At 44.0% G+C, this 72,089-nt stretch overlaps 1 protein-coding gene across 2 annotated transcripts; it reads right to left on the bottom strand.

Annotated features, from left to right (window-relative positions):
* Positions 1–25,384: 25,384 nt before the first annotated feature.
* Positions 25,385–58,299, bottom strand: TEKT3 (tektin 3). Of its 2 annotated transcripts, none has more exons than XM_012747998.3 (8): positions 58,159–58,299; positions 48,884–49,491; positions 46,609–46,692; positions 41,970–42,040; positions 37,965–38,108; positions 35,785–36,007; positions 33,627–33,781; positions 25,385–25,723 (listed from the first exon to the last, which is right to left on the bottom strand). In XM_012747998.3, exons 2-8 carry the CDS (start codon positions 49,460–49,462, stop codon positions 25,507–25,509), a joined length of 1,473 nt encoding a protein of 490 aa, XP_012603452.1. In that variant the 5' UTR covers positions 49,463–49,491; positions 58,159–58,299; the 3' UTR covers positions 25,385–25,506. The 2 variants fall into 2 exon arrangements, with proteins under 2 accessions (XP_012603452.1, XP_012603451.1); XM_012747997.3 differs by having other exon boundaries at positions 48,884–49,496.
* Positions 58,300–72,089: the final 13,790 nt, after the last annotated feature.

Consider the following 72,089-nt stretch of genomic DNA (forward strand, 5'->3'; position numbering starts at 1 on the left):
AAAATTACAAAGATAATATGACATTTACAGTTTATAAAATACTTAAGTAGACTCGAGAGATTGCAGAGATTGGACACTGGCGGCCCATAGGCTTAACTCAGCCCAGGGACATGTGTGGTCTACACAATATTTTAAATTTGAACTCATATTCAACTTTTTAAACCTAGAGTACCATGAAAAATCCCTATTTCTGGCTATTCTTCAAAAACTTGGATATCTGGCCTGCATTACTATATGGCAGTAATCAGTTGGAGCTGAGTTATGACTCATAATTAACACATTAACTGCCATGTGAGTTGTATTGAACTCACCCTAGTTTTGAGCCTGGGGCCTTGTGAAGCAAAACCTGGGCAAAACCCTACAGTTGGTTCATGAAAATCTTATGTGTTGATGTTCTTACTGTTATAATTAATATTGACAACTTAATTTTAAAAATGTGGACTAAATGCATAGAAGTCAATAAATTTCATTTTTCATTAAACTTTTCATTAAATTAGAAAGGATCATTTTGTTTTCAAAGTTTTTACTCTATTTTCATAATAAAACACTGTGGCCCCAAGGAAAACATTTTCTTTTTCTAGTGTGGCAGTCAATGTGTTAAATAATATATTAGTCAAGATAGAATGGGCTCTGCTGGAACAGCAAATAAAATCCTAAATCTTAGTGGCTTAATCCTACAAAAGATTTCTCATTCACTCAAAGGCCACGAGGGTTGGCGATGGCTCTACTCCAAGCAATGACTCAGGGATCCAGGATTCCTCCTCCTCGTGACCCACCCTATCAACACGTAGCATCTGAGGGCAGTGTGGAAAGGCAGGAGAGGTGGAAGGAGGCACAAGACTCTTAATAACCTGGACCATGGTTTTTCTTCAGAGGCCACTGACCAAAACTAACCCAACGGACCAAAGCCAACTACAAAGGAGACAGAAAGTGTGAGTGAGTACGTGGTGAGCACCATCTCTGCCACTGAGGGGTGTGTGCTCTGTTTTGCCCATTATCCACGGGCCCTGACATCGCCCTGACGCTGACCCCTATCTGCCATTTATCATCTTACACAACCTCTTCACCCATTACGTTGCTCCGGGTTAAAGGAGTATCATGAAATCAAAGAATTATGGACCGCAGGAACATGCCACTTCCCTCCTCAGGACGGACGCTGCCTGAAGTAGCGGGGGCTTTGGGCAGGCCACCCCAGGGAGGGAAGCCCTCCCTGCCCTCAGACAGCCACTAACCGGACACCAAACAGAGGCGATACCCAGTTGTTCCCAGATGCCAGGCCTATCACCATCACCTATGTCTATCTCAACAAGCACTTGGCACTGGGAAAAGAACTTTCTGAACAAATATGGTTTTTTTCTTTCTGCATATTGCCCAAGGTCTTCCTCCCAAAAACCGGGTGTAAAATGGAGACTGAGTCTTCACCAGGCCACAAAACTTACTGAACACAGAATGTAGTTGAAATTCCCCCACGTGGCCGAGATGAGTCTTTGTGGGCTAGCTGGGAATGAAACTATCACTTAAACCTGATTCTATGGGAAACGATATTTCAAGGGCAAGGAAACGATATTTCAAGGGCAAGCAGCTGGCTATGAACATTTCTTGCAACTATTGCTTTGAAAACTGAAAATTACCTGTATGGAACAATCTGAAACTGACTCATAAAATGTCTACTTTTCCCCCCCCCATACCAAGTATGAAAATTAGACTCCAAACTCCTTTTCCCCTCAGGATAGAAGAAGCCTACTGTGACTTGTTAATATCAATCAAAAGATGGAAGAGTCATTTGCTATCTTCTACAATTGCAAAAACCCTCTATGTAAGTACTGTCTAATAGAAATATAATGTGAGCTATGTGTATAAATTAAAAACTTCTAGATAGCACTTAAAAAAAGTAAAATAAAACAGTTAATATAATTTAAATAATACATTTTATTCAATCTAATATATCCAAAATAATTTCAACATGTAATTAGTATAAAAATATTGAAATATTTTATTCTTTTTTGTACAAAGTCCTCAAAATTCAATGTGTGTTTTACCTGTATAGCATATCTCAATTTGGTCTAACCACATTTCAAAACCACATGGCTAATGGCAACCATACTGAACATTGCAGATCTAGATGTCAAATCAGAATAGGACTTAGGATAACAGAGTTACAATGTAAAACACTCAAATATTAAAAAGGATTCAAGAATCTGAAGGAAATTCCAATTCAGTACAGAGGATGGTCATCTTCTGCAAAGCTCGGCAGCTGAGGCGTTGCTAATCAGAAGACAGCGGGAACTCAGACGCAGGCTGTGCTAGGAGTTGACCAAGGAGAGCTCTTGGTTTGTGTCCCTCCAAACTCTGACCTGGACGCAAGGGCTTGGTGCAGGCTTTCTATCTGGGAGGTGGTTCCAGGAATCAAAAGTAAGAGAACTGGACAAGTAACGTGTTTGGGGGTGGGGAAGGGGCAGGCCCAGGGGGTGAAGCCAGGATGGGATTCTTTGAAGAGGGGGTTACCACCGTGGGCAATGGGGCTCTAGCCTGCTGGGGACTCTTTAAAGACTCAAGTAGGACACTCCTCACAGTGTCGCCCTGACAACACCGCGTGCCTGGTAATGTTGACTGCTTGCCAGACAATGTGAATTTCACCTTGGTGGGTGCCGGATATTTTTGTCTTCCTATAAATATTCTTGAGCTTTGTTCTCTGGTACAGTTGAATCACTTGGAAACAGTTTGATTCTTTCTGGTTTTGCTTTTAGGATTTGTTGGGCAGGTCCAGAACTCTAGTCAAGATTTGTTAGGCAGGTCTAGAGTTAATCATTGCCCACTCCTGAGGCAAGACCCTCTGACTCATCCACCAATTACAGGTGTTTACGATTTGGATGGCGGAAACGGGTTCGGGGCGCTCTTCCTCGTGGCAGGGAGCTCAGTGCTATAGGCTGCGCCTGTCAGGATTCGGCTCATCTGCTTCTCGTCTCTGTGGTCAGGTGCCCAGTATCTTACAAACTGTTGTTCTGCACTTTTTGTCTTATTTTTGTTTGTTTGCTTTGTTGTCGTATTGTTTTTTCTGGTCAAAGGGTCAATCCAGTCCCCATCACCCCATCTTGGCCAGTAACAGAAGTCCCTTTGGACTTTTGACCTGTGTTTTTCAAACAGGCTAACGTCTTTCTTGACACTTGACCTTACTCAGAGGATTAGCACGTGACTTATCTCCCGAGAATCTGATCCAAGTCCTCTCCTGACACCTTCCACCTCCCATTGCACACCGTACCTGAGATACGGTCTTCCTGCTCACAGGGGACACGTCCCAAGAACTTCATGATTTCTCATGTGTTGTCCGCCGTAGGAAAATCCTTTCTCTCAAATGCTTCTGTCTCCTGGATAAGAGCAATCACTTCCTCAGAAGATTTTAATTTCTCCTCATTTCCATCATTATCAATAGGAGCTGGCTTTTGTCTCAAGGTAGTTTCTCACAACGATACCGGGAGAGCATTCTATCAGACGAAGGTGACTGTGCAGGTGGCCCCCCCAGAGAGCCGGTGACGGGAAGCCGGCTGGCCTCCTCACTGGCTCGGCGCCCTGTTCCTGCTTGTCACTCACAGCCAGTCAGGTCACACTGTGCCTTGGCAGAATTAAACCCCCTGCATGTCACAGGCCTGCATGACCGCTCACAGACTGCTGACCTCATGGATCCCAAATCCAGTTGCTATGGCTCTAATATGCTTTCTTGTATTTACTTCTCGTTTATTGCTTTATTGGATTCCTCCTTCTAGGACATGGAAGCCTGGAACTAGTCTCACTGTTTTTTTATTCCTATGCCTAATTACAGTCCTTGGCATAAAATAGGTATTTGTTGAATGAATGAATGAATGAATGAATAAAAGCATAGTTAGAAAAACATATGAATCTCCAAACCTCCCTATCTTACTATTAATAGAATGCCTGCACTGTGTTTGTAAGCAGTGCCTTTTGGCGGTTAAACACTGCTTTGAGCTGTTTGACAGCTCATTTATTTGCATTAATTCAAACATTTTACATTCCCAACCTAATGGCTCATCTAGTGTTATTCTGTCACTTGGACTTCAAGACTAGTGTAAAAACAGACAAAGAAGTGGCACAGCAATATCAGAGGATGTCTCAGGAATGCTTAGTGCGAGGATAGGCCCCTCCCAGAGGGACTCTCAGGGCATTCTCATTTCACCACCATTGCCTACCAGGCTTCCTGAGTGCCTAGAGCTTCGCGTGGCAAAGTTAAGGCCCTTCTCGCTTTTCTACCTGATCAAGTGCTCAGAGGCCCTCTGTATGAAGACATGTCTTCATTATTATTATTAATACACTCTGCCCTCCCTCCCCACGTTCTGCATCTGTAGATTCAACCAAACTTGAATTGAAAATATTCAGGGGAAAAAATAAAAAATAATAATGCAACAATAAATAATACAAATAAACAACACAGTATAATAACTATTTATATAGCATGTATATTGTAGCAGGTATTGTAAGTGATCTAGAGATGGTTTCAAGTATTAGTGAGGATGTGTGTATGTTAGAAGTAAATGCTACGCCATTGTACGTAAGGGACTTGAACATGTGTGGGTGTTAGTATCAGCAGGGTCCTGGAACCACCCCCCTGCAGACACCAAGGTGTGACTGTATTTCTATTTTAAACATCAGAAAAGTGAGGTTCAGAGTATAAATGAACCTCCCAAGTCCTTTAGCAAAGAAGGCTGGCATTGGACCCTCATGCTCAACCCAAAACTTTCGCTTTCTCCCCGCTGGCTTTCATCTCGGCAAGATGCACGCATGCGGGCCTGGGTTACCGGGACAGTGGGTCTGACAGCTCCTGACCGGCCCCGCCTGGACCCGGGTTTGAACTCTGCGAAGGCCCCAGGAAGGGCCCTGCGGCATGAGCACTTAGTCATGCTCTAAACATCTGAGGGACTGAGCTGCGTTTATCCAGCCCTGGCAATTCCTGGGTTCCAACTACTTTCCCGGAGCACCGGAGCGGCTATTCTTTGCCAGGGGGCCCCTGTGGTGCTTCTCTCCACCTGCTCTGTGCGTGCAGGTGAGGGGACCGCAGCTGCCGTTGCCGCACCCAGCGGCTCCCAGGGCTGCGGGATGCACAGTCCCGCGGATGCTCCGGAACACCCTCGTCGTGGCACAGCCCTCCGCGTGCGCGAGGGGACTCTGCGACCACGTGGCTTCTCTGGACATCCGGGCAGGTTCCTGGGCAAGCCCGCGGTTGTGATGCCTGGGTCCTGTTGCTCCATTCCTGGCCGCGCATTCCAGCCTCAGCTGCTTGCGGTTCTGGGTCCCCACCCGGTCTCAGCGCACAGAACCCCTGAGGGAACAGCAGCAGCACCGCGGGCGGCTCTGCAGGCAGTGGAGGTGCAGAGGCGCCCGCCCTTTCCCGTCTGCTCGCAGCGGCCGGGACAGCAAAGGGAGGGCCACCTCCCACAGCCAGCAGGGCCACCTGCCGAAGTGCGCCTGCTCCGTGTCCTCGCTCGGCCTTCCCTCTCTGTGTCTGTCCTGGTCTCCTCATCTTATAAGGGCGATGGTCTCTTGGACTAGGTGGCACCTGTATGACCTCGGTGTCCCTTAATTGCCTCTTTAATGGCCCTACCTCCAAGTGCAGCCACTCCCTGAGGTGCCAGCGCTTAGGACTTGAACATATAAATCCAGCTCTTAGCACCCGTACGCAGGACAGTGCGCCGGGCCCTGGCCGTTAGGGAAGCTTCCCTAAGGAGAGGACCATCTGGGAGAAGAACATTTCAGCTTCCAGGCTGGCCTCCCCTCTCCCCAGTGGACTCTCCCCCAGAGCAGCCTTGCAGTTTCTGGTTTCCTCTTTACTCATAAGAATTATATTTCTTTGCGGTCTGTCTCTTAGCCGGGCCCACCTGCTAAGCCGAATCCCCCCACCTCTAACGCGACTACTGCCCCAACCTCCCCCTTCCACAGAGCCCCCCACAGCGCCACCTTCCCCAAGCCAGGCCCGGCCTCCTGTCCTGTGGCCTAGCCAGTGCAGTCTGGAGCAGCCCCGAAGGCCCAGGGCTCCCCCCGCCACTGCCCCCCTGAACCCTTCGCTTCAGGCAAGTAGCGGACTCCCCGGAGTCTCCCCTGGTGCTTTCTGTCTGTCACAACCATCCTACGCACCCTGGCCCTCCTTTAAATCCACCTCCCCACCTCCCCACCCCCAGCCAACTCTCTGATTCAGAACGTAGAGTGTGCGCCTGCCCCTTGCGCCTGCGTCTGCTGGAGCTCTCTCCCCCCTACCTTCCCCCTGACACCGCCAACTGTGCCTTCCCCCTGACACCGCCAACTGTGCCTTCCCCCTGACACCGCCAACTGTGCCTTTCTCCTGACACCGCCAACTGTGCCTTCCCCCTGACACCGCCAACTGTGCCTTCCCCCTGACACCGCCAACTGTGCCTTCCCCCTGACACCGCCAACTGTGCCTTTCTCCTGACACCGCCAACTGTGCCTTTCTCCAACGGCACTCGGTCTACTTGGGGTCCATGACACCCTCCTGGGACCCCCGAGCACAGGGGCAGCCAGTCTCCTCCCACACCCAGCGCTGGGCCTGTGCACTGCCGGCCGCCCGGCGTCCAGCGCCAGTGTGATTGGGTGGATTTGCTGCTCCTTTTTTCCTATTTACTTGCTTGCTTGCTTGCTTATATGTTTGAATTGTGGTAAAATGCACACAACATGAAGTTTACCGTCTTAACCATGTTAAAGTTCAGTAGTGTCCGGTCCATTCACACTGTCGGGCAACCACCGCCATCGTCCACCTGCAGAACTCCTGTCGTCTTACAAAACTGAGCTCTGTACACATTAAACAATAATTGCCCAATCCCACCTTCCCCAGGCCCTGGCAACCTCCCTTCTACTATTTCTCTCTGTGACTTTGACTACTCTTATGTCCCTCCCCAAAGTGGAATCATAGCACTTCTGTTCCTGTGTGACTGGTTTATTTCACTTAGCACAGTGTCCTCAAGGTTCACCTCTGTTGTAGCATCTGTCAGAATTTCTTCCCTTTCAAAGGCTGAATAATACTCCATTGCGTGGATATGCCGCATTTTGTTTATCCATTCATGCATCAGTGGACGTTTGGGTTACGTCTGTATTTTGGCTATGGTGAATAATGCTGCTATGAACATGGATATATAAATATCTCTTTAAGTCCCTGCTTCCAATTCTTTTGGGCATATACCCAGAAGTGGAATTGCTGGATCATATGGCAGTTTTATTTTTAATTTTGTGAGGGATTGTGATACTGTTTTCTGTAGCAGCTTCACCATTTCATTTTCCCACCAGTAGAGCACAAGTGTTCCAGTTTCTCCACATCCTCACCGACACTCGCTATTTTCTGGTTTTCCGTAACAGCCATCCTAATGGGTGCGAGGCAGCATCTTATTGTGGTTTTGATTTGCACTTCCCTAGTGACTAGTGGTGAGGAGTGTCCTGAGTCAGAGCCCTGGCTCATGGGCCAGCTATGCCTTCTGGTGTTGTCAGTGGTGTTGTCAGTGGCTTCCTATAGCAGGCGGCTGCAGCAATCGCGTGGGAGTCAGTGAGCCACGTGAGGAGGCCTCTCGGGGCCTCATTTCTCTCCCTGTCTTTCTTGGCACTCAAGAACGTGGACACCCGGGTCTCAATTCTGGGGCAAGGATCAGGAAGGAAGAGACCCTGTCTTGTTCTACCTCCTAGAGAACGCTTCTCAAATCCAGTTTCTATCCAACTTTGCATGGACATCCCAGACTCTCAATTGATACATCCAATTACCCATTGAAAAGGAGGCACAAAGTGAAAATGTTTCTCTGTTGCTCAATAGAAATTTTGTATTTATTTCAGCAGGAGGAGGGAGGATGGCCCTCTGACTCTCTATTCATGCCATGGAAATGGGCTGGAAGTGAAAAGGGGAGAAGGTCCATTAATTGATTGGGGCAGCTCTTCCATAAAGGAAAAAAACAAAACAAAACAAAACAAAAAACGATTGTGTGTTGAGATGGATGTTGTCTGACAGGATGGAGGAAAAACAGGTTCTCTGGAGATCCCAAGGAGATCTTTGGGATCCTTCCCGAATCACCTTTCTAGGTTGCTCCTTATTTTCTGAGAATCAAAGAGGTAGATACTAAGAATTATCTGTCTCTAGGGATACAGAGTCCTGCTTATATTATTTTCACAAGTCACCCAAATATGGGATCTCTAGTATAAGAGCTACCTTCTCTAAACACTTTGCTCAGAAAGCTCTTAACCATTTCTGACACGTTCTATGCTTAATCTGCTGATAAATTACCTTCTTAACCTACCTATAAGATGGAAAGCATTTCCCATTGAAGATTGTAGAAAATGGGATGTACTTTAAAATCAACTTTATTTAAATATGTCCATTCTGTGCAATGAAGTCTATCTTAATTCATTTAGCACTCAGCTTCATTTTCTTTTTTATTCTTTGTTTTTAAAATTTATCACTTTATTTTATTGTCACTATTTTGTTGTGTTAAATTCTTAGTTCATAAAAAAGAATAAGTGGATTGTTAAAGAGTAAGAGTGTAATGAAAATAGTAATATAAATACTACAGCTCAAAATAACACCATATGTATAAATAGGAAAGAGAATGCCAGTCTACTTCAAATATAGACTATAAATATGCATGTGCTAGAACAAGTGATATGTACTTATTCTTCCTACTTATGTACTTATTCTTCCAATTGCAGAGTTGAATGGGAACTTTGACAATAAATTTTTAAATTGAATTTCCCTGGACCAAGGAATTTGTTTCTGCTCTGCAATGATTTGTCTGTTTAGAAATGTGTTAAAGAGGGTGGGGCGATTTTGCATCATTTTCCAACAGTGATCTTTTTAATAAACCCATTGAGTTTTTTTAAATTATAAAACAAGCACAAAATATTGCTTCTCCAGTTTTAAACTGAATAGTTTTAATCTAAGGGGTATAAAACACACAGCCAACATTCAAAGCCTTCTCCAAAGCATAAACAGGTTTGGGTCAAAATATTCCCCCAAAGTTTATAAAACCCATTTTATACTCTTTGACACATTTCTGCTAAGAAAGAAAATAGAATTCTCTTGTGGAAGTAATTTGTACTGTTCACTACCTCTTCTCCAGCTCTTCAAGAGAATGCATCTCTCTGCTGTCTGTGAAGTTAGGAATGTCCTTAGGAATTGCTTCGGCCAGGAAATGAGAGTGGAAAAACCGCTGGAAGAGCCAGTATGTAATTCACTACGCTGTCTCTCCCCCGTGCCACATGACAACTTGGCGCTGTTCTGACAAAGGCTGTCAGACATGCAGCAGAGCCTTCAGCTGACATGAACTTGGCTGGATAAGATTTGGAGGTCATCTGTTACTGCAGCATAACTTAGGCCATGCTGAGTGACACACAGTCACAGATGGAAGTCTTTAAATGTTGGGTGATGCAGAGTATTGATAGCATACAAAGTGCATGCATATAGCACATAATGAGCTACCTTATGAGCACATGGAGATGGTGGTAGGGCTTGTGTTTGTTTTTGGTGTGAGGTGGGATAAAACCACGGATATAGCAACTTTTGAACTCACTCTTGGAATAAGAGTGATATATATCCAAGGACATAGTGGCTGGTGACATTTTCCCATTGGAAATTTCTGTTATAAAAGGAGAGGTGTTCATGTTAGTTGACAATTATTGTGGGAGTCATTGTGAGGACTGGAAAATGTGAGCCGGAATCATGATACACAGAAACTAGCTAAGTAGGCATTGAGGAAGGGAGATGCCATGGAAATAAAAGAAGTTGCTCCTCAATGTCAGTCTTCTCACTACTTGATATTCAACATTATGCTTATTAATTGTGATGCAATAATGAAGGAATACACTCAAATTGGAAATTAAAGTCAAATGGTGCCAATTTGGTGCATGTTTCTTCAGCACACAGTATGAAAGCATGGCAGGAGGATAAGATTTTACTTCCCATGCATATCACATTGGATAAAAGGAGCATTTGAAATTAGGAATGAGGTTTTTTTCTTTAAAGCATTGCTATATGGAACCTGGAATAATTAAGGCCATTTAAGCAATGCCAAGTGATTTGCCCACGTGGTACATGGACTACCTTAGCTACGTAGTTGGCCATCTATGAGGATTCTTAAAGAGATAGATGCTAAGCTTCATCTCTTGAGTGACTTAACCACTAAGAATTCAATTTCTTCCACACATTTGATGATTTTTCTTCAATTACTAGAGGAAGAGATTGATGACATGTTGTTGGGTAGACAGTACTTCAAAACTGTTACCAAACAGCACCATGGAATTTGAAACATTCCAAAGCTCAATTCAACCAAAAAGCATATTAGGAACCATTCATTGCTACCTCTCAGCTTTTGAGTTTAATCTGCTCTTATTGTACTCCCGGATGTTCAAATGGATGCAAAGAGTACAGTTTCTCACCACAAGCTCTTCAATTCTTCATCATATGATTTCTGACAGAGACATCTAGAATTTGTTTCCAGTTTCAATGAACCTTGACTATGAGTTAGGATTCTATGCTTTCAATATGTTTAAATTATTATTAAATTTGCTTACATTTTCTTTTGATACATTCATGGCTTCTTTTTTAAGACCTGTATTAACCTAGAACTTATGGTAGCATATCACATGAAATTACAATCTATATTTCTTTTTTTTTAGCCAATCGTTGGACAATCCATCCTTCCTCTCACTGTTAGGAACCATTGATTTTATTGGCTCTATAAATATGTGTGGGCCTATTTTTGGACTTTCTGTTTTATTGATCTGTCTGCCTATCCCAGTTATAATCACTATAGCTTGAAAATACTGCTTGTGGAATAATCATCAAGTAAGAATGGATAAAAGTATTTGTTAAGGATAATGAGAGCAGCCTTATCTTAAAAATAACTTTAAAGTTTTATGAAGTATTTCATCCATCACTAGAAGATAATGCAGGCAATATGATTCTACTAATATATTCAATTTCTCACTCCATGCTTATAAACGTGAACAGTTTTCTTTGTGCTGAAGCAACTTGCATTGACTTCATCGTGTCTTCCCGGTGGTTGTTTTCCTCTCCTTCCTGTCACTGCCAGTCCGCCCCTGCTACTCGGGGAACATACTCTCTTCCTCTTAAATTCCTTTGTTATCTGGCTACACAGTGCTCCCCAAAGAAAACTGTCAAAGGTTATCAGTGACCTCCCTGGTGTCCTTCAAGACGACTTCTGCTGGTCAGCTCCCGGCCCCTTCCCTAGCCTTGCACCTCGGTAGAGTCTCCGCGCCTCCGCCTGGCCTCCGCGCCTCCGCCTGGCCTCCGCGCCTCCGCCTGGCCGCCGCGCCTCCGCCTGGCCTCCGCGCCTCCGCCTGGCCGCCGCGCCTCCTCCGGTGCCCGCCTCTCTCCCTCTCTTCCTGTGCGTGTGCTCTCTGTACAGTCTTCCCTTCCCGATGCGACCCGCTGGTCCTGCACAAGTCACTTACCCTCACTCTCTCGCGAACGCCAAGAGCGCGAGGGTGTCTGGCTCCCGGCCTGCGTCCCCAGGCACCAGCCGAGCTTTGCTCAGCGGCGTCTACCGTCCTCAACGGCTTCCCTGCCGAAACGCACTGCTCGCCTTCCTGCGGCTCCCAGGATGGCTCCTCTCCCTGACATCCCAGTGTCCCCTTCGTCCCCACTCCTCCGAGACATCTTCTGGGTGTGAGAGAAAGGGGCCCCTAAGTTACAGATTCTGTACAACACGATTTCTCTCCTTTCCACCCACCACCTCCGTCCGCTAGCCTCTTCCCACTTCCTAAGTAGCCTCCACCGAGAAGTCACTGAGGGCTGCCCTGGCTTCCTGCTGCCGGCTGGATGAAGCCCAGCTTCTAACTTGATCCTCGAGAACCCCAGAGTCAGTGCGCGGACGCTGTTGGCAGCATCTGGACCCACGGCGGCCCTAACCTATACTCGGGCCTCAGAATTTGGATTTCAGTCTGGACTTTGTCTCTCAGTAGCCGTGCGGGCTTGAACAAGTCACTTAGTTTCACTGTCACCAAACCCAAAGGCCTTAGGGTGGCACAAGTGGAATTGACCACAAGTAGCCCGTGTGTGTCACATGCGGAAGACCCTCCAGTGGCCTAGAGCCTTGGTTGTCGAGCACAGAGGCAGAGTGTGACTCAGGTCACATAACAGTAGTGGCACCACCTCGGGACTCCAGAGGTGACCGAGGGGACCCTCCCTTCCTTCCTCAGTGCCCTTGGAGGCCAACACCGGGACTCTCTTTTTTCTTCACTCTTGAAGGTCAACAAAGTGATTTCCTCTTCTTTCCCTGTTGCTCATGCCTTGTTGGCCCAATGGAGCTATTGTATTTGTTGACATCTCCAAAATACCTGTCACTCTTATAGGGCTTCCACAAAGCTTTGCAAGTAGATGGTTTTATGAGACCGTCCATTCCTAGTATAGAGAAAATGTCACTAAGTGCCAGCATTTCTGGGTTTCTGTCTGGATTTGCCCTATCCTGGCTTACGGACATTGAACAACAACATAACCGTGCTGAGATTTAGTGCTCCGTGTTTTGTGCTGGGCTCTGATCAGTGTTCAATAGCCACATGTGGCTGGTGGCTACCGTGTGGGACCGAGAAGATACAGGACATTTCCACCACTGCAGAAAGTTCTGCTGGACAGTACTGGTGAGCAAGCACCACTGGAAGGGTGGAACATCTACCCATACGTCATAAAATAGTATTTCTGGGAAATGCCTAGAACAGAAGCTACACAGACAACAGAAACACGCCTGCATTAAGCAAAGGAGACAGCAAGTGTCTCCGGGACGCATCCAGTGCCTGCGGAATTAGATTAGTGGAGATTCAGACAAACAGCTGAAAACCTCATCAAATCACTGGGCTCACTGAAGGATAGGAAGGAAGAGGGAAAAATTACCATGGAAAAGTAGCCCTACCTTGTAGGAGCCTCTAATGGTAAGCTAAAGACATGCAGTGATTCCAAAATATAATTTGAGGCCCAGTGCAAAATGAAAGTGCAGGGCTCTCTGTTCAAAACTCAGTCAGAATTTCGAGATGGTAACAGTAGAACATTACAGCAAGCACTGGCCCTTCCGAGTGCGGGGCCCGTACACCTGCCCGGGGCTCACGACCAAAAGCTGACTCTGGGGGGTCTGTCCCGCTGCCTCCACGTGACATGTTGATGTCTTACCTTCCAAAGAAAGGCTTAAATGTCACAACTTCAAGAAAGCTTCCCAAGGCCCAGTTCCTTTTTTTTTTAATAAATCCTCATAATTAGCTTAGTTCTTTGTGTAATTGTTTGATTAATGCCAATCTAATCCACTCAGTATACGCTGCACAAAGGCAGAGACCATTTCTATTTTGTTCATCATACTAATCTCTAGAGTCCGATATGGCACTTGCACACAGAAGGCACTCAATAAAAATGTGCTTATTGAGTCAATAATTGGAGGAGTTGCAATTTTCCTGATGCCATATCTTCCTTCGCACCATTGGCTGGCAGGGACAGGAAGAAGATGGCTGGAGGAGAACATGCCACAATTAATTCCCAGTCCACATCTGCCTCCCAGCACATTGTCACTCAGGACGCCCCCCGACTCAACCAGCGAGAGCAGGGAGCCGGGCAAAGCACGCGTGTGGGCCTGTTTCTGGCTGGCTGGGCCACCCTGCTACTCCTGCTGCATTCTTCCCACGGCACTCTTCTCACTTGCCACTGGATTTGACGTGCTTATGTGTTGTTTAGGGAGTTTTATTGATTACATAGAGCACTTCATTTGCATAGTCTTCAAAGTCCTGTGGGGTTTTAACCTCTGCTTTGAAGGACATAGCAATGGCTTCCAAAAGATCAAACTGAGCTGTCTTCACAACTATTAATAAAAACATGAGCACGTCTCACCCAACTGATAACAGGATTTACTCTGGGGAGAAAGAGGCTGTGATGGGGGCTGGAGGTCAAAAGAGAATTTGGCCTCATCTGTAATGCTGCATCATTTTAAAAGGATAATGTTATTTTATGTTGTCATAGAATTTTAAACAATGTTAAAATATAAAATATTTGTTTAATTTGTTTCATTGTCCTGACCATAAAGAAAAAGGAAAACTCAAATCCTTAAAAACTAGGGTGCCCTAGCCAAAAAAAAGAAAATACATACACACACACACACACACACACACACACATATATATATATATATATGGTTTTTATGGTAAAAATAAAAGCTACCTTGATTATATCATTATATCAGCCACATAACTGACTTTACCAAGCTTTTCATCATTGGATTGATTTTGTTGACAAGTTTAATTCTCTAGTTGTTCTGAGCTCTTTACTGAGTCAAAGGGTTTCACTAATACCAATCTGGTGTTCAAAGTTTTACTCGATGATTCTTCATCTTCAAATTACACTTCAGCCAAGCAGTCTTCTGTAAAATCATGCAAAGGCAAAGAGTCACAAGACTGTGCCACCAAGTCCTCCACAATTACCAGTTTGGTATTTGTACATAGTTATTCGGCTACCACGTGTAGCCCATGCCTTTGGCTCACTGTGCTTCTCAAGTTTAGCATTAGAGAGTTTCAAGCTTCTTTTACTTTTTATAAGTAGAATTAAATTACACTACATACTGCTTGTGTAAACATGAATGTACGTGCATTATACCATGGATTAGGTCATATTTCTTGATTTATAACAACCATATACTTTTTTTTTTTGAAACAGAGTCTCACTCTACCACCTGGGCTAGAGTGCCGTGGCGTCAGCCTAGCTCACAGCAACCTCAAACTCCTGGGCTCAAGTGATCCTCCAGCCTCAGCCTCCCGAGTAGCTGGAACTACAGGCACGCAGCATCACACCTGTCTAATACTATATAATTTTAGAGTTACTTTTATAGGTTTTGGTTCCTCCTAAATGATACATTCTCCCATTTTCTACAGCACGGTAGACTAGTGCCATAAATTAAAATTATATCATACTACCTGTCCCAGCTGGTACATTCTGGCATTTTGGAGCTCATTTTGTCTCTGGCCCAAATGTAGCCATCGATGCTAAAATTTAAAATATGAATATAATCAACCTAAGCCCCAGGACTACATGGGGATCCCCACCCCAACCATCACCCTCACTGTCAAGTTGCTTTGTAAAATAAGCATCTACGATACCATAGTGTTATTTCAGTCTTGCCTTCTCCCATCTCCCCCCGTGAGAGCCTCCTACTCTTACCAGGGCCAGATAATGCCAACAGCAGGGCGCAGAGGCTGCGGCCACACCGGCACATTCGCGCACGGCAGCAAGCGGCCAGAGAATAGGGTTGCTTGCCGGTCCGGGCACACTCTCCAGCCCGGCACACTCTCCAATCCCGGCACACTCTCCCGCCCGGCACACTCTCCAGCCCGGCACACTCTCCAGCCCTGCACACTCTCCAATCCCGGCACACTCTCCAATCCCGGCACACTCTCCAATCCCAGCACACTCTCCAATCCCAGCACACTCTCCAGCCCGGCACACTCTCCAATCCCGGCACACTCTCCAGGCCCGGCACACTCTCCAGCCCGGCACACTCTCCAATCCCGGCACACTCTCCATCCCTGCACACTCTCCAATCCCGGCACACTCTCCAATCCCAGCACACTCTCCAGCCCGGCACACTCTCCAATCCCGGCACACTCTCCAGGCCCGGCACACTCTCCAATCCCGGCACACTCTCCAGTCCCGGCACACTCTCCAGCCCGGCACACTCTCCAGCCCGGCACACTCTCCAGCCCGGCACACTCTCCAATCCCGGCACACTCTCCAGCCCGGCACACTCTCCAGCCCGGCACACTCTCCAGCCCGGCACACTCTCCAATCCCGGCACACTCTCCAGCCCGGCACACTCTCCAATCCCGGCACACTCTCCAATCCCAGCAAACTCTCCAGGCCCAGCACACTCTCCAGCCCGGCACACTCTCCAGCCCGGCACACTCTCCAGCCCGGCACACTCTCCAGGCCCAGCACACTCTCCAATCCCGGCACACTCTCCAGCCCGGCACACTCTCCAATCCCGGCACATTCTCCAGCCCGGCACACTCTCCAGCCCGGCACACTCTCCAATCCCGGCACACTCTCCAGGCCCAGCACACTCTCCAATCCCGGCACACTCTCCAGCCCGGCACATTCTCCAGCCCGGCACACTCTCCAGCCCGGCACACTCTCCAATCCCGGCACACTCTCCAGCCCGGCACATTCTCCAGCCCGGCACACTCTCCAGCCCGGCACACTCTCCAATCCCGGCACACTCTCCAGGCCCAGCACACTCTCCAATCCCGGCACACTCTCCAGCCCGGCACACTCTCCAGCCCGGCACACTCTCCAGCCCGGCACACTCTCCAGCCCGGCACACTCTCCAATCCCGGCACACTCTCCAGCCCGGCACACTCTCCAATCCCGGCACACTCTCCAGCCCGGCACACTCTCCAGCCCGGCACACTCGCCTGGCCTGCCTGCTCCAGCACACACTCTCTACTGTCTCCAACACAGAAGCCGAATTCAGCTACCGCTTGTCCTCATGATTGGACTGCTGTTTTATTACAGTAGAGTTATCCCAGAAAAGTTAAATAACCTTTATTTATGTCTCCTCATTGGCGCCACGGGCATTTGAGTTTCCCATCCCTGCTCCGTAGCCTTTAAGAATATTGACACTAACGTGCCGTGGGCTGTTTTGGCTCTCATAGACTTGGAAACACCCGTACCTCTGGGCCGGCTGTTCTGTCCTTGGAAGCCTGGCCTTGTCCTATTCCCTAAATAAGTGCAAAAGATTCCGTCTTAGCCTGCTATTTCTAGGGATGGAGTGGTCACGTGCTCAATTGCCAGGCCAGCCCTCCTGCCTGCATTCTGGGCAAGTCAGGAGTCTGAATTTCCCAGTGGAAAATGACCATTCACCATGTAGTCCCTGCACTCAGCCATTTCTTGGCGATTCGTGGGTAGATTAGGTCGCAGTAACAAACAACCCCAAAGTGTCAGTGCCTTAAAACTACACAGATCCACTTCTTACTTATGTTGCGTGGCCACGGTGAGTCAGCAAGTAAGTTCTGTGTATTGTATTCTCTCAGGGAATATCTCAAAGGTTCCTGATTGTCATGTCAAAAGGAAGAGAATTTTGGAAGGTCTCATGCTGACAATTCAACACGCAAGCCTGAAGTGACTCACATCCCTTCCGCTCAGTCCCGGGGATCCACTCACCCACAAGGGACCGAGGAGGTGAAGTGCTGGAAATAATGAGATGTGCAGCACTGATGACTAGCACAGTCAATTCCCGGTGGCAGAGTTTCACTGATACGGCAGCACTGTCCTCAGTTCTTGTCCTGGTCACGGCTTCTGCTCTGCGTGCGGAGCAACCCATCAGAGGACTGCCTCACGTCCACGTTATGCCACTGAGTTCCTCCACCTAAGAATCATTTTGTATTTTACAGATAGATTTATCTTAGCCTGATTCATGCTAAAGTTCTTTCTCATGGAAACCATCATTTATCTTTCTTCAAAACACTTCTCACTTAAGTAGACTGTAAAACATATCAAACAGCTAATTGAGGGATAGCCCAGTGGCCTCCGTGGCTCAAATTTCTCTTCTGCAAAGAAAGGAAAACACTTCTACCAATAATCACCTTATAAAGCTGAGACTCTCGGATGAGTGTGATGTGAAAGTTTTAAGTGAAAAAAATGCAAAGCATTATTTCTCAGATGTCTAACAAGGTGTAAGTAAGTGATTTCCCTTCTAAGTAATAAAACCAATCATCTCTTTTTCTTTAACAATTGCATTAATTCAGAACCATTACAAATTTCGGTGAGCTCTCTCCAAACACAAGTCCAGACTCCTGACCGTGGTCACTTGGTTTACCAAACACTCTCTTGCCAAAGGTGGATTGTGCCACCTTTGCACAGTCCAGTGGAGCAGATGCAGCTTGGCTACCTCGATGTCTACTCAAGCTTCCTGAAAGAATGCCCGACTGCACCACAGAAGCGTGGAGCCTTAAAAATCATGTTTCCCAGACTGCCGTCAGCTCAGATTCTGGATGCAATTTAGGTTTCACTAATTAGGTTGTACTTGTGCAGGGCTTGGATTCGGAACTGAGCTTTACGGGAAGGAAGGAAGGTGTGAGGTTTGAATGTCACTCCTGTGGATGACGAGGCCACATTCCTGGGCTCAGTGGCTGTGGCTACTTCCTGATCTAGCAGAGGTGGCTTTTTGAGCCCATTAGAAGTGTCACAGGTGTGGATCTGGTAGCTATTGTGGGAGCTTCGTACCTCAACAGGAAGGTTCCTGGTCCTGATAGAAAAACTGATTCCTTGGCGGCCAAGTTTAGCAAGGTGGCCTTGGGGGTGATTCCCGAAGGCCAGCATGAGTCTGTCTCTGCAGGTCTGCAGTGGCCCTAGAAGCCACCCACACTCTCTGAGCCTTTCTTTCCAGTCTAGAGAGAGATTCTGCTCTCTGTCAAGAGACGGGTCAGTAGAGACGGTGGTTATTTCACCTCTGGTGGGTCTGTCATTCCTGAGCCTTTGAGCTTTGCCTGCCCTGGGACGTAACCATTATCCTCCCCTTCCTGCAGGCTGAACACTAAGCACCTCTCAAAATTCCCATCCTCAGTGAAGACACTCCTTCATCCGGAATACCAACCCAGCAGAATTAAAGTGACTCTCTGCTCACCTGATGGCTCTCCCTGTGTCTGTGACTTTGGGCTCTCTGTTGACGCCTCACCTCCGTGTTTCATCAGTTGACTCTTTTCTGCACATCCTGGCACGGCCACTCCACGGTGCTCGGGACGCATTCTGTTTCTGTGTTGCTGTGTTTCCTGGTCTCGGTACGGGCCAAGACATATGTTGGGAGCTGAGGATTTTTAAATCCACATGATGAGATTGAAGAAAACCCAGACCAAGGTAAGAAAGGGAAGGACCTGGTTCTGAATAATGCTTTCTCTCTAGAGGGAGTCCGCTGTTGATATTTCTGTAGCTCTGACCCTGGCTCCGATGACAACTCAAGAGGCACGCATACGGGAAAGAACCTCTTCTAGTGAACTAGAGTCAAAATGCCGGTGTAAGTGGTTCCTACACACAGTCACTTCCCATTTGAGCCTGAATGCTCTATAGGAGAGTTGTGCTGCCACGAACTCAGGCACCTGCAGGTCACCCCCACAGTCTCCTATTTCAGCAGGTATTGCCAACAAGCTGGCAGGAGAAGGTGGAGGAGTTACAATTACTTGGCTTTCAGAATTGAGAATCTTTTGTAAAATTGTCAGGGATTTTTTTTTTATTCTATGGGGAAAAAAAAGAGAGTAAAGATATAATCAGCTGTTATCCTTAAATTCTACTTAAAGATAGAATCAAATAAGTTTAGAGATAAGACTTTGCAATACTATAATAAATTATACTGATGATATTATTTAACATATTACACCATTATGAATATCTGCTGGGAGAAATAACGCACATGTTTTAAAATAATTTTCTTTAAAAAATTGTGACTTTTGAGGATGTTTAATTCATTCTATACAGCTTAGAAGGAAGCAATTCGGTAATGTAGCAATGACTTTTAGAACTAAGCCTATCTGAGTTCAACTCCTGACTCTGAAACTAGCTAGTGGTTTGACTTTAGGTTATATTCCTTCTCTTTTTAGGGTTCTTTTCCTTCTTTAAGTGTCAATTTTCTCACTTTTAGAATATAAATAATTAAGTTTATGTATCTTAACTGTGTTGATGAGATAATATAAGCAAAATTCTGCTCAGGAAGAGTTGGCTATCATTGTCATTATATATATCGATCTCGAAATAAAATCAATGACCCATTCATATTTTAATTTTAGACACATTTGCCAAAATTAAAAGTTTCTTCAATGCCTCTGTCCCCAGTTCTAACTCCAGCAATACAATTGTTTTGCACATTTTTGCTGTGGTTGCTCAGAAGGAAAACCCCTGTTTGAGCATACCCTTCTCTTGGAGACCAACTAACAGTACAGGATAGTAGCCGAGAGCTCACATCCCAGTGTCAGCCAAGGGGACTGCCATCTCCATACACATCATTCTATCTGAGTAGTTCTTGGCTCATTGCTTGACCTCTCTGGGATTCCTTTACCTCTGTGTGCCTCAGTCTCTCCATTTGCAGAGTGGCAATAATTATCTCGTGAGATTGTTATATGATGGGAACATAATAATTGTTCAGTAAATGTTAGACTCCCTTCCTCTCTGAGTATTTTATGTCTGAGATGCCAGTGAAAATTGGTTTTGGCTTTCTATCGTTGCATAACAAATCACCCCAAAACTTAGTAGTTCAAGATAATAATCTATTATTTCTAGTGACTCTGTGGGTTGATTGGGCAGTTCTTCTGCTCATATGGTGTCAGCCGAGGCCCCAGGAGAGTGGGAAGATCCCAAGTGGTCTTGCTCACGTGGCTGCCAGTTGGTGCTGGCCCAGCCTGAGAGCTCACCTAGCGCTGTTGGCTGGGAACTCAGCTCTGCTCCACATGAACCTCTCCAAGTGGCTGCTTGGGCTTCCTCCCAGCATGGCGGTCTCAGTGCAGTCAAACTTCGTCTATGGCAGCTACCTTCCAAAAGCAGAAGCTGCCAGGCCTTCTTACGGCTTAGGCCTAGAATTGGCACAGTGTTGTTTCCACTGCGTCTTGTTGGTGCCAATGACCACAGAGTCAGCCAATATTCGAGGAGGGCAGACTTCAAAAGGACATGCATATTTGGAGGCATGGTTGTTTTCTCTCAAGTTCTTGACCAACATCTGTAACATCTACCTTAGGGAACTGGGAAAGTTGGTCACCCGCCTAGCACGATCACAACGCGTCAGTGCTTTGGTCTCTCAGACTGTGGTATGTGTGGTGTTCTCGGGTCTTCCCGGGGCCCTGGCCCATCACTGTCCTCCCAGGTGGCCTTGTCTCTCGTAAAAAGCCTCTGCCTTTGCTACACACAGGAGCGGGCTGGGCTTGGAGGATGAAGACACCTGGCTTGCTGCAAATGAGTGGACAGCCCCCAACATATATAAAGATTTGCATTACCAGAAAATGAGCAGGTAACCCTAAAGAGCAGGTTATCAGGCAAGAAGGGCACCATTTTTGTAGCAGTAATGTCCTTATGTCTGAGTGACTGCCGCGCTAAATGCCAAAGGTGAGAACTTTGGAAACTCATTCCAAAGATATTGTGTCTCTTTAAAGTTAACCTTGACCTTACAGGGAGGAAAGAAAGTAATTGAGCAATAATAGTTATTTTCATGGTTCCCACAGCCCTGCCCATACACAAGAGGACATCATTTAGAATAGCAGTGAAAGACCCCCTGTCCCCAGCCAGCCTCCTCCTCACTCTACCATGATGCGCTCTCAGCTGCTTTGGGGTCACGGTGATGTCTTTGGAGGTCTTTCCTTGCTAAAAGGAAAACGTGGGCCAAAGAAATGGTCTCCTCTTAGTTCTCAGCAGAAGTAGCACATAGCAAGGTCCTACTGGAATGAGCTATGGATCACACAACAGAATCCCTGTGATGCTGAAAGCTAAGGATCTATCTGAGCTGTGTATCAGAAACGTGTAAAGAGTAGGATGACAATGTGTGCGCAGACACTTCTCCATCCTGGACCACTTCCACAACCCGCCACCCGCCAGGATCCTTCTCACCTCATCGTTCAAACTATTAATAAGCACGCCCGGTGATGAAGTGCTGGCCCCCAAGGAGAAATTGATTTGCTATCCCTGATGACAAGATCATGGTCTCTTCTCCCCATGAATGCATGAATACTTACCAGACCACATACCTTAACGTAGGGCCCAGACGACACCATCAGAGCACTCTGCGTAGAAGGCTGGTCTTGGCAGTCGGAGCCCATGGTGAACCCAGCCCTGCTGGGGACAGTCTGGGCCAGGACTAGAAGGGGGAGAGTGACAGGGAAGACCTGGGGCACAATGACGAGTGGCAGTGCCACCTTCTCCTATGTGTTCGGGTCAGCCCTGCAAACAAACACGAGGAATCCATCCCTGCTCTGGGTGCAAAACAAAAATTATAGCCTAAAATTGGATCCCACGCTTCAGCTATTCACAGCATGAACTCAGGACTCGAAAGTGCCAGGGGAGGTGTCTATGACAGCACTCTCCAGAGACATAAATGAAATCACTAAAATTATAGGCGACTCGGCTATTTGGGGGCAACTACACACATTTCTAAATCTGGATGATGCTTGGGTAAGAGGAAGCCTTTGACATTCCAGCAGCCCTGCTTAAAGCCACATGATATTAAAGATAGTTTGGGCCTAAATAAATAGAGCCAGGTCATGTGCTGGTATTTGCAGTCCTGAGAGTCTCACACGGGATCCACTCTCTGAGGCTGCTCACGGGGCGTCAGGATATTTGCCCTCCTAGAGTCGAGGCAACATTTCAGACTAGAAACCAGATGTTTATTTGTGGAATTTAGCCTTGCCCACAGTTTACCAAAATAACAAGAAAACTAGCCTTTTTCTATATCTGAACTACATTTTCTTCCCATCACAGTCTCATAATGCCAGGAATACATGCTTAAGTACAAGGACCGCGTAAGCATATATTCCTAAAAAAAAAAACTGCAATTCATGGAAAAAGTCAGAAAGATTTTCCCCCAAACACATCATAAATAAGACATATGTAGAACTTAAGTTTATTCTTGATATTGTCTAAAATTTAACACTACCAACATTTGGTTACTCTAACTGCTAAATATTTTAGTGGCATTTATATATCTTTGTTTTCATTAGAAGCAAAGGGAAGATGACAAAACCTACAATTTGATTTCTAAATTGATATAAAGAGACCACAGAAATAACCCGAGTACAAGCTTATTGTCTGTACGTCCACCCTTCTGGCGTTTGAGATGACTTGTGAAACTGACTAACCGAGGTCTTAAAATACTTTTAAGAAAAAGAGAGAGAGAGAAATGGAGTTTGGGGTTAATGGGCTGGTCAAGGCGGAGCAAGCAGTGAGAAATATGAGAGAAAAGACAGAAAATCCTTCCCTGCGAACTCTCATCTTCTCATTTCAGACCTTCCAGACCCAAAGGATGCAAAGCTAGCATACTATCTACGCCATCTCGCAATAATTCCAGATGGCTAAGTGTAGCTTAATAAATTATAAAAGAATTAGAAGAAATTACAGACAAATAATCTTGGGGTGAGGAAGAACTTAATAAGCATAACTCCAAAGGCATAAATCATACAGAAAACTTTTACACCTTGTTGCTTCTATACTTTAAAAAAAACATAGCCAAAATCTAAAGGCAAGAGTGATGTGTAAAGAATGATAAGTTCAGTATATATAACCAGAGTGTCATGTGATTAATATACAGGGAATGCTTAAAAAATGAATTTTTTAAAAAAGTTAACAGTCAGGGTGGTGGAAACAGGTATGTAACAGGAACAGGCAATTCACAGAAGAAATACAAACATCTAACGGAAATTGTTCTCCATCACTAGTCACCAAAGAAGCAATGAGATGCTGAAACAGTAAGACATACGTTTTATATTATCAATGGTAAAAAAGCTAACAGTTATCAAAGATGCAGAAAGCCAGGCCCTCTTGGACACCAGCGGGGGGAGTGGAGAGTAACGCAGCCTTTCGGGAGGGCAATTCGACAGCATATTGCAAAAGCCTTTTTAAAAATGTGCATAACTTTTAATCTAACAATTTCATCCTAGGAATTTATCATAAGGAAAATATTAAAGGTGTTTGCCGACATTCAGCTAGTCAGATTAAATCATGGCTACATTGTTTATGACAGAGAAGTGTCAGGTACAATGTAAATATCCAATAATGGGAAATCAGTTATAGAAAATTCTGAGACCTCAATACCATGAAATATTAAAAAGCCATTAAAATGAAGCTGTGATGTTTCATGACATGCAAAGACTATATATTATTAGGTGGAAAGAGCAAAATTGAGTGGAAGCACTGAGAACTTTATCTGACACATAATAAGTACTTTAGAAGTACTAGCTACTATATTCAGTATGATTCCATTTTTTGAGAGGAAAATATGTTTATAAGTACAGAAATAAAAATCTATGATATCAAAATATCTAATTTATAAATATGGAAGGTTTTAATTTTCTTCTTTTGCTTGTCTATATTGTCAACCACAAGCAACATTTATATGTCTGGAGATAGAAAGGAGAGTTTTAAAAAATGATGCTGTAAATAATGACATGGAGATCTATGTATAATATTTGAATAGGAGAAAAAGGTTATAAGTCAGCAGTATGATCTCAAATATGTTATTATGTATATAAATATAAACATTTATTTATCTTTGTAATATAAACATTACATGTTACCTATCTATGTAAATAAAGATTATATATAGTCATGGCAAAAAGAGCTAGAATATATGAGGAAACATTGACAAACCTCAGTGATTATTTCTGGGTGTTGTGCTAATGAATGATTTTGAGATTTTTTCCAGGAGTTTGTGTGTATGTTTTCTCTATTTTCCAAAATTTATGGCATGCAAATGTTTTTCATTTGTAATACAAAAAACAGTCCTTTTAAAAAAATAGTGATCTTTGAGATACCATAGGACCCCCCTGGAATTTGAGCAGTGCCCCGCTTCAGCACCCCCACCTCTGTCCGCCTGGACGCCTTGCGCCATATATAAAGAGGCCCCAAATCCTGCTGACTTGTCATAAGTTCCGCACGTTTTTCTCTGTCTCCACTGCGATGTCTCCAATTCAGACTGCCACTGCTCAAGCATCGCTTTCGTCAAGCCCCTTCCCTGATCAGCAGCGACCACAGTGCCCCGGCCACCTCCTCAAGCAGCTTGCCTGCTACATTTCCTCAGATACACCCTGCGCCATGCATTGCAGTCGGCCGGGCTGATCTGCCTGCTACTGTTCCAAGTGTACTCTGTGTCCTCTACCTCTGTGTTTTCTCAAACTACCCCAACCACCTCAAACCCAAGGGCTTTTCCCCATCCCACTGTGGATCCTTTAAGGCAGGGGTCCTCAACCTATGGTGAGTTGTATAATTATTTCCTTATATATTACAATTTAATAATAATAGAAAGAAAGTGTACAATAAATGTAATGCATTTGAATCATCCCAAAACCATTGCCCCTCCTTCCATGGAAAAATTGTCTACCATGAAAATGGTTCCTGGTGCCAAAAAGGTTGGGGACCACTGCTGAGGCATAGCTGGGAATCCACCTTGCTTGATTCCCCACCGGCTAAGAGAACATGCAGTCCTCCTTTCCAGCCCATTCATATCACACACAAAGTAATTCATATCACCCACCATCTTTTTTGCTTTCTGATTATATTATTAGATTGGTTACATTTCTTTATATCCTTCCCATAACCCAGATGCCTAGTAAAGAGCAAAAAACTAAGGTTCAGGCACAAACAAAAGGCAAACAAAGACAAGAGGTTGGTATATTCATATCAAGACAATCCTTTAATAAGGGAATATATTAGCACTCTGTTCCAATGCTCAGATGGTGCCCTGGTTCGACCCTAACTTAGGAGTCTCAAAACCGCTCTCAGTGGGGTCCCTAGCAGAAGCCCACCAGCCGGAGGGTGTTGGGGAAGCTCTTGCGCATGCTCATGCACTTCTCCTGGTCGATGTACAGGGTGTTGGCTTTGACGGACAGGTCATGCTCCAGGGTGGTCTTGGTGTGGACCAGCAACTGCAAGGTGTCCTCTGCATCCCTCAGGCGCTGCTGCAGGATCTGGATGGTGTCATCGACCTCATACACCTCGTTCACAAGGCTGCGTGAAGGAATAAGCAGGAGCGGGTTAGCAGAGGTCACACTCCTGCAGCTTGTGACTAGCTGAACTAAGGGAACAGGCAGTTGCCGAGTTCCTATTGGAGATACAGCTGCTGTGCTGGGTGGCACGTGCAGCCCCAGCAGCTGACAGGTTATGTGCGCCTATATACAGCAAAGGAAGCAATACTTGTGTATGATTCTAGCATCATGCCAGGGCCATGTCCCCTAACTACACCTCATAATCCAAAGGGCAAAATAAGCATATTCTCGGGACACCAGCAAATTTTTATACACACACACATATATTTATGTATATGCCTATGTATATGTATATTTAATATTATATTTTAAGAGGAGGAAAAAACATTTGAACGTTTGCTATTTTTTAAATAATGAAAATAGAAAAAATCAAAACAAAACTTAGCTGGATATTTTTTAATTTATTTATCATTGAAAATTATTTTTACAGTTGGGAAGAGAGGGACACCCACTTTTTTCCAGCAGCTAGAAAGAATTCAGGCCAACCTGTTAACATAACCTGGTGCGGGGCAGTTAATGGTGCTCTCCTCAAAGCACAATGTCCCTCCTCCCAGCAGTGCCCCAAGCTAATGCCTCCCGGTCCCAGAGTAAACATATTTGTTGTTGTCAAAAACTTAACACAACATTAAAATGATTATATGAGAAATCAGCTACGTAAACCATGAATTAAGTTGCAGTTCTAATTGTGTTGTGATGATGAAAAACATCACACATCTTTTTCGGTAAGACAGAAAGGAATAAAAGGTAACATATTTCATGGCAAAATCTGGCATCTCCTTTTCAAATTATTTTAATCTATATTGTTTTAATTTTCATTTCTTTCACTATTAGTGGGCCTTTCCTAAACATCTTTTGGCCACTTGACATGTCTTCTATGAACTGCTGCCTGTCCTTGCTCATTTTTCTGCTGGGGTATTACCAATTATTTTCATTTTCTGCCTAGTGCTCTTTCAATGTTGGGCATATTGATTTTTTTTTTTTGGTCTGTTATGCTTGTGGCAAATGTTTTCCTTAATTTGTTGTTTGCTTTTTAATTTTGTTTATGATATAAGATTTCAATGTTTATTAAAGTAAATCTTTCTTTTTCCTTTGCAACTTCTTCCATTGTGTTTATATTTAGAAAGTCTTTCTCTTCCCAAAGAGCCCTTAAGCTAGGGCTCCTTTTACCCACTGATTTGGCCAATAATTTCCAATGGATGTGACCATGCGGCACTCAGGAGAAAGAACAGGAGGCAGGTTATAAAAAGACAATAATAATGATAATAATAATAGCAACTCATTTATTAACTACTTTACCATACATATATGTGTACATACTAGTCTAAGTGCCTTACATCATCCATTTAATCTTCAAGACAACACTGTGAAGCAGATACTATGATTACCCCGTAACAGAAGAGGTCCCAGGAGCCTAAGTGACTCCCTCACAGTGGACACGGAACTCCCCACCAGCCGCTTTAATCACCTGCTGCTCCCTGACCCCGCTCAGTGGAAAACACAACTCCAAGTGCATCAGGTTTTAACCAGTGATGCGAAGCTAAGTTTTCTTTACTTTAGGGTTCATTTATCAGCAGATGATGGGTGCATGAAGTTAATTAAAATACACAGACATACAAAAAGAACGGTAACAATGAACAAATTGGGATACAGATATCTTGGATATAGAAAAGGATTTCGTGATTATAGAAAAATATCCAGACCGTGTTAAGATCATTACACCACCGCAACTCTATAGCTTCACAGAGCTGTGCAGCTGTTTACAGACTAGGAAACGAGCCCCGAGGGTTGACGAACCGCCCCGTCCACCGGCACAGGTGCACGCGTGCTGGTAAGCCGTGTCTGCTTATCCAGGAAGCTAAGAAGGAAATTTGGAGCCTCTGTGCCCATAACGAGGAGCTGGGCCCATTTCCTGCCCCATCCCCTCCGGTCCTTGTGACAAAAGGACAGAAGCAAGACCTGGGGAGTCGGCATCAGCACACTGGACTCCCGTCGTCAGCGCGTTTCTGTCTGTCGTCCCCAGACAACATACAGGACGCCCAATACAATCTGAATTTCAGATAAACAAGGAATTCTTAGTATAAGCATTTTTAATGGTGGTAACAGACACATAACCTAAAATTTAGCATGTTAACCATTTACGTGGACAGTCCAGTGGCATTAAGTGCATTCACAGGGTCGTGCAGCCACCGCCACCCTCCACCACAAAACTCTTTTCATGTCGCAAAATGGAGACTCTGAACCCATTAAACAATATCTCCCCATTTCCCCCACACCCGGCCCCTGGCAACCAGCACTCTATGCCCTGTCCCTATGAACTTAACTACTCTAGGAACCTCACGTAAGGGGAGCCCTATAGCTTTTGTCCTTTGTGACTGGCTTATGTCACTTAGCATGATGTCCTCAAGGTTCGTCCCTGTTGTAGCATGTGTCAGAATTTCCTTCCTTTTTAATCACTGAATCATATTCTCTTGCAGAATGTCAGGACGGCGCACGTTATAAGAATTCTACTCGAAACCCCTCATGCTCTCCTTTCCCCAAAGGTCAAAGTGCAAGCGATTTTAAGGGGAGGCATCAAACGTCAACTGTTGTTTAGGTTGAGTGGGGGCAGGAGACAGCAGGAAAACAGATTCTCTTTTTGTACTGCATATAGATCCGTATTATTGGAATATATTTTATAATCAGAATGTATCCCTATCTTCTTATGAAATTAAACAAAAAAAAACTTTTAGGGAAAAAAATAAACAAGATGAAAAATTTGACCTAAAGATAAAAAGTAATATTCCTTCATCTACTACTGAGTAGTATTATGGGAGAAGAAAAGGAAACAATATTAATGCCTAATGATAACGTATACTATGCAAGCAATATTTTTTAAAAGGAATTTATAACTGGCCATGGGAAAAGAAAGTCACAATATAAAGTTGGTTGAAAAAGTCAAGATCTAAAACTCTCTATGCAGCAGGATCACAATTTTGTCAATGTGCCTGGTGGCAGATACAACACAATGCTACCATCGGTTATCCCTGGATGGCAGAAAGAATCCAAGTCTTTATTTTTTATTTCATTTTCTAGATTTTCTAAATTTTCTACCACAAACAGATACTATTCTTAAGGCCAGAAAGAAAATAAATAAATACTTTTCAAAAAGTAGACATAATTTTGACCGACTTAACTCTTCTTGACCTTTTACAGGGGTTATGTGAAGAGTCCACCTGCTCAACACCATCACCACCAGGGCAGGCGTCTCCACGTCTCACTTGGAGCACTCAGCGCTCAAATGAAGACAGCTTGGAAACTCCTCAGGGCCAGCCCGCTGTGCCCGCCTCCTTGCTCAGCCCTGCGAGTGGACACACTGGCCAGCGGCCGGCCCAGGGCTCTGAGGCTGGCAGGCACTGCCACCCCAGGCCACCTGTGCGTCCGGTCTCAGGCGATGATGCCATCACCCTGCAGATGTTGGAATCAGAAACCTTCTGATCATCGTTGACCCCACCCCCTTCCTCGTGTCCCTACATCCCTAAATCACAAAATCCTGTCTCCCAAAGGGCCGCACCCCGCACCAGTGAGCGCTCCCCTCTCTCCCCTCTCTGCTCTGCAGAAACACCCTTAGATGTGCTTGCACCTTCTCTGCCCTCAAGGCTGTCACTCTTGCTGTCGCCCCAGCTCAGAGTGCTCCTGACCTGCATGCCATCCCTCTGATTTATGCCGCCCTCCAATCCCAGGGAACTGACACTTCTGTAGGAGTCCCTCCTTTAACTCTGGGCTAGCTGCTGCCCATCGCCGTGCGTTCCAAGAGGACCACGCCCTCTGTAGCAGCGGCGTCTGCGACTGCGGCTCACGGGTCTGCCCTGCAGACCACCAACCCCACGGAAGCGGGGTCCACGGAGGCGGCCTCGCTCAGGGCTGCATGCGCAGTCCCTCCTACAAAAAACGCAGGTGTGCAAAACATACTTATGTGAAGTGTGTGAAGGCCAACTTCCACGCTCTAGGAGAAGGAAATGGTCTTGGGAGGTGGGGAAGTGCGGAGATCTGAGTCCACAGGACCTACCGAGAATAAGAATCAGACCGGAGCGGATAAAAAGGAAGCAAAGGCAGGAAGGAGCCCAGCGCGATCCGCTCCTAAGCCAGCCGCAGACGGCGGAGAGGAGGAAGGTGCCGGTAAAGCCGCCCGCGGGCTCGGTGGAGCGACGCCAGGCAGCTGGAGCATGCCCACACTGTGCTCTCCTTTCACCTTGCGAACTGGGCTGCTTTCTCCCCCCCAGCGGGGAGGGAAGGAACTAAAACCTAAGTGCTGAAGTTTCACTTGGTCTGGGGGTCGTGAACACAGAATCTGAGAACTCACCTGAAAGCATATTTTTTGGTTGTTGTTTAGATCAAGTTGGATTAAAAAGAAAGCCCCTTTTAAAGATCCCAGGGTGTAAAATATCACTAGCAAAGAAACAGATCTCCGGCGAGGCTGCTGCAGATGTCTGGCCACGAGTTTTCTGACAGCATGTTGTTTATAATCTCGCCGGGCCTGCCTCTCGTCTCCCACCCTCCCTGGCTTTAGAAGAAACTCTGAACCCTGACGTAGGAAACGGAGCAGGATAACATATGGGTCTCTTTCCTTGCAGCCAAATACTAGTCTGGTGGAAAATTTATCTGGGAAGGAGTGCTTGAAAATATACACGTTAAAATATCAATGTTTAAAAATAAGAATTCAAGATGCACAGAGCGCAGGCGGTGCGAGCCCTCGCCTCCACACCGCTGCACGAACACGGCTGAGCACACTACACTTCCCTCAACTTGAGCTATTGGGAACATATTCTTCACCAACCCCAAGGCCACGTTTCGCTCCTAGTTTCCTTGTTCTTGGCTCGTTGCAGAGAGCTATTCTGCTGAAGCTACTCATTTCTTTTTGGAATTACAGAACTGAAAAACATTTTACATTCAAATACAAATAAAGCTACCACAGTTATTTCTCTTTTTTAAGTATCAACATTATTTAAGTAAAGCAGAGGCTGGTCTGGCCTGCCACCAAAGATGCCAAGAATGTTTAGAATCACTTTTGAAAGAACCCATTTAGAACATTTTAAATGAAAATAAAAGTCTTGAAAGGAAAACAGCAATTTTTCTCAGTTCTCACTCCCTTGAGTTTATGATCTTTATTTTTTCTTAATCTAGGCATCCAAAGGCTTGCATTCAGAATGATCTTTTTAAGAAGGAAAATAATCCCCTCCCCCAATAATAATCCTAAATATTTTTGGACAGGATATTTTAATAAGAAATCTTGACAGTAACAAAAGTCGGTTTTGTCCTAAAGTCAATAAAGGAGCAGAGGAAATAGACATAGTATGAAGTCGACAGGAAATACAAGAAAAGCAAACGCTGTTTAGCCAGGAAAGGGAAAAAAAGAGTAAAAGTCATTCAGCTTCTCAGAAGCAGCTGTGAATGCCTCATTGTGTGACAACTCCAAAGTCACGTCAGCCCACTACTCAAAACCCGTTTAAAAAGCAACACTGTTTGTCTAATGGCAGCCTGAACAATTTATGCGTTCCCATCTCTACTTTTGATGACTCTGCAGAAATTTTTGGAGAACGAAAATGTCAACTCAGCTTCTCCTAATAATATTTGCATAAAATCACAATTCATCATCTAATCCTAAGGGGCCGAATGGCTGTGCGCTCACTGCTGGCTTCTTCTGAAGCAGAGAGACACCCTAGGCTGGCTGCCCAGGGGCCACCCAGCCTGGAGTAGAGCGCGGCCCAGCCCTAAACGGCGAGCTGGGTCTCCACAGGGGTGCTATGGATCCCACTTTGAGAAACATGCAGCCTGGGTGCCCTTCTATGTGGCCATGGCCTAGACCACAGCTCCACTAGGAGAAATGCAGCTAACCAGGAAATGAAGGCCACGTTTTAAACATTCTAAAGCATGCTTCATAGCACCCAACACAGACCGCATGTGTGTTATCCATGCAGGGTGTTCTGCAATGGTATGTCCTCTGTGAACCTCGGTTTCGTGCTCCGTGTGAGAGAGAGGAGAGTGCAGCCCTCACTCTGCCGACTCACCTCACATGGGCCCGAGGGGGTGAAGTGGGACCCGGAACACGGCAGGCAGTGGGGGAGCGTCACGCAACATGCAAGACAGCAGAAGCCGATAGTTGGTGCGGTGGAAGAGAGCTCTGCTGTGAGACAGCAAGGGTGTAAACCGTGGCTCTCTCTCAACACCAGGCGTGACCTAGGCCGAGCCACTCAACCCACTCCTGCCTCAGTTTCCTCACTTAAATATATGACACACTATAAAGTGTGTAGGACAGAGCCCAGCACAGAGTAAGATCAAGAAATGGCCAAGTACAATGGCTTATGCCTGTAATCTCAGCACTTTGGGAGGCCGAGGTAGGAGGACAGCTTATAAGGCCAAGAGTTTTGAGATCAGCCTGGGCAACATAGAAAGACCCCATCTCTACAAAAAAAAAAAAGTTGTTAAAAATTAGCCCGTCATGGTGGTGGTATGCACCTATAGTCCCAGCTAGTAGGGAGGCTAAGTCAGGAGGATCGCTTAAGCCCAGGACTTTGAGGCTGCAGTGAGTTATTATCACACCACTGCACTCCAGTCTGGGCAACAGAGAGAGACCCTGTGTCTCAGGAAAAAACAAAAAACAAACAAAAAAAACAAGACATGGTAGCAGCTATTATTACCCCTGCTTTTATTATCACCATCATTGTCATTGTCTGTATTATTATCATAACTGTTGGCCTTACAAGGAGCCTCCTTTCCTTCTGCTCCAAGAAATCCATAATTTCAACCCCCCACTTGTTTCTTTGGTGGAGCCCAAAGAAGTCTTGTCCTTAGGATAAATCCTTCGAGATGCTCAGGGAGTTCTATCATGACACCAGGTAGAAGACAAGGCGAGCGGTCTCGCCCTCGCCAGGAGAGGGTGCGGAGTTCGCGCACGCCCTCGGCTCCTGCGGCGTCTCCTTGCTCCCTTCTGCACGGGCGTCTCAGGACCTAAGGACAGCACTGACGAAACCCAGACAGAACAGGCAGACTGGAAGGTATCGGGAAACTGGAAATGAAGCCGGAACGTGGCAGGGGCTAGCGGGGGTCTTGGCCAGTTCCTTAGGAGCCCATCCGAAAAGAGACCTTCCAAGTTGAAATAACGGTAGCACGCAGTGCTCAGCAGATAAAGCGCGGCGTCAGACTCCTCCCGTGAGTGTCCCTGGGAGCTGTGCTTGAAAACCGGCTGGGTTTGATTTCCACCGAGAACAAAACACGCTGAAGTGAGCTTAAATGCGGCCCGCAGGGGCCTCCGCGGGTCCTGGGGGTGGTGGCACTGACAAGAGCGGGTACCCGGCCTCCGGGAGAAACCACAGAGAGCGAACGAGCGCGGGGCCGCGGAGTCGGACGGGAAGTCCCTTTCCCATTGAGTGCCGCCGGAGACAGGCACGAAGCCACCACCTGTGCTGCTTACAGAGGGTGTCCTGGAAGCCAGAGACGCCAGGGAGGGCAAGGGACCCCAAGCACCACCTTGGCCTCACCGAACAAGCCAAGTGTTTGGTGACACTTTTATTGCACGGTGTCGAGATCCTGTCCTTCCTTCAAGATTTCCGGTAAGACATACGCACAGAATGTACACCTCAACCTTTGTTAAGTGTGCAGGTCAGCGGTGTTAACTGTCAGCAGGGTCACAGGGTCGTGCGGCCTTCGCCACCAGCCCTTTCCAGGGCTTTGTCATCACCCCGAACCGAAACTCGTACCCACTGCTAACACTTTCAAAGGAGGCTGCCCCCACGACGCGTGTCGCAGGAAGCACCTCTAGGAGGAGCCCAGAGCCACGGGGGGCTGGAGGACGAGCCGGACAGCCCAGCGCCCGCCCGCCGCCGCTTTACCGCAGCTGCGCCGTGTCCCGGCAGAGCTCTATGTTCGGCCTCCTCGTGCGCTCGTCCAGTCTCGTCTGAGCCACCTTCAGGAAGGCGGTCTTTTCCCTGATGGCCTTCTTAATGGACTCTATGGTCATCTCAGTCTGGAAAATCTCCTGCAGGGTCTGTGACAAAGAGAAGCAACTGCGTGTAAGGTTTTGTCCTTGGGCAACTTCTCTGCTACATCCTTTCTCTGCTACAGAGACCTCCTGTAACCACACAGATTTAGCACTCACTTGTGTAATCCAGGCACTCTTAAATCTGTCACTTAAGCTTTGACCTCTCTCTCTTAAGCTTTTGACAACCCACTCAAAATTATTATACTGACCCTGCCCCCAAGGCCTTCTTCAGATGCCACCCAACCCAGGAATCCATCGCTATCTCTTGCCCATGGAAACAACTGCCTTTCTGTGAGAGGATGTCAACATTTTATCAGTGCTTCCAAAGGGTTCCTTTTGCACCTTTCTGATTGCAACTTGCCACTTCCTGTGTGCACGTCTTGTCTCATTTTAAGACACGTGAAGGCAGGGTCAGTGTGACGTTCACATGTTTACACCCCCAAGTACCTAGCACAGAGCCTGCATTACAGGCTGAACCATGCCCCCTCCTCCAGAAATTCATATGTTGAAGTTCGAACCCTACTACCTCAGAATGGGACCATATTTGGAGATAGGGTCTCTGCAGAGGTGATTAAGTTAAAATGAGGTTATTAGGGCGGGTCCTGACCCAATGTAATGGGTGTCTGTCAAGCTGAGGAAGTTTGGACAGACACGCACAGAGGGAAGACAACACGAAAACACGGGAGGAGAGAGGCGCCAGAGGAAGCCGACCCTGTGAACACTGACCCCAGACTTCCCACCCTCAGGTCTGTGGATTAGCTTCGTGGCGCTTTGTGTTCCACAACCCTAGAAAACTAACACAGTAGTAAATAAAAAATTATTGAAAAAGGAATGTTATCACATCAGCCTCCTAAAAGGCCTTTAGAATGGCTTCTTACTGCCCAAAGGAAGGCATCTAACCCCAGTAAGCTTCCCATCACTGCTTCCATGCCTGTGTCCAACCGACTTGTCCAGATCTCTCTCCCAGGACAAAGCACCCACACCAGCCACCATCCCCCTGTGTACAGCCTGAACTCAGCCTCTGGTTTGCTACCTTCGCGGCTTTGTGCTCGAGATTTTGCCCCACCTGGAATGTTCACTTCTCTCAGCAAACCCTAAAAACACTTGCTGCATTTGTTATTTGGCCATCATGATTTGCAATTTTCTATTGGCGCGAAGTGTTCCCGAGCTTTCCACACGCAAGCAAGCAACTCTTCTCCACTAATATGAGCTTCCTGGGAACAAAAACTACATTTTACATGTCTCTCCGCCCTTTACAGCATGCAGCACACTGTCTGGCTTAACTAATATCTGTTGCTTAAAGACGACACCATGAAAGGACAGCGCGTCCCTGCAGCCTGGGCAGCACGGTGCCCTCAGCCGCGCCCACCCTACAGCAGCACGGCTGGCGGTGGAGGGCCTCGAAAGAGAGAAACAGCACACTGTCGGCAGCACGATCCACAGAAACAGCGAAAGCTACAAGACTGATACTAGGTAAAGGACGAGCACCTTACTCATCTTGAAACATGGATTCTGCTTGAATCCTTCATCTCACTGTCATTGTAAAACTCTTACGCGTAGAGCACTCAAAATATTTCAATATCAGAAACACTCTGAACTACCTAATGGTTTCCTGTATTTGCTTTTGTATTCCAGGAAAAGGGTCTGAAATAATTTAACAGAAAACATTCCTACCATACGTTCTAAGAATAAATTTCCTTCCTAGTTATATACAGTGATTCATTAAACTTTAATAATAATATTTTTGTTTCTATTAAAGACTAAGAACCTTTCATTACATAGTGCCTTCTTTGTGTTCCAAACACCAGTGGATTCTAATTTCATTTTGACACCTGGCTACCTGGCTGAAATAAATGGCATGCTTTGTACCGTTTTTAATTTTTCTTGCTCTGTATGGCCAGGAGGCCATGTGCTTACGGTGTCTCTCTAGGAGTGCTGAGAGATTTGTGGTCCCAGAGCAGCCTGCTCTGTCCAGGTCAGCTAAGAGGTACCACCTGTGGTTCATTTACCTTGGTTAAGTGGATGTGAATCTTATTCTTAGCATCTGTAGTCTCAGCAATGCGAGTGGTGAAAGCCAAGTTCACTTTGTTGAACTGATTCCACATCTCATTGGCAGTCACAACCAAGAGGTTTTCGATGTCGTCTCTTAGCTTTGCAGAGGCAGCCCGCTCACTCTGGGAGCGGAGCATATTATCATCTGTAAATTTGGCCCACGACTCAGGCACTGAGATCCTGAAAAAGGGAAGCAGAGCCAGACAAGGGTGACAATGATGAATCACCCTGGACGGTCACTAGGCAACTGTTCATCCTGTGAAAGAGAAACCCCCAAGTCACTGATCCTAGTTTCACTACATAAAATGTAAATATCAGAGTAAAGCTTATTTAAGTTTTTCTTAATTGTTTCTTATGCTACTGCTAACCAATTTCCTATAAATCCAAAGCATAAACTAACTCTTCTGCCAGTTTTGGGGGGAGGGTACGTGGGAAGGACTAATGAAGAGAATGGTTGTGTTCACTGCAAATGTGTCACGCCAGCCCAAACAATAAACATATGAAGAAATATTCACCTCAGGAGTAATCAAAGAAGTACTAATGAAAATAACAACATACTAACAAACTTTTATCAGAACAGCAAAGAGTAAAGAGAATGATAATTTGCAGTGCTGACAAGCATGTTTAGAAAAAGATTCTCTCATATCCTGCAGGTGACAACGTGGAATTGGTCCAAACTTGCTAGAGGGTAAAAAGGCAACAGAACCCAGAAATGCCACTTCTAGAAATTTATTCTAAGGAAATAATGTTCCCAAAGATGTATTGCATATGTAAGGATATTCACTTCAGCAATATTTATGCCAATCTCTGAAAAATTAGAAACAATTTAAATGTTCAAAAGTTAATAAAAAAGTTAATTATGGTACATTCAAAGAAATCCATGTAATGCATGGAAACTTAGAGAAGAATATTTCACAGTGTTAGTGAAAATTAGACAGGCTATACAAACAATGTGTGTGTGATGCTATTATTTAAAAATACAAGTCCGTATCTGTATTGTGGAAGAAGGCTGCAAGGAACAGCGGCAAATTGTTAATTAACTTTGGGGTTTCTGGAGCAAGCTTACAGGGAGCATCTGCTTGCTTGTGGGTAGGAGATATTAACTAAGACTCTTACTGCTGACTGGAGGTGCTACTCAGGCCCCGATGACCAAAACACCATCATAGATACTCTGTACCCTGACAGTCCATAAGTGACGGTTAAGAATTCATGCCGGAAACAGAGGAGGCCTTTGAAAGGGCTAAGTGGTCCGAGTGTGTGGTTTGATCCCAGCCCACCTCCCATCCTCCAAGGAGGAGAAGAAAACACTTCCAGGTCACCTCGAGCCAGGTAAGAGGACCCACGTAGGACATAGGGCCTGACTCTGATTCACACCTAAAGAATCTAACAGTCCAAGTTGGTAGCGGGCACTGTGCTTCTCACAGGACAGCCACGGAGGGGCCGCCTTGGGGTAAGCAGCCCTGCGGGAGGGAATCCACTTGGGAGGCACTGTAAAAGTAGGAAGGGACATGAGTGTCAGAAGGAGGACAGAGAGCTTTTTGATGAAAATACTCTACATCTCGACTGTGGTTGTGATTACACAGGCATACGCATTTGTCAAACCCTGCAGAAATGTACATTTAAACTATGTACATTTTGTTGTATGTGAATTTCACCTCAACCAAGTTGTCTTTTTTCAAGGGAGTGGCTGGGAAAGACCATGGGCCCTGCCCAAGGCTGCATCCAGGGGACTGGCCGAGAAACCACTGGTGGGTTTCTTTGAGCAAGCAGAGGTGAGCGTGGCACTAGGCTGTCTTCCGCCTGCCTCCTGCAGAGCGCACGGCACCTGGACACTGGCAACACGTGACTTTCTTTGTGCTTGTCCATGTTTTTCTACATTGACTCCATCGAGCAGGGTTATTTGCATAGTTAGAAAAATAAACAACAAATATTCTTTTACAAAAGACTGTGGGATGCAATTGTCAAGGCCTGACCACAGAACTGGCTTATTTATTGACGACGTGACCAAACCCGGTGTCCCTCACCTTCTGACGTCATACCACACTTTGCGCTTTAACCTGTAAGCTGTGTCCCTTTGAAAGGAGAGAGAAAGAATTAAATATCATCAAAATCGCAGAAGCGGCATGTGCTGACTTACGTGGCGTCCACCTTCTCCACGCCGCGGAACAAGCTGACGCCTTCCGAAGTGTTGCGCAGGTGCTGGCATTTGTCGTCGATCCGGTAGGCCTTCTGTTTGTCACTCAGGTCTTTCTCCAGCTCGTGCTGGGAAGCTCTGTTAGCTCTGCAACAACACAGAATGGGGACACGGAGCTTCACACTCTGGTTACGATTTCCTACAAGGATGTGCGATCACCCTTTTATGTTGGGACCCTCTCTCATTGCTCTCGGGATCTCCAACCCTCACACACGCTCAACTCCTCAGTCAAAAGGAGCAGTATCTGGAGGTGTCCACACATTTGAGTCATTAGAACCCTACTGCTGCCCTGTGCACACCTCCCCTTCCGTGGGCGGGGGTGCCAGTGGGGAGGGGAGGTGTAGACAAACGGCAGTTGGGGATCTGAAGCCCAGCTGGGCCCATCATCCTAACACACACAGACTCTTCCAGAAAGGATGCTGGTTCAAGGTAATCTGTCCATTCTTTCAGTACAATTCCCCAAGAAATTTTGAGGCCTTTATAGCTGAGCCTTCCTCTATCCATTGGTGACCTCAGCTTGTGGTCATGCTAGGGCTGAGAAGTTTGCCAAGAGGTATAAACCAAGGGTCAAAATTTATCTCCAGGCCAGGAGTGCGAGAGTGCTTGACAAGAGATGGGGAATCGGTGGGCCACCCAAGCCCATGCCCTCTTGCAGCCACCCTGCTGGAAGGAAGAAGCCTTGCTGAGCTCTGAGATGCATGGTCTTGCCTGCCCTGCCAGGCAGAGAGGGAACCTGAAGCTCACGACCAAAGAGACATACCCCAGGGCAGGCACACGTGAGCCACGTCTTCACTCACAAAATAGTTCATGTGACAAACAATTATTGAATGCTTCCTATGTGCCAGGCATGCACCATGGACATCCCATGCCTGGGATGCATCGATGGACAAAACAAACATCTCTTCTTTAAGGGACTGGCATTCCATTGGGTGACAGACAGACAGACAGCACTTATCATGAACAGGCAATTTGTATGATTAGGAGAAAAAGGGTCCAGGAGTGTGAGTGATGATTTTAAATAGGATGGCCGAGGCTAGTCTCCCCAGGTGACACTGAGCAAGGGCTTGAGAAGCAGGGGATTGGGTTATGCAGGGCCCTGTTGGACATTGGCAGGAGGCAGATTTTCCTCCAAGTAAAATTGGAGACCACTGAGTTACAGTTTAAAAGAATCATTCTGTGCAGGGCTGAGAACAGGCTGCAGGGGGCAGGGAGGCCCGTTGGAGGCCACTGTGGTCACTCGGGTGAGAGGTGATGGCAGCTTGGACCAGGGGTAATCAAGGAGGTAGGGAGTGTGCAGATTCTGGATGTGGTTTAAAGACAGACCCCAAGACTCCCCTATGAGATGGGAGGAAAAGGAGTTAGAGTGGAGTCACTGGACTATCGGGACTCCACCTGCCTGGGGGAGGCTGTGGGAGGGGAGGCAGTTAGCGTTGAGTGTTCACTGACCATCCACGTGGAGGTACCAAGGAGGTTGCCGGAAATGGGCAGAGAGTTCTAGGCTAGAAGTAAAGTTGGGAGTCATTCGCATAAAATAGTATTTGGCAAAGCAGGATAACTGAATGACCTTAATCATTACTGTCTTCTTGGCACCTAAAAATGGTCTTGGCAGACTGGAGCCACTCGGGAAAGATGGCATTGAACTGGACGAGCTAATTCTCCCTGCAGTTTTCCTTCAGCTCAGCCTGTGCCTTCCAGCAACTCACTTGACCTGCCAGAGCTAAATTTTTTTGCTTGTAAAGTGGAAAGGAGAGTAGCCACATGAAAGTGGTCTGCATTTTGTGAATTCTTGAACAGTACACATGTGCACAGGATTGGAAATGGAAAAGCTGCCTCCCTGGCTCCCTGCGTGTTCAGTCTCTTGCCTTAGGTGATTATGTTGAAACTCTGGGACTACAAAGCCCTTCCCTTTGTGGTCTCACATGCAGTGAGAGCACACACACAGTGAGAGTACACACACACACACACACATGCAGTGAGAGCACACACACACAGTGAGAGTACACACACGCACACACACAGTGAGAGTACACACACACACACACATGCAGTGAGAGCACACACACAGTGAGAGCGTACATGCAGTGAGAGTGCACACACAGTGAGAGTACACACACACACACACAGTGAGAGCACACACACACAGTGAGAGCGTACATGCAGTGAGAGTGCACACACAGTGAGAGCACACACACACAGTGAGAGTACACACACAGTGAGAGTACACACACAGTGAGAGCACACACACACAGTGAGAGCACACACACAGTGAGAGCACACACACACACAGTGAGAGCACACACACACAGTGAGAGTACACACACAGTGAGAGCACACACACACAGTGAGAGCACACACACAGTGAGAGCACACACACACAGTGAGAGTACACACACAGTGAGAGCACACACAGTGAGAGTACACACTCAGTGAGAGCACACACACACAGTGAGAGTACACACACAGTGAGAGCACACACACACAGTGAGAGTACACACACAGTGAGAGCACACACACACAGTGAGAGTACACACACACAATGAGAGTACACACACACAGTCAGAGTACACACACAGTGAGAGCACACACACACAGTCAGAGTACACACAGTGAGAGTACACACACACAATGAGAGTACACACACACACACAGTGAGAGCACACACACAGTGAGAGCACACACACCCAATGAGAGCACACACAGCGCAAGAACACGAACCCAGACAGAACTTCCTGCAACACCTGCAGTACAGTCAGTAATGGGGCCATTTGCAGTGGGGACCAATATGAGGATGTGGCTATTCCAGGATGGAACTATTCAGGCCAAGAATAGCCAAGGACACAAAAGATGGGCAGTAGATTTAGATTATGAAATAAAATGAGGATTAGGAACTGGACCAGAGGAAACAGAACAGAAACAATTCTCTGAACCACCCTAAACTGTGTTTCTGCAATTTCTATGGCACAGAAGCCAGAAGTTACTGTCAGAACCGCACTGCCCGTACAGCTGCCCACTCAGCCAGACCACACAGTCATCCGCAGCTGATCTGCCTGTGCTCACCAGCGTCTGAGTTAACCCTTCCCGCCACAGCTCAGAGCATCCCAGCGTACAAACCTCACTAACCTTCGCAGCGTTGGCCTGGATGCTCGGGGGGCAAACTAAGTGAGCGGTGCCGGCTCTTCTGTGACACTCACTCCTTTGGGGGCATCACAGCTGCCTCTGACAATATCAGTGTAAGTATACCATCTTTTCTTGTGGGTGGCATATGTGATATTCCTTCATTCTAGACCATAATCAAATGAACATTGATCTCTCTATTCATGTTAGGCAACAGGCTTGGCCGGTACTTTTTTTTAAGCTGACAGCTGTTGTGATTGCTTAAGACCTTCCTTTGCTTATTATTCTTCCTCCCCCCCCTCCACTGCCACTGCCATAGATATCAGGTACCTACTGTTTCAAGGAAAGAGAGCCAGTGCTCTCGAGTAATTTGCATTCTGGAGGGGAATGGGAGGGGCAAACAGTATCAGTGTAGCGGGATGCAGTGACCACAGCAAGGGTGCAATCAAGGGAGGCTGGTGTTTAAGCAGGTGTGAAAACAAACACGTAAGTGAGCCGCAACTCGTTACTTTTCCAACGGTGAGGGCTGAAGATATACGAGTCAATCTCTCATCAAGGGATAAAAGTCTTCTGAGTTAAAAAGAAATCTTATCCACACCCTGCCTGCGGGCAGAAATCCTTTCCACAGCATCTCAGAGTTATTTCTTTAAATTATCATTTAAAGCAAGCCCTCCAAGGACTCATCTTAACCTTTGAATAAAAATACGTATGTGTGCCCACATGTGTGTATGTGTGTGTGCATCCTTATAGAAAGCTAAGTGAAATTTGAAAAGAAGGCATGAAAGTAAAGTTCAATGATAGATTTTAGATCACATAGAGAGGTAAAGCTCTTACGCAAGTTGAGCAATAGCCTTGTCCAAATGTAGCTTCATTTTTTCTTGACAACACAGAATAGTATCAAGTTCCTATTCAATTGAAAAATAAAACACGTTAATGTTTTCATAATTGAGGACAACATCCAAAGTCAGCAATGCAACAAAACATCAATGAAGGAAAACTTTGTTTCTTAGAAACAGTGAATTTAAACAAGAAATCAATTTTACATCCATTATTTATCTGTATTTCCCATGATATTACAATCTAAACATTAGACTGAGATGCTATAGGGAAATTATTAATATATTACAGAATAAGTTTGGAAATGGTTAAAATTTTAGGTGTTTTCTCTTTTTTATCTTTATTCTTAAAAAAATAAAAAGAACCAAAATTCTGGTAATGTGCAAAGTCTAATTTAAATGCAATAGGTATCCTTCCAAGACTAAGTAAATGAGGGAGAAAAAGAGCATACAAAGGAGCTCGTCTCTGGCAGGGCATGTGCCCTCCGATAGACAGCTCCCCGGTCCAGACACGGGGCTGACCTCCACCATGGGAGGTCAGCGCCACCCCCACACCCCTGTCCTGTTTGTGTCCCACAGCCTGAGCCCATCCATGTACAAACACCTGTGCTAGCCAGGCCTCTCCACTGGACCACACATGTGGCCTTTTGATGCTGCTAGGATGGATGCGCTATTACATAGCATGTGTTGTATCAGAAATTTTTAAATCAACATTTATTTCTCTTTGAAATTCCTATTCCTATTGGAAAGTGTAGGAACTCAAAATGGCACCAAGAAGACATTTAAAAAGTGCACATAATAATTGTTATCATTTTCTTAGGCAAAAAGTGATCATACTGTACATACTGCTTTGTGGCATTTTAAATGTGAACATTTTCCCATGACATTATTAGGCACCACCACAGAGTGTTTCTTTTTCCAAAGTTTTGACAAGTACAGCCCTGAATGATGGCTATAAAATGATTACTTGGACGTCACTGTTAAACCCAGATGCTGTTCCCCGCAGGTTAAAGCTTTATAGGGGGTCCCATTTAGCCGTGTTAACTGAGTCTTTTTGTTTGAGGAAAGTGGGTAAACTGCCACAATCCAACAGGTGGAACAGACTACTCAAACCAGACTTTGAAAATCAAACTGAGTCTGGATTGAATCTAAGGAAAGGTGAATATCACGGATGGGCACAAGCACTCCGTCTCGCTGTACAATGCTTTTTAATGATGGAATCATCAATAAATATTCTCGTATTCACAATCATTCCTGGTTTGGTGAGCAGAAGCGTTTGCTTTCATTAGAGATGTGCATTCTCAGCATTTGTTCCTGAGACTGTGAGAGATGATCGATCAGCTGCCCTTTCCGACATGGCTGGTCGTAAGAAGCCTCCGGTCTCACCACCTGCTTAGAGGCAGAAACCTAGGTGAGGACGGCAGGGCCCACCCAAACGCTCCTTCTGTGCTGGCAGCAGGTTTCGTTCAATCCTGGCTCAGAGCAGACCCTCCTGGGCTGCACTGGGCTGAAATGCTGAAATGTCTCTAGCAGCAGGTCCGACATCCCCAGAACCCATCGCTTGCACATTCTCAACAAACCTGAAACTGGAGTGTTTTTCTTTTCTGCTTTTGCTACATGAAGGGAGGAAAAGCCCTTGTGGGAAGGAAACTGGCCCACTGAGGCCAGGCCTAGAGCCTCAGCCTGAGAAGTGAGCAGCAGCCCCAGCCTGCAGCATGGCGAGAAGCTGCTGCCTCCGGCTGCTGTGAAATGACTCTGCAGGTTCATTTGGCCCCGAAGTCCAAGGAGGTGGCGTGGTCTGGGAGTGCTAAGAGCACAGTACCATGACTCATTCCCCAACAGAAGCTGCTCTGTAAGAATTTGTTGAATGTCACTGATTGACTGTAGTAGTCAAAGAATTCATGAGAACGTGTTTCACTGCACCTGTGTTTTTCAAAAGTAGACCTTTTAACGCTACTTCTTTTCTTTGCTAATGCACATTTAGTTATTCTAAAAATTGAGTAAAAAAAAAGTAAAACATATGCTAATATCACTACCTTGAGTAAGCTACAGGATACATTCACTACTTGAATAAATTGGCAAGGAGCGCACCCCCCCCTTCAAATTCAGGAACCGTTACTCTAACTGCACATTCCGTTTCTGAGATAAAGTGCCCTCTGCTACTGACCTAGAAGGTATAAACCCTAATGCAGAGGTTCTTGTTTTTAAAAATAGCTTTATTGACATATAATTCACATACTACTTAATTCACCTACTTAAAGTGTACAGTTCTGTGGTTTTTAATATATTCACAGTTATATAACCATCACCAGAACCAAATTTAGGACATTTCATTACCTTCCTAAGAAACCGTGCACCCCTGAGCTGTCACCCTAATTTGCACTCCCCAAAGCCTCCCTTTCATAGGCAACCACTACTCTACTTTTAGTCTCTAAAGATTTCCCTACTATGGAAATTTAATGTAAATGGAATCATACAATACATGGTCCTTTGTGACTTTTACAGTTTTAGCTCTTACATTTAGGTCTTCGATCTATTTTGACTTAATTTTCTTATATGTTGTGATGTAGGGATCCAACTTCATTCTTTCACATGTGGATATCCAATTGTTCAAGCACCACTTATTGAAGAGACTATTCTTTTCTCATTGAATTGTCTTGGCACCCTTCTCAAAGATCAGTTGGTGGTAAATACGAGGATTTATTTCTTAGCTCTCAAATTATGTCTATCTTCACATGAGTACTACACTGTCAAACCTATTGTAACTATGCAGTAAGTTTTGAAATCAGGAAGTGTGAGACCTCCAGCATTCTTCTTTATCAATACTGGTTTGGCTATTTTGTATCTCTTGAATTTCCATATGGATTTTAGGATCACTCTGTCAATTTCTATAAGAAGTCAGCCAGGATTGTGATAAGAATCATGTCGAGTCTATGATTCAAGTCAGGAAGTACTGCCATCTTAACACAATGAAGTCTTCCCATCCACGAATATGGTATGTCCATTTATTTAGATCATCTTTCATTTATTTCAATAATATTTTAGATATTTGAGGCACTGGTTCTTAACTCTGCCTGTTCATAAGGTTATCTGGGACATGTTTTAAAATATGAATGCCTAGTCCTCACTCCAGATTTGAATTAGAATCTCTGGATGTCGGGCCCAGTCATTGATATTTTTAAAACCCTTACCAGGTGATTCCAAGGAAAACTCAGCAAAGGGAAAGTGTTGGGAATTTCACATTAACAAGCCATAAAGAAGAGCTGGCAACTGATAAAAGGGTCCAGGAGACCATGTCCCGCAAGCCCAGCCACGGAGCTGAGAGACTGTTGGTACCATCCCTGGAAACGGGTGGGTGACAGAGTAGGCAGGCGCCGAGGCAGAAGAAAAGTTCCCTTTTAGACCTCATGAATATGAACCCAAAAAAAGAGTTACCAAAATAAAAAATGTCTGATAAGCACTTAGGGATGCAGAACTAATGCTTCATAAAGTGTCTGGGCGGAAGAAAGAAATTGTGAAGGGCCTCAACCACATGACAGCTGAAATCTTAAGAAATAGGAGAAATCTGCAGTAACAAGTCTAGGAAGTGAAGGTCAGAGAAATTGGCACCAAATCAAATTGACTTGGCGGGAGGGGCCAGTGAGAGCACCAGTAGGGTAGTGCGGATACAACTGGACGTTTCTGGATGGCAACTTGGCTACGTATCGAAAGCTTTCCAAATGCATATAGCCTTTGTCTCATCAGTTACATGTCCTGAAATATATTCTAAGGAAATAATCAGAAGTAGTTACAATTATCAATAATAATATTTTTGTACACTGAAGTGTTATTAAAGTAGAAAAAAGAAAGAGGGGTAAAATAGAGAAACAACCTAACTATATGGCAAGAAAGATTGACTTAAAAAATTATAGCACCTTTACACTGAGTTACACTATAACCATTAAAAAATCATGTCTTAAAAAAATCTAATGATATGGAAAATTACCCCAATATAACTTTAAATGAATAAAGCACTTTTCAAATTCATAAATACAGTAAGATTCTAATCTTGAAGACATGTCTGTGTCATTGCATGAGTTGGGTGGTATCTAAGCATGATTAATAAAAAGACTGAAATACTCCAAAATTAATTAGTGATTAGAAATTAGGGATTTCTGTCTAATAGAGCTTTGAGTGATTTTTATCTTTCTTTATTCTTTTTTTACATTTTTGAAATTCCCAATAAAAATGTTACTTTTATAACTAATAAACATGTATCTTTGCTAAATGTTATAAATATTTGTTATATATGCTATAAATATAAATATATAAATATATAATTATAATATATAAATGTAATATAAATATAATTATGTAAATATATAAATATGAATATATAAATGTTATAAATATTATAAATATGATAACTCTTTACTTATAACTGGTTTTTCTGTTTGTTTTAGAGACAGGGTCTCATTCTTGCTCAGGCTGGTCTCAAGTTATCCTCCTGCCTCGGACTGCCAGAGTGCTAGGATTACAGGTATGAGCCAACAGGCCCCGCCTATAAGTGGTTTTATGTGATCATTTTTTATTTCTACATATTCAACACATGTTTACAACTCAGCTTCTTATCACTGCAGCATTTCCCCCATAGCTACCGTCAGCAGTTCTTTTTCAGCTTCATCATGAACTAAATCGATTCCCATTCTCTTCTCTCGGTGAAACAGACATTCTCGGGCTACCTACAGATACACAAATGAGAGAAAGCACTAATATAACTGATTATAATCAGTGATTAGCAGTTCTAATAACTGATTTCAAAAATAAGTCAATAGATATTCCCAACACCAACTTTTCAAACCATTCTCTAGAAATCTAGCCGGAAATGGACTGTGGCAACTAAGTAGATCTCTGCTATTAATGCTAGTTAAAAGGTAAAGCGTTATTATCTCTTCAAAACGTTTGAAAATATTCCTAATTTGGAAAGTTGACAAAGTGAAGCAGATGGCATCTACTTGATCCCCACAAATTAGCATCTGAGAACACTACTTTGGCATTAGTTTCTTAAAGAGAAATAGTTCGGTAATGTGAAACATAGTCTTCAAGATATTATTTCTAAACATTTTCTACTGAGAAGAGTGAGGAAGAAATGAATGATTATCTTCAAAGACATCAAAATATTTGAGTAGCCAAAAATCCAAGTGATTATTTTTAAAGTGCCATTTATTGTTTTCCCAATTATAAAAATAATGTCTTTATTTACAAAAGAGGAAACAATATAGAAAAGTATAAAATATGATTTAGTTATTCTCCTGTTACTGTTTTGTTTGTTTTAACAAAATGGAGGTTATAATGTACCTACAATTTTATATTATGCTTTTTAGGATTGACATTAAATAGAAACCCAAGTCATGAAATATTCTTTGAGACAAAGTATGTTAATGACTCCAATGGAAAACAGCTTAGATTGCTAATAATAAATTATGTATGAAAGAACACTATGTAGTAGTTAAAATGCTTTTTTCAAAGACCATTTCATGACATAGGACTACTGTAGAATGTTAAATTTTTTAAAAGCATATAATATCATGAATAAAATCTATGAATGAATCTTCAATTTTTTAATGGTATAATTTACATTTACTAGAAGAAGAATTAATGGGTCAAGGTGAGCTCTGATTATTTTAATATATATTACTAAATTGCTTTCCCAAGAAGTTTCCACTAATGCACACTCCCACTAGTAACATAGGAAAGTGCCCATTTTCTCCTCTCTTGCCAACCCTAGATGTTTTAAGTTTTCATTATTAGAAGTTTGATAGGCCAAAGATGGTTACCTCACTGATTTTATTTGTATTTTATTACTAATCAGCTTCAACATTTCCCCCTTATATCCATTCATCAGATGTATTTTCTCTTTTGAAGCTTATCTGTTTATGTAACTAACTCTAATTTTAATCAGGACCTTCTGATATTGTATTGACAGTAAATGTCAAACACACAGTAACACATCTGGACAAAAACTGCAGAAAAAAGTCAAATTAGAACCATCTCACTGAAAGTGGTCAACACTGAAAGGGGTAGTAAGAGAAGAAATCGAGTCCCCTCTGGAAGTTAAGTAAGAGGGCCAGTGGCTCTCACATTAGGGACACTTTCAATCTTTGAAGACCTGGGGGCAGGGGAGGGCAGCGGGTGGGCTGTAGAAGAAACCAATTAATCCTCAGAATGAGCCGAGGCTCAGGGAGGCATCAGAAGACCTGACTCTAAGCCACAATTCATGACAGACTAATTCAAAAAGACATCATTAGCACCCTATCACCCTTTCTCAGAGCTTCTGGGAGCTGTGTGTATCTGCATGTGCCTGTGCTCAGTGGTGGCGGGGTGGGGGGTTGACGACAGGGAGTGACAGTGTGCAGGGACCGCCAACCAACTCCATGGTAACATGGCTACTGGCCTGACCTTAGTCTCATTCCTCTGTTTAATCAAATGCATTCCATCTCCTAAGATGGTCTCGTGTGATCATTTCACTGTGCCTCGAGATGGAATCATAACACACACACAAGAGGCATTTCATGATACAGAGTGAAAGAATAAAGTTTTTCTCAAATATTGTTTATCTTAATCTAGGGACAGCAGTGATCAAGCAGCCTATTTAAGAGGTAAGAAGATGGCATCTTCCTTGTAAAAACTGTGTGTCCTACTGACGTCTCTTTAATTAGCCATCTTTGCTTTGCATTTAGAATTATTCCCTAAAGTGGTTGTTCTATACAGCATGTGAAAAATGGCAGTGGTTTTACCATTACTAAAACCAGTTACTGATTTGTTGATAGGGGCTGGGCTTCTACAGTTGAAGCAAAACATAATATACAAATAACCTCAGTGGGTTCTCATAATAACGACATGGTGCTTTTTATCCTAAGGTCGTATATTTACCTGCAGGGGGGCTTCCATCTCCACCAGAGCCCTCTCTAATCTTTTCTTCGCATCAGTAAGTGCATTTGTCTCTCCAATCATTTCATCCAACTCATGGATGATTTCAGATTTCCAAAACCCTATGTCATTGACACGTTCTCCCAGATTTTGCGTGGTGTCTGTCTGGGTTTTTCTTATTTGTAGATATTTGTCTTGAATTAGGCGAGATGTATCTACTCTTAGTCTCTCTGAATTATGCCGGGAAGTGTTGGATTCTTGAAAGTTGACTAAATTGGACCTGTACCAGTCATCAGGGGTGTATCTTGTGAAGAGAGTGGTTCTGTTGGAGACAAAGGGGGGGATGGTGCTCTCGGCCACCCTCTGTGATCTGGTGCAGTACGGACCCAAGGTCGGAAAGTCGGAGGCTACTTTGTAGTATGTGTTCGGTCTCCAAGGAAGGCTCAAGCTATGGGTGAAATTGGAGTGGGGAAAGCGGTTCCTATAGCTCGATGTTATGGTACCGACGGCTGGTAGAAAGTTGGTTGGTGTTGGTCTAGGGTGGGCATAAGTTGCCATTAAAGTAGAGGCTAAACACTCCATGATACCCAAACACGATTCGTAAATCTCTCCTGTTCTAAAAAAAGTTAAAAAAGACAGTCACATAAATTAAACTCTACTGAAACACACAAATAAAGGCCACATCTGACTTAGCATCATTGCAGTGGTCCTAAACACATTAGTTGTTTGTTCTAATTTACATGTTATCCATGTTTACCAGTGATAATATATTTCAAAAATATTTTTTTCATTTGTATCTCTAAAGTGTATTAAGATCACATTTTTTAGATTGCCCATTGGAATTTTTTTAATGCTTTAGAAGGCAGTACTGGAAGAAATTTATAGCTATAAATGCTTACATTTAAAAAATGAGAAAGCCTCTCTTCCATGTAGAGCTATACAAAAGTAATATTGTCAAAACAAATATTGTTATAACAAATTCAAATTAAGAGCCTGACCTATGCATTTTAACAAATGAGGATTCATATCTTGGACCTGCTATTACTCACTTTGTGACACTGGGCAAATTACTTAACCTCTCTGTGCCTCAGGTGCCTTATCTATAAATAATAGGGACAATAATAGGACTTCCTTCTTTGGCCTGTCACAGCAGTATGAGCAGTAGTAGGCAATTGCTCGCTTGGCAGACCCCTCCCCACCAAGTTATCCTAAATAAACACACACTCTAGGTAACAAGGCGTGGCTGGTCTGCAAACAGAGCTCAAGGCAAGCACCGGCCTCTTTTCCTGGCAACGTGCCACCTCTAGGCACCTCTAATATAGAAATTTTAGGGCAGCAACAGGGTTTAAGGATTAAGACAGTACTAAGTATTTGGAATGCTTAGCACAGAGTTGGGCAAGTAGTAAGTACTCAGCATGTTAGCCTTTTAAATCCGTGGTTCCCAACCTTTTTGACACTGCAGACCAGTTTCATGGAAGACAATTTTTTCAGACAGACGGGAGCGTGGCGCTCAGGCAGCGACACCAGCAGAGAGACGGGAGCAGCTGTAAATACAGGTGAGCTCCCTCATCCACTGCTCGCCTGCAGCTGTGCAGCCCTCCCGGTTCCTACATTTCACGGAAGACAATTTTCCACCAATGGCGGGGCAGTGGGGTGGGCGGGTAGCGGGAGCTCAGGCAGTGAGTAGAGGCCTGGTTCCTAAGAGGCCACAGACCCCCGTACCGGGCCATTGCAGTTTTAAATTACTAATACAGAGGAGTATGTAAAGTAAAAGGTAAATATCCTTTCTCTCCCCAAAAGCAAACTCCTCAGAAGCAGTCTCGGTGAATAGTTCATTAAAAGTTGCACCTTTCCAGATTTTTCCTATTCATATGCCAACATATGTATTCTTTATATACTATATACATCTACCTATATAACATTTATACATATATATATAACTTTATAATATAAAAACTGAATTATCCTAATCATTGTATATGTCACTCTGGATCATGCTTTAACTTAATATATTTTTTGGACCCCTCCTCATTAGAACATATAGACCCACTTCATTCTTTTTACCAGTTCCACTGTCTGGAACTTTCGGTCATTATTATTCCAGAAAGCCAAGAATGCCACAAACTAGGACATATTTTTCAGCATTTAAATATCATTCTGTTTGGGGCTTAATGTATATGGCCCTGCTTACTGAAAAGGAAAAATAAAATTAGATCCTATTCTACGCACTGTTCAGGGGGAAAAAAGTCCTTTAATGATTATTTAAATAAATAATATGCTTGTAGAATTGTGTTCAAATCAAAATCCACTCCGACCACAGGATGAAACATCTGCCTATGGCCCTATGGGCCTATGTGACCCCAGCCCTCTGCCTGTTTCCCAAATTCTTCCTTCTTACGGGCCCAAAACGCCTTATACTGGCCAAGCTTAAAGAGTGACAGTAAAAAAGAAAGCCTTAGCTACCACCTGCAGTTCTTCACTTCAGTTTGAAATTTAAACAAACTATTTGAAACCTCAAAGCAAAGTAACTTGAGGCCTTGGGGCCCTTATAATTATCTTTAGTTTAAACCCCTTCCCCACGTCAGATCTATAAATAATCTAGTTTTCTTCTAGCAAGAAGCTCTAGTGCGGATGGGCCATTCCTGTTTGGCTTTGCTTAATTCTTGACAATAAGAGATCCAAACACCCAGTGGCTCACGTGGTCCTTCCACCATGGAATTCCAAGCGCAGAATGCCAAGTGAGGTTTCCCAACACCTGTTATGTTGGCATTGTGAAACATTGCAACCCCTGTTTGCCAAATACTGAACTATGAGTCATCTGCTTCGAGGGGTGATATGTAAAGATGCAGAGGTTGATAAGCCAGATGAGATATGTGGACTGAGATAAATCAACACAGTTTGTAAAGGTACCTAGTGGTTTATTTTTTAATTAGGGATAGGATATAGTTTAGAATCTAGAATCTGAAGCATAAAGCTCAGTTGTTTAGACATACTGAAGTAGAGCTCCTCGTGGACAGAGGTAAGTTTCATATGATGACACAACATTTTACAGCCACAACTAAAGTTTTGGCTCCAGCCAGCCATCTTGTAAGTTATTCAGGAAGACTGAATAAAAGCCATCACAAGGGGATAGTTCACCAAAGTACTCCACTGCCGTGTACTTTTGGCCATTATAGGTCAAGAAAACCAAGAGTGTCGTGGCCTCATAAATACTTAAAAACTCAAAATACATTTCTGCCTCCAATCATAATAGACTAATAATAACTAGACTTAGCTCCTTACATTTAAAGATCTAGACAAAATATCTAAAAGAACTGTTTTCAGATGTTGGCAAACAGACAGCACCTGACTCTGGTCCCTGAGAGAAGAGAAGGAGTAAGGTGAGCTCTCAGACTGGCCTGGCATTGTGGCTGGAGGCAATTTCCAGATGGGGGTACAGATAAAAAACAAATAGAGCCTGGCAGCCTTGGTGAGTTGAGAAAGTGGTCAGAATTTGGGGAGGCTGACACAGCTAGACGTGAGGAAGGACTCTGGAATAAAGTGAGCTATGCAGAAACAGGGCTCTCGAAACCTACGTAGGGAGCTTTGTGAGTCTTTGCGAGCAGTACGCTGCACACACATCCAGGGACACTCCACAAACCTTGGCAAAAAGTGGCGTCACAGCTGTTAGCAGAACAATTTCTAGAACTCGCAGAGGGTAAACACACATCACGAATTCAGACTAACCAGACTGGAGTCATTGCTGACCACCTAGAGCACCCAGGGGAGACCCCGAGAAGCCACACATCAGAGGCAGGACCCGACCATCCCTAGGGTGAAGGCAATGAAGTCTCACCCTAGCAAAACTTGAAAATAACCCTCAAAGAGATCAAACCAATTCACACATGACTTAACTGCCTGATATCCTCAAGGCACTCAAATATGTAACATCACAATTGTCTAGCACCCAGTCAAAAACTACCAGAAATACCAAGAAGCAGGAAAATGGGACCATAAAGAAAAAACAGTCAATGGAAGCAAGCCTAGAAATGGCAGAGATGATGGAACTAGTGGACTATGTACAAGTATTTAATACAAGAACATAATGAAGAGAGAAATGGAAGATTAAATAGAACCAAATGGAACTTTAGGTATAAAACATACAATATATGCTTGCACAATTTTACCATATGGGATTAACAGCATATTAAAAATTGGACAAGTACAGATTAGTGAGCTAAAATCTAACTGAATTGAAAACAGAGATGTTCTTTAACTGAAAGAAGAAATGAAAAGTACCTCAGTAATCTATGGTCTAACATCATGTATTTGCAGTATAATAAAGAGAAGGGAAAGGGTAAAAAATATTTGAAGAAATGGCTGAGTATTTTCCAAATTTGATGAAAACTATAAATCCCTAGGTCCGAGAAACTCCACAAACTCCAAGAAAATAAACACACACACACACACACACACACACACCACTAGCTCACCACCACCCTAAAGCTCATCATGATCAAAATTTCTAAAATCCATGATAAAGAGAAAAACTTAAAAACAGAAAATAAAAGATACATTAAGTAAAATGGAACAAAAATAAAAATTAGTACTGAATAATTGTCAGAAACTATCCATGCCAGAAGACAAACATTTTTGGAAGAAAGTGTAATTCTAAAATTCTGTATCTGTTGGAAAAATTCTTTAAAAATGAAGATAAAATATTTCATAAAAATACAAACCAAAAGAACTCAGCTGCAGCAGAGCAGACCTGCAATACAAGAATTGTTAAAGGAAATTCCTCAGGCAAAAGGAAATTATACCAGATGGAAACTTGGATCTACACAAAGAAATGAAGAATGTTAGAAATGGTAAGCATGAGTGCTAACATAAAAAAAAAAAACTTTTCTAACTTTCAAATTTCTTTAAAAGATGATTGCTAAAAGTAAAAATAATTTTAAAAATTGTGGAGTTTATAAAATAGAAGTAAATTATATAGTAACAATAGCACAAATGATTGGAGGGCTTAGATGGAAATATAGTACCATGAAGGTCTTGTAACTGAAATGAAATAATGTTATTTAAACATATACTGTGTTAAGTTTAAAATGTATGTTACAAACTTTACAGTTTAAAGTTCTCAAAATGTAAACTAAAGACCCATGGGCATGCCTAAGACCTCTTCAGGGATGAAGAGGCCAAAATTATTTTCATAGTCAATACTCAGATGCTATTTGCCTTTTCACCCTCATTCTCTCAAATATACAATTATTGTAAATTTACAAATTTACAATAGAGTTTTCCTGAGGTGACTTAATAGGTGATATCACAACAGACTGAATGAAGAAGATATGAAAACCCAACTACCAACCTAGAGATTAAATAACTTTGGCAAAAATATAACTCTTCTTACTAAGCATTTTTTGTTTCAGAAAATAGTTTAATAAAAATTTTACTTTTCTTAATATATGATGGTTTATTATAGCTATTTTAATAAAGAATTTATATTTTTAATTTCTAATATAATAAATATTAATAGGTACAATCCACATAAATAAAGGGTCTTTGAGGTCCTTAATGCTTTGTCAGAGTGTAAAGGGGTCCCAAGACTAAAATGTTTTCAAACTGCTGACCTGGAACAATCTCTAAGAATATTAAAAAAAAATTTAACTATTAAGCCAATAGTGAAGAAAATGATAAAAGACAATAAAGACACCATAACTAATCTAAGAGAAAAGAGGGCCAAAAATAAGACAAAGAAAAAACAAATATTGATAATTACATTTATAATAAATGGTCTAAACAATCCAATTAGAAGGCACAGATTGTTAGAATGCTTTTTTAAATAGCAATATTGAACTACAAGCTGTCTAGGAAAAAAAATCTCATTTTAAGTACAAAACATAGATAAATTAAAAATAAAACTATGTAGAAAGACATACCATGTAAATACTAATCAAAAGAACACCAAAGTGATTATATTAATATCAAGTAGACTTCAGAACAAGAATTATCAGAGATAAAGGGAGAAATAAGGATAAACAGATCAATCAAAGCAACATAATCTTAAATGTCTATGTAATCATTAACATGACTTAAACACCTAAAGCAAAAACTGGCAAAACTAAAATGAGAAATAGGCAGATCCACATTATAGTCATATATTTCAATACTCTTCTGTCAGTATTCATAGAATAAGTAAACAGAAAATTGGTTAATACATAGGATATTTGAACAACATTACAACTAAGTGGACCTAATTTGCATCTATAGAACACTCCATCCAAAACAGCAGATTACACACTATCCTCAACTGCACAGAAAACATTCACCAATGTAGGCCATATTATGAACCGTAAAACATGTCTTGATACATTTAAAATATTGTAATCACACAATATATGTTCACTGATCATATCAAAATTAAATTCGAAATCAATAATAGACATATTTTGGAAAATAGCAAATAGAAAATTAAACAACTCCTTTCTAAATAACTCATGAGTCTATGAAAAAATCACATGGGAAATTAGAAAATATTTTTCATGGAATGAGAATAAAAACACAGCATATCAAACTTTGTGGGATGCAGCTAAAATAGTGATTAGAGGCAAGTTTAAGTGCTCATCTTAGAAAGTAACAATGAGGTAAAATCAATAATCTGTGCTTTCATCTTAAAAGGCTAGGGAAGAAAAGCAAAGTAAACCCAAAGTAGAAAGGAGAAAATAATAGAGAAATATCAATGAAATACAAAATAAATAGAAAAAAATCAATAAAACCCCATCAATAAAATTGATAAACTACTTGCTAGAATCATCAAAATAAGAGAAGACAAATTACTAATATCAGGAATGAAAGAGAGAATGTTACTACATATCACGCAAACATTAGAAAATTAATAAAGCAATATTATTAACAACTTTATGCCAAGAAATTTCACAACATAGATGAAATAGAGGACATTTTTTGAAAGATACAAATAACCAAAACTGACTACAGAAGAGATAGATATCCCAAGTAGCCCTACCATAATTAAAGAAATTGAATCTATAGCTTAAAATCTTTCCTCAAAGAAAAGTTTTGGCCTAGATGGGTTCACTGGTGTGAATTCTACCAAAATTCTAAGGGCAAAAAAAAAAAAAAGCTTACTCTGGCTAACTTTGGTGGTGTGCCTTTCATGATGTTTAAACTATTCTCTAAATTCTAACTCAGTCACTTCTTAAGAGGGTATGTGTAGCACATACTAAAATCATTAACTGTTACTATAAATATCTCATATTTGCAAAAATAAAAAAACTGAACAAATTCTTTGGAAAAATGACTGAAAATAACTATGGAAAATCCCCTAAATCATGCAATTGTTTTTTTTTTTATTATACTTTTAGTCATAATGCTATGGTTTGAATGTCCCCTCCAAAACTCATGTTGAAATTTAATTGCCATTGTGACTGTATTAAGAGGTAGAACCTTTAAGAAGTGATTAGGTTTTTGAGGGCTCTGCTCTCATGAATGGATTAATGCCATTGTTGTAGGAGTAGGCTCCTGATAAAAGAATCAGTTCCACCCTCATAGTTTGTATCTCTCACACACTTGCCCTTCCACCATGTTAGGACACAAGAAGGCCTCCCCGAATGTGGCCCCTCTATTTTGGACTTCCCATCCTCTAGAACTCTATGCCAAATAAACCTCGTTCTTTATAAATTACCCAGCCTGTGGTATCCTATTATAGCAGCAGAAAACTAAGGCACATGACCAAAAAGCATTTTAAGAAGTGAGACAAGTGCTACAAAGTCAAATATAGTGTTTGATTAGGTTCATTTAGTGTGCGGTCAATAGTTGTTTGCATACAGAAAAAAAATGCTTTAAGAGTCCCTATAAAATATCAGCATGCTAAATATAGAACCAATCACACAGAGATTTTAAGAACTGGAAAGCTCCATTTACAATCTAAAAGGTAGCCTTAAATTAGATAAACGTATTTCATTAGAACATTTAGGCAAGACTTTAAGATCATAAATATCATAAGTATAAAAACCGATAGATCGCTTGCTGCAGAAGACACAAGTAAAGAAAGTTTACATGACTTACTCCACACCCTGCCCCAAATCAGATCAGGGGTCAGCATAGTCCTGAATGTCTCACAAGCCCCTTTAGTTCCTTTGGTCATATCTACTTAATTATAGCTTCAAATTGGAGCAGACATAAAACACTGCTACCAATACATCAACAAATTCAGATTTCTTGTTTAAGTAATTTCTCTTTATGTATATATTAAATAAGAATAACAGGAAAAGTTGATCTCTCTCTTCCAAAAAAAAAAAAAAGTTTGGTAAAGAACTCTATTCATTGACGTATAAATTACTACACATTGGAGAGCTATGTGGTAGTGTCTATTAGTAAAGTTGAAACTGCACACTGCCTGTGGGACTTTTTTGAGACAGAATCTTGCTCTGTCGCCCAGATTAGAGTGAAGTAGCATCCATCATAGCTCATAGCAACCTCAAACTTCTGGGCTCAAGTGATTCTCCTGCCTCAGCCACCAGAGTAGCTGGGACTACAGGCATGCCACTACACCCAGCTCATTTTTCTATTTTTTGTAGAGATGGGGTCTCCCTCTTGCTCAGGATGGTCTTGAATTCCTGGTCTCAAGCAAACACACACACATCCCGCCATGCCCGGCCACTTTCTAATATTTTTAAAGGGAGCGAGCTAAAAGTCCATTATCATAAGGAGGCATACATAATTTGTGGCAAATTCATAGAATTGCCATACAACAGTTACAATTAATGACCTGGAGCATGTACAGCCTAATACTATTATATCAACTTAAAAAATAACACTGCATATTGGCTTTTGGAAAAATAAATTAATAATAAAAGTATAAAAATGTGCAAAAGAGTATAAGTAAACACTAAAATCTGGTAGGTTAGGGAAGGAGTGAGGGAAATGGGAATTGCAAGGACTACATAGGAGACAACTGTGCCTGTAATAGGTTTTTTAGTTAGGTTTGTTTGTTTGTTTTTAAGATAAGACTGAGTACATGAATGCTTCTTCATTCTACTTATTGTGTGAGGTATTTCATCTTAAAAAAGAAAAGCATCAGAAAGGTAAATTAGGAGAGAATGCGGGACTGTAGCGAAGATGCCTGCGGGTTTGTGCGGTTTGGGGGGAAAGGCGGGCGCGATGGAGAAGTGAAGTTGGGGGCAGGTATTCAGGGTCTCCGCGCCCCCCGCGGGTCCTGCGGCGGACGCGGGAGCCCCGACGGGTCCCAGAGGCAGGCCAGGGTCAGCGAGCCCACTCACCTGTCAGCGGACGCCTGCGAAGGGCGGGGAAGGGGGCGGTGGGAGGGAAGGGTCGCGGCCCTGCCACCTGCCGCCCTCTGAGGCTCGACCCCTACCAAGGGCCCTGGACCCTCGCCCACCTGTGACGTCAGCGCCAGCGGACCACTCAATGGCCGCCCCGGCCGGCTCGCCGGGAGCCGATTGGCTGGCCGGAGGAGAGGCAGGAGGCGGAAGCTGCCCTGCGAGCTGGGGTTGCCATGGACGCTCTCATGCTTAGTAACCGTGGCCCGGGTGACCGCTCAGTCCCGGAGGTGAAAGGCGAGAAGAGCAGCCCCCGGCAGAGGCCGCGGGGATCCCCCGCCCTCCCGGCACCTATTAGGAATTCTCCCCGCCGCGGCGCGCCTGCGCAGACGAGGCGTCCCCCGACACCCAGAGCTGTCTAGGGCGCGAACGCCTGTGCCGGGCTGTGGCAGCCCCCACCCTCGCGCCTGCGCTCTCCCCAGCATCTGCCCATGACGGGATTATCCAGTGATCTCCTCCTTCCTCACTCCAGGGAAAAGTTTGGGGGCTTTCTCTCTCTCTTTAGCAAATATTTCTCTAAACAGCAGCCCTTGCTATTTCCCTCGGGCACTGGGCCACGTGTTTCGCATAAAGCGTCGTTCAGCCATGCAGCCTCCTTCCAACCCTGTAACAGGAGTTTATGTTTCACAGATGAGGAAACTGAAGCTTGGAGAAATTGATAGACTTAGACAAGGTCACCCAGTGGCAGAGCTAACACTAAACTCCAGTCTGTCGAACTTCAAGACACTTGTCCCTTGAGGCAGCAGTCTGTGTGAGCAACAAGAGAATTCACTGAATTGCTGTGGTACCTATTAATGCTAAAGAAAATAAAGCCCTCAGTTAATCATTTTTGTTTTCCTGGAAACCCCTGTGTGACACTCCAGCAAAGGGTGAGGCTGAGGCAGGCTGGCCAGGCCCATGAGACCTCAGTGAAGTGACTATGGGTTGAGGGCTTTGCCAATTCAGAAACTTGACACCATCCATGTACCAGGTTTATTAGAGGCTCACCCAGGCCAACTAAAGTAGAAAAGTTAGAAAGCTGCCACAAGTGCTTACACTCAGCAATACGGCCCCTCTAATGACAGGCCCAGAATATTTTCCCCAAGCAGGACAACTACAGAAAACACCCAGTGCTCAGGGGCTACTCATTAGCCGGAACAAGGCTCCCATACCCCATACCAGGGCACTTCAAACTGGTTCCTTTTTTCCCCCCTACATTCCTCATCCGCAACTCTTTCTATATCTGGCCTCAGAAACATTTCACTCTGAGCTTTTTTATTACATCTTCTCATGCATAATGCTCTGCATTTTGCATTAATTCTCAGGATTCAGAATCGGCCTTGCTGATCCCTATAAGCTCTAGACAACACAGTGAATGCTACCATGTTGGTTCTTTCAGCCAAAATGTTGGCAACCATTTTAAAATACATTTAATTGCCTGCGAACTCTTTAAACATAATGCATAGTATCTGTGCTTTGCACACATCAAAATGCCCAATGTCATTGCTAACTGATTGTCAAATTTATTCAATGAATACTTTAAAAATAAACACGTAAAACTATAGCAGAATTTGGACTTTTAAAGGCTATATTGTATTAGTGAATTTTAAAAACTTAAGGTTTTTAAAATTTCAGATTAAATCAGTCAACTCTGGACTCCATAGAATAATAATTTAGATAACCTCTCAAAAAATTGTGCCATGATTATGAAGTCTTTGTCAGAATTAAGAGGTTAATTCTCACCTTTCAACTTTGTTTTACAATGGAGACCTCCTGCAGGAGGTCTCTGTTTTTAAAGAGAATAGAGCCAAACCACCTGTATTCAGCTATGCAGCCTCACCTCTTTTGCACCCTTTTTTCCCCCAAAATGTCATTACCTCCCAGAGGTGATGCCTAGTCACTCACACTCAATTGGGCTACCCGCCCTACTATACTCCCCCAATTCCTTTCCTTTGTGGCATTTATCAGCACATCCAGGGGTTTTTTAAATTAGCATTTATTTGTGTGACTATTTAACATCTGAGTTCCCTTCCAGTCAGGAGAGGAGAGTAGGAACCAGGGCCATTGCTCACCACTGAATACTCAGCAGTGCACCTCGTGTGACGCTGAGGAGGGTGCGAGCTGTGAGGAGGTACCTGCCACCTCTGACTGCTTCAAAGGGGTAAAAACATAAAAAATAACAAACCTGCCCACAACTGAGCTCAAAGTTCTACAGAGCGAAGGGGTTAAAAGCCAGACTGTTTCTGGTTCCAAACTGTGACGTGAGTGGTGAGCAGGAACTCCTGGCTTCAGCACAGCCACTCCAACGTTCCTAAGACCCAGTGTCCTGGCAGGAGCTCCATACACGTTTATTTGATGTCCTTGCTACACGCCCAGTCTTTTGCCAAACGTTGTAACAGAAACAAAGTAGAAGTCATGGCCCCAGTGGCAGAACAAGAAGATCCTCCAAAGTGCTGGAGGCCAAAGAGAGTGGGGATCTGAGTTCCTTTAGGGATAAATCTTATCGTATTATTATCCTGCTCAAAACCCTTTGTTGGTTCCTCAGAGTTTAAAAAAGGAGGTCTGAACTCTTAGGAACAGCATCCAAAGACCTCCACGATCTGGTCCCAGCCTGGCTTTGCAGCCCCCAGTCCCCCCGCCATGGCCCCATGACCCAAACATGCGTGAACACTTTACCCTGCTCCAGCCTCTCTACCACTGTCCTGGGACTTTCTGCATCCTTGACCCGCTCATACTATTCCCTCTCCCTAGAGTTCTCTTCCTCCTCAACTTCGCCCCAATTTTGTAGAGTCTACTCATTTTTACATGTCAAGGTCAAATGCTACCTGCAAACATTGTTTGTTTTACATGTCAAAATTAATGTATTCTTCTGTGTGTTTGTTTTCACAGCCTGTATAATCCATTTGAGGTTAGACTCATTTCCTGACCTTTCTGTGTCTGTAGACTGAGCACTCCTTGCATCTGTGCACGTGCACCCCCGACTTGCACTGCACTAATACAAATCATACTTAATATTTACTGAACCCTCACTCTATGCCATATATCATACATTTTGCTAGGGTTTTACATACAGCGTCTCATTGATTGCTCCTAATAACACTATGGGATAGGCTATTATTATTTCCATTTTCTAGATGGAGGCTTGGAGAGGTGAGGTAGCTTGACCAATGCCACAAGGACAGCAAGAGGAAGAGCTGTGCTTTGAATCCAGATCTGTCTGTCCTTTAAGGTCTCTGTTCTTCACCTCTATAAGTAAATAAATAGACTTGAACTAAATGATAAATTAAAATACAGTAACAACCATGAAGAAGTAGCTTTGAGTGATTACACCATGCCAGGTACCACCCTTTACGTCCATGAATTCCTTTGACTCTCCCAGCACCTGAGAGGAAGGCGCTCTGCTCCGGCACAGGTCCGTACATGCACATGGCCTGTTGAATTACCTCGTCCGAGACTGACGGCAGCAGATTAAGCCAGCACTGGGATGGAGGGCCTCTGTTAGGAGGTTTTAAAGTCCATTTTTGCAGGGGTAAATGCCTTTAATAAAGCAGTCTAAAGAATAGACTCCCAGATGGGAGAGTGAGTAGCCCACAGAGCAGGCTATGACAGCCAGTCCACGAGAGTTTAAGCAAAACCTCCTGCAAGCTCTAGGATTGGGGTCGTTATGGGCAATGTTTGCTGTTAGCACAAAGTCTGAGGCGACAAGGACAGCATGGGCTGAGATGCCTGGAGGAGGCCCACAGCTGCTTTGTGAGGTCCTTTAAAGTCCACAGGATCACAAGAGAATGGTGGGCAAGCTTCCGCTCCTCCTGGACGGCAGTGCTGAGACAATGAGGGGCTGCTTGGCGAACGTGCAGGTAGACAACAGAGCAAGCCCAAAGCCTGCCGCAGCTGCGTCCAGCAGGACAGGGGCGGCCCTGGGAGGCTGAGGTGGAGCCAGTGCACTCCCTCTGCTCCTTAGCATGGAAAAAAGAAAAATTTTTATTGCATTAGCTCGGTGTTTCCCAAAGCGAGTTCCCTGTACACTCAATCAATTAATCAATCGATAATAGTTCTATCATCAAATAAATTTGTGAATTTCTGGCACAAAGAGAGTACAATGGGTTTTTGTAACACAGGAATTCTCAGTCTGTAACGTGCCAGTTTGTATTTCCCCACAGGATTCTAATCACAGAGTTTTTAAAACTCAAAGTACTCAGTAGTGTCTCCAAGAACACTAATGTTTCACAGAACACAGTTTGAGAAAACTGCTATAGCGTTAATACAGCAATTCCAAAGTTTAGAATTAAATGTCTCCTAAAAATATGTTTCAGTGAGAAAAAGGAAAATTCATGTCCATGTCTAGCTAACTGCAGACATTCTCCAAAGCAATAGCTGATTTATCTGTGTATTCAATAAAAGAAACTCCACTGTGACTTGATCCTATTAAGTATCTATTCTAGGAGCGTTTGTATATGGGTATGGGAAAGGGTGGCTCTTGGAAAAATAGAAAAAGGAGAAAAAGAGTAAAAGAGATGAAAATGGTACAGTTGTCCCTGGGTACCCTGAGCAGGGGATGGTTCCAGAACCCCCAGGGATACCAAAATCCTCAGATATTCAAGTCCCTTATATAAAATGGTACGGTATTTACACATAACACACATTCTCCTGTGTACTTTAAATCATGTCTAAATTACTTATAATACCTAATACAATGTAAATGCTGTGTAAATAGTTGTTATACTATATTTTAATTTGTATTAATTTTTTATTATTGACTAGATTTTTAAAAAATATTTTCCATTCACAGTTGGTTGAATCCAAGATTGCAGACCCCCCAGATATGGAGGGCTGACTGTGTATAGGCATGTACGAGTCTCAGAGGGGGAGGGGCATTTTTAGGAAAAGGCAAAAGAAAATGTTGCCTTTATAGCCAATTTTGTCTAATCTGCTTATTCCTTCTAAACCCTTTTAATCCCATAATTACATTTTATAGCTATTTATACAAGGAAATTGGAAATATTTGCAAAGTGGGAGAGGTAATAGAAATGTTTGCCACCTAAATTTTAGAATAATGTATGTTCTAGAAATGTACTCTTTATCATTGTTCTTGGGAATTATTTAGGGAAAAAGTTGTGACATTTTATTCAAATTTCACACCAATCTATTGATTTGCATAAGGATCAGTGGTGGTGTTTTCCTTGAGTTCTGCGAAAGGAGTCAGAGCTTTTAGAAACAATAATGTCAATCTATGAACTGGATGTGGGTTCCAAATGGATTTAGCATACAGAATATATTTACAGAAAAGGGTTTCACAGAGGACTGGTTAGGACACTCCATTGGGTGTGTGCCACATTCATTGAGAAATTTTATCTTTGACAATAACAGTAACGTGGTATCAGTTTTCACTGTTATGTTTTGCTTATGTTACTAAGCGATTTGTAGGGGTGTGTATCGCAGTCAGCTTTTTTAATTGAACAGACATTTTCATAGCATGAAATTGCAGGGCACACCTTCTTGGGAGTACTTCCAGAGAGCCAAGATATGTATACTCAGTCAAGATTAGAAATTACTTCCTAGGCCCCTTGTTTAGCAGATGGAAGAGCTGTGATTTAAGAAGTTAAATGACATGCCCAAGATCACATTTTTGTTTGTGATCAGCCTTCTGACACAGTGGAAAGTGGTGGGCTTCCACACTGCTCTCTTCCTGTATCCACGAGCACCATTATTTTATTGTCACATGTTTCACATCTTGTCTCACCTGTTAGACCATGAGGATAAAGTCAGTGCTGTTCCAGCCTTAGTCACAGGAACCATTTTTGAAGCACCCGCTCTGTGCCGGCTTCATACAGATCAACAATACCTTTCACATAGGCTTATAAGATTGATAATAGCATTTTCCTTTTACAGGGACTTAGAGGTTAAATAACTTGACCACATTAGCTAGAAGGCGATAGAGTTGGAGTCCAACCTAGGACTGCCTGACCCCAAAGCCTGTGCTCTTTACCCTACATCAAATGGCTGTACCCTCTTCTTTTTACCCTTAACAACTACCGTCTACCATCAAGCTTGGCCTGTGGTTCACTGCTGGTACATGCTGAACGTGTGAGTGAGTGAATGAATGAATGAATGAGCGCCATTCTTGGAGAAAGAGGGACCAGCTTTCCTCCTGGCACTTACTGGTGATAGGTTATTGGGCAAATCCCCAAATCACCTCAGGGCAGTTGGCCTTCTCCATAAAAAGGGGATATAATATTAATAATGCCTCATGGATCTGAAGGGAGGGGAATTAATCAGATGTTCTATTGAAGTCCTTTCGATAAAATAAAGTTTGGTGCTCACGTGTGAACAGTTCTTGGGGAGCCCCTCAGGAATGGCACCAACTTCCATAGGAGTTTCCTGCTTCTCTTTTTCCCCTGGGAGAAACAGAACGCAAGGGAGAAGAACTCCAGCTCGGAGTTGCCAGGTGAGGGGCATTATCTGCAGTCAGCAATCACCCAGCGCTGAGACAGCCAGACAATGAGTTGATCTCCACGCCTGGTGACTCTTCTGATATGATGTGGGACTGCCCTGGAATTTAATCTCAAAGTTCCATTTAGAAGCTCCTGGTATTATTTATTGATAGTCCTATGTTATCAAGTAATCATTAACAGCAACAAAAATGACTCATATTAAACACTGTAGGGAGATTCTTATAATCTAAAGAAGGAGATAGAGACACAAACAGGATACTTATGGGGGGAGCATTTGGTTTAATGTTGCTGAGAGTCATTAAATGGTAAATGTTGAGTTATGAATAGTATTGAGTTATGGATTGTATTTTTTTACTATGTGTTTAAAAAACAGGGAACTATATCAAGGCTACTAAAAAGATCTGACATTTGAGGGAATTTTGTAATATGTAAGACTCTATAGAAACTGTGTATTATTAAAAGAACATGGCTGTTAATAGCAGGAGGATACTAACAGGGCTGAACAGCTGACTTTTATCAGAGATGCGCTGTATTTCATCCAGATAAGCCAATAGGAAAATTTGTTTTAAAAAAGTAACTTCTGAGCTCAGCTACCACTGGGAAGATGTTAGAATTTTCTTTCTTTCTTTTTTTTTTTTTTTTTTTTTGAGACAGGGTCTTACTCTGTTGCCCAGACTAGAGTGCCATGGCATCAGCCTGGCTCACAGCAACCTCAAACTCCTGGGTTTAAGCGATCCTCCTGCCTCAGCCTCCCGAGTAGCTGGGACTACAGGCATGCACCACCATCCCTGGCTAATATTTTTTATATATTTTTAGTTGGCCAATTAATTTCTTTCTGTTTTTTTAGTAGAGACAGAGTCTCACTCTTGCTCAGGCTGCTCTCGAACTCCTGAACTCAAACAATCCACCCGCCTCGGCCTCCCAGAGTGCTAGGATTACAGGCGTGAGCCACCGCACCTGGCCTGGATGTTAGAATTTTCTTAAGGAGTCAAAGCATGTCAAACAGAATTAGAGAGTCAACATCTCTAATTTACCATCATTTATTAATCATTGCACAAGTTTTAGCCGTCAGTAGCAAGCAGGGCAGACTGGAAGTGGTGTGCTGGAACTGGCTCACACTGGCTTGCAAGAGCCTATTGGTAAATTTTCAGGAATTTTTCAAGCTAGTTAAGCATAACCATTATAAAAACTGGAGTTATATAGATTTACAATGTAAATAAATTATATTAAAACAATGGCAATAAGGCCGGGCGCGGTGGCTCACGCCTGTAATCCTAGCTCTCTGGGAGGCCGAGGCGGGCGGATTGCTCGAGGTCGGGAGTTCGAAACCAGCCTGAGCAAGAGCGAGACCCCGTCTCTACTATAAATAGAAAGAAACTAATTGGCCAACTAATATATATAGAAAAAATTAGCCGGGCATTGTGGCACATGCCTGTAGTCCCAGCTACTTGGGAGGCTGAGACAGAAGGATCACTTGAGCCCAGGAGTTTGAGGTTGCTGTGAGCTAGGCTGACGCCACGGCACTCACTCTAGCCTAGGCAACAAAGCAAGACTCTGTCTCAAAAAAAAAAAAAAAAACAAAAAACAAAAAACAATGGCAATAAGTACTCAAAATTCATCACTTTCTAATTATTTCACAATATTTTACTATTTTATATCCTTGAGCTTATTTTCATTTGTAGTATTTTTATGATGGAAATACTTTATAAAGATGCACCATAGAGTACCTCTTTCTGACTATGGTGGAAGCATTTATTTATACCATGGAAATCATCAAAAGCTATAAAGAAAAGCTTGATTTATGGTTTTGTTGATTGTCTAGACTCAAGAAAGTGATAGAAAAATGCTATAATGCACATTAAACTTAAAAATGTCTCATGTCTGTTGCCATTAAATTGTGACAAGTACAAGAAAACATTGAAGCTATAGTCTCCCACTATTTGCAAACAATTATCATTGTTTTTGATTGAAACTTCAGTTTCAATTATTGACCATTGAAGAAGTCATCCAAGTCATCAAGTGAAGTTCCAACATATGTCATTGTTTTTGTCTTGCTTGTTAACATAAATGAAAATATCACCCAACATTCATGTTGGAACTCCTCTTGTTCCCCAATTGCAGCTATAGGTTGGCTACAGACACAAGACTTTAGCAAAAGCCAGTAAGAGAATTCTGTATAAAATCCATTGGCTATATGGAATTTAAATGTTGGCAGCGCTGTGAATGGGCCCCCGTTCCTGTCCTTAGGAGGTTACTGTCTGGAGAGACGGTGTAGGCCCCGGCATGGCCTAAGCTAGCCGAAAGAAGCCCAGTCTCTTGGGAGATCGGAAGAGGAGAAAGCACTGCCAGCCAGGGAAGCCTGAAGGGTTAGTTTACAGGCTGTGCAGAAAATCCTGCAGGGTCTCCAAACTGACAAGAGTTTGTGGAAATAAAAGTGGAGTTAGATACAAGTAATGTGCTTTATTTTTATAAAATATTTGAAATGACATTTCTCATTGGTTTAGTAAGAAAGTTAATTTATTTTTGTTGACATTGTTGAAAATAGTTTATCTTTTGTTTATAGACTGGAAACAGCCAGAGCCTGGCTCGTGTTCACTGGAGTCTGATTTGTGTCGATCTTTATCTGATTTATGTCGCTGCAGCTGGCCGTGGAGAGCGAAGTAGCAGAGAGCAGACTGCGTCTCCCACACCCTGCACGGCACCTTCCAGCGCGGTCTGTGGTTGTCACAGCCGGGCTGTGTAGGAAAGAACGTGTTCAGCGCCAGCCTCGACCGCGGCCCCTGGGCGGAAACAGCTCTCTAGCTGGTTCCTTAGAGAGATGCTATTAGTGCTCCAACACATGTCCGCTCCGATCTTTGGCCTTTTACTTTTTTCTGAGCACAGACTCACCATGTACTCAATCCTACATCTCCTTGAAGAAGGATTTTCCTCAGGCTGCCAGAATCTACTGCTTAAATAAGAAAACCTGGACGTGCCTGGAAATGCGTGCCCCAGGCCAATCCGCGACAGAGAACTAATGAGTTCAGGGGTGTAAACATGCCAGTTCCTTGACTCGCGATGAGCACCTCTCTGACGTGTGGCCCGTCCTGTCTCCAGAGCTCTGCCTAGGGGACTGAGCCAAAGCTGCCCTCCTGGGACTTTGCCCGCATCACCTCCCACTTCCCCACGCCTCTCGCAGTTTTCTCCGGTAGAACACTTCCTGATAAATCACTTCCACACTCATCCTCAGGGGCTACCTCTGGGGAGCCCAGCCTAAGACAGTGGCCGTGTTGGGCGGGACGGGTTCCCCACCCCTGTCCTGCACCCACTGGCCAGGCCTGCTTGGACTACAGATGGGCGCACAGCACAAAGGTGGCCCCTCTCCAGGGGGGTCGGCAGACTGAGGTGGCCTAGCGTAAAAGCCAGCCCAGGCAGATTCTCTCTTGGAAGGTTGATCGTGAGTCGCACAGAGAGTGGCTGAGGCATCGTCTGATGTTGCAGAACTCTAGCCGAGATTCATCCACTTGGTGTCCAGGCAGCAATGAGGTACCCCTGCCATTGGAGCTGTGGACTAAAAGTCTGAAGGCTTTCCCCCTCCCTCCGGCTGACTGAATAGACCTTCTCTTGACAAGGGGATACCCTAAAACTGAGTTACTAGCCATGAGAAAGGGAGGCCAGACAGGCCTCATCATGCCCCCCGCCCTTCATGGAGATATGCTTTGAAACTCATTAACAGGCCCAACAAACCTGCAGGCCCGCAATCTGCGCAACAAATACGTGGGTGGTACATTGTCTCTGATTGACAGACTTCCTTATCTTAACTTAAAACATTCTAAGCCTTTAGACAAAGCTTCATGTCTTTAACCAATTACAAGTCAAAGAGTCTTTAACCTTTGACTTATCCTAATATAACCCACCTATTACTTGTAAGCCCCCCCCTTGAGATGGCCCACCTGTTCAGGCCAAATCAAGGTATGCCTTCTGCGTACTAATTTATGACTTTTCCTGTAATTCCTATCTCTCTGAAATGTATAAAAACAAACTGTAACCCAGCGAATGCACTTGCTCAAGGCTTCTTGGGTGTGTTCCAAGCACTCTCCCATTTCCATGGGGTTTCTCAATTCGATAATCCTTCCTATAATCCTCATTACTTAAGGCAATTGGATGTCTCTGGTTCTCAAAAAGCCTAAAATACAAGCTGGGAATCACCTCATTTTCTGGCCTCTCATTCTCAAATTCTTTAGGGAAAAGGGCCCTGAAAATTGTCAAAGGGCCATAATGATTTTAGTGGAAGCAGCATGGAGCCAAGTCAGCAATCATATAAGTTAGAGAAAGAAGAGATGGAAGAAAATCTGTTCGAGATATTAAAAAGCTGAAAGGAAGCAGACTAGTGCTTTTGCACGTGGCAGAAAAAGCAGCTGAACCCCTTCTGTCTTCCACATCCCCTTCTCCCACTTGCAGCAGCCAAGATGAGGCTGTCGAGCCGGGGAGGAGACAGCAGGAACGGTGAGTGAAGAGGCTGAAAACCAAGAGTGTTGAAGAAACTACGGAAATGACGGACGTTGAGCCCTTAGGCTGAGAGTTGCCTTTGGAGCCTTGTATGCCTTTTCCTCGAGAAAGCACTTTAGTTCTAGAGATGAAAGGACCCGGCTAGGACAGAAGCTGAAGCACGCTGTCCACGCTCTGGTCTACCTAGATTCAAAAGGAGCTCCTGACCCAGCCCAGCTCACAAGAGTCAAAACACAGACAGGAGCTCCGGGCAGACATCTGTGGCAGAAATGCAGGTGGAATAATCTCTGGGGTATCAGGCGAGGTCGGGTATGGAAATGAGAGTTCCCAACACTCCAGCCCTCCGTGCGGAAAATGGAAAGCCAACATTTCACAGACATGAGCAAATGCAATTCATACTTGCCTGAAATCAACATCCTCTCCCCCCCCCCCCCACATTTCCCTGAAAGACCCATAAAACTCCTAATGCTCCTCAAAGGCCAATAAGCAGCTCGTCAGAGTCACGGCACATAAGCATTTCTGCTCCGCTGGAGTGTTCCCAATGCAGGGCATGACACATCAGAACCGCCCGGAGAGCTTGTAAAATGTGGATTTCAGGGTCTCATCCCTCCAAGAGGATCTGATTCAGTAAGCCAAGGGTGGGGCCTGGGAAGCCATACAGATTTTATTACAAATGAGAAGCTTACTTGGATTTGAGCAATGAAACCAGACCTCAAATTTTATTCATTTTATTTACACTTATCATGAGGATTTTTAAAGGCAAAGAAGCCACCCTGCTTACTGATTTCCCTTGCTTGAGGCGGATATCGTTATATGTACGTAACCTATATTATATAAACAGTTGCCAATGCTTTTGCTTGTGAGATTTTAAAAATAGTTACTTATAGGTATAATTTAAGTTTAAATGTTTTAAAGTCTCTAGGAGGAAGCTTCATATCTCTCCTGTTTCTCTCTTATCCGCCCCACGAAGCATACACTGTCTTTGGGAAAAGGTTTCAGGTAACTAAATTCAACTCACTCAAATCATACAGAGCGAAATCTAGAAGGATCTTAGTAGCTCCCCAGCCAAGACCTCTTTTTTAGATGAGGAAACTGAGGCCAGCAACCCGATGCGCTCCATGCGGCTTGGCACGACTGTTTCCCTCACCCTGTGGTCACTCCATTCCACCCGGGAGGCCTGGCATGAGTATTCTCACTGGAGCTCTATTTCTGGTGTGTTCTGCAAACAGCACTCCTGGCCAAATGGAGCAGAGGTGGGCAGACTATCCCCGAAATCACCCACCCAGGCAGCTCCACCTCCCATCTCCTCGATCAGCCCCTGCTACAAAGGATCTGCCCAGCGCTGCTCAGAGTTCCCCTAGGAAAGAGCCATGAAGATTAAAAATAAAAACAAAAAGCCAAGAAGCAAATTTCATCATGTCTACAAACACCCAAATGTCTACTCATTTACCTAAATCTCTGGGGCTTACGCATGTCTGTTGAGCATATGTACCCATATATTCTCTTTGCATATACATATATACGTACTTGTATCCACATACATACACACACACACACACACACACACACACACATACACCTACATAAATCTCTACTGCTCTACAAATTATCTGTCTGAGTCCAAAGTGAGAGTCATATACTCCACGCTGTATTATTTCTTATCTCTTTCACCACAATCTTTGGGTTGTCATCCAATTTAGAGAGAAATAGAAAACACAGTGAGCAATGTGATGATCTGTAGGTAATCTTATGCCATCTCTCCACTTCCAAGGGCGGGAGTGTTACTCATAGCTGCCACGAGACAGGTGTCATTCCACTTGCTTCCACTCCACCCTTTGAAGTCACCAATGAGGACACTAGGCATATCATTGCTGTGAATTCAAAGAGGGGTGATCTATTGCTCACCCTCTGAAGGGACCCAGCCCTACAGAGCCCCAACTAGAACAGTGGCTGCTGCCGCAGACAATGCCTGGTGTGCGTGCGCGCACTGCCACGTGTCAGAGCGCCAGTGCCCACGCTTCGGACGGGTCACAGGTGTGTTCGTGCATGGACCCTTCAGCCTTCAGCCGCTGGGTCGGGCTCCGCCCTTTCCCCCCAGCTTTGGACAGCTGCTTCTGTGTAACCCCAGCTGCCAAGTAAGCGCTTCCCTTCCTGCGTCCCGCGGCGTGGAAAGGGTTGGGGGGTGCCGCTCTGGAGCTGATCTGGCAAGCGTTTCTGGAGCCCACAGCCCCCTGCTGTCGCAGCCGCCTAGCCCCATCCGGTCGCCACAGCAGACAGCCTTCCAGCTGAGGCCCTGTGGCTGCGGGAAAGAGCACGGGCCAGGAAGGAAGCAGACCTGGACTGGCAGTCTTGGCTCTGCGCCTACTGGCACAGACATTGGGCAAGTCGTGTTAACCTCTCTGAGTCTCAGTTTCCTTTTCTATAAAATCAGGCTAATAATTCCAACTTCGCAAGTTGCTATGAAGATTAAATAGGAACACAGGTGAAATAACGTCTCCCTTCCCCTCCCTAGAGCATCTCGGTGCTCCTGTGGAGCGAGAGAGGGTTAGTATGAACCTACACGGCGCGCACAGCAGCTATTTTCTCCTGGCCTCCTCCTCCCCCGGCAGCGGCGGGAAGGGAGGCGCTGCTGTGTCATCTTGCTGCAGAGCCCCGGCAAGACGGAATTTAATTATACGTGGCTGCAGCGTGGCCGCAACATTGAATGAGCTCATCAGCTCTTCCAGAAAATGACCCAGGGCTTCTTGAAAGGTGACAACTATTTTTAAATAACTAGACTTTTATAAAAGATGTTTTTTTCTCTCTCCTTTCAGATTGGCCCGAGGAGTAATTTAGATCAGGGTCTCCTGTAGCTGCTCTTTCTTCCCTGGGCTCTGTACCCCTCAAGTTCACATGCAATGCCAAGCACACAGCTTATTAGCAATGGCGGAAGCATGCTTCCTGGCTCCTGAC

The sequence above is a fragment of the Microcebus murinus genome, chromosome 18 (genome assembly GCF_040939455.1).
Source record: "Microcebus murinus isolate Inina chromosome 18, M.murinus_Inina_mat1.0, whole genome shotgun sequence".
In the NCBI taxonomy this organism is placed as follows: domain Eukaryota; kingdom Metazoa; phylum Chordata; class Mammalia; order Primates; family Cheirogaleidae; genus Microcebus; species Microcebus murinus.

What these genes read in the sequence shown, in the direction of transcription:
- TEKT3 (XM_012747998.3), bottom strand. Translation starts at nt 49,462, where the DNA reads ATGGAGTGTTTAGCCTCTACTTTAATGGCAACTTATGCCCACCCTAGA. An exon ending in AGATGGAAGCCCCCCTGCAG is followed by an intron (nt 46,693 to 48,883) that starts GTAAATATACGA and finishes GTGTATCTGTAG; the next exon opens with GTAGCCCGAGAATGTCTGTT. An exon ending in CGGGACACGGCGCAGCTGCG is followed by an intron (nt 25,724 to 33,626) that starts GTAAAGCGGCGG and finishes TCCTTCACGCAG; the next exon opens with CCTTGTGAACGAGGTGTATG.